The 72089-nt window shown below is 43.7% G+C and overlaps 4 protein-coding genes across 4 annotated transcripts in view; 2 read left to right on the forward strand and 2 right to left on the reverse strand.

The window, feature by feature from the left end:
* Positions 1-4448: 4448 nt before the first annotated feature.
* On the forward strand, positions 4449-6648 carry LOC120064684 (leucine-rich repeat neuronal protein 1-like). The gene has a single exon (XM_039015304.1). The coding sequence runs from the start codon at positions 4513-4515 to the stop codon at positions 6646-6648; it is 2136 nt and encodes a 711-aa protein (XP_038871232.1). The 5' UTR covers positions 4449-4512.
* Positions 6649-11325: 4677 nt separating this feature from the next.
* LOC120064590 lies at positions 11326-13771 on the reverse strand. Its single transcript, XM_039015182.1, has 2 exons — positions 13568-13771; positions 11326-13193 (listed from the first exon to the last, which is right to left on the reverse strand). The coding sequence occupies exon 2, from the start codon at positions 13182-13184 to the stop codon at positions 12204-12206; it is 981 nt and encodes a 326-aa protein (XP_038871110.1). The 5' UTR covers positions 13185-13193; positions 13568-13771; the 3' UTR covers positions 11326-12203.
* A 17936-nt stretch (positions 13772-31707) lies between these two features.
* LOC120064591 lies at positions 31708-35632 on the reverse strand. The gene is made up of 3 exons (XM_039015183.1): positions 35453-35632; positions 33245-33336; positions 31708-33098 (listed from the first exon to the last, which is right to left on the reverse strand). The coding sequence occupies exon 3, from the start codon at positions 33092-33094 to the stop codon at positions 32108-32110; it is 987 nt and encodes a 328-aa protein (XP_038871111.1). The 5' UTR covers positions 33095-33098; positions 33245-33336; positions 35453-35632; the 3' UTR covers positions 31708-32107.
* A 20753-nt stretch (positions 35633-56385) lies between these two features.
* The window catches only part of LOC120065278 (inositol 1,4,5-trisphosphate receptor type 1-like), a 169000-nt gene continuing 153296 nt past the window's right edge, over positions 56386-72089 (forward strand). The window contains exons 1-3 of the mRNA XM_039016143.1: positions 56386-56537; positions 58318-58434; positions 65548-65618. Of these exons, the coding sequence (XP_038872071.1) occupies positions 58343-58434; positions 65548-65618 (163 nt within the window). The 5' untranslated portion in view covers positions 56386-56537; positions 58318-58342. The remainder of the gene's footprint in view (positions 56538-58317; positions 58435-65547; positions 65619-72089) is intronic.

A 72089-nucleotide genomic window follows, 5' to 3' on the forward strand; every position in this document is an offset into this window, starting at 1 on the left:
CGCCTGTCTCCTCCAATTTTAGAGAAGAGAAGGAAAGGGAGAGAGGCATAATATATAACCTGATAGATGGCTGGATATAAAGATACAGTGTATAGCCAGACAGACCAACAGATTGATAGATAGACAGGTTGATGGATAGAGGGGGAGAGATGACAGATCTCTTATTGTCCATTCCCAGGCCCTGAGCCCTGAGAAGAGGAATAGGAGGAAATATAAAGCCTTGATGTTACAGTTCAGTCACAGTGTACAAATCACTGAGATGGTGCTCTGATTGGCCGAGGCATTGCAGAGAGGATGCCATTAGTCTTGGATACTATATATATCATCGTGGCTATTAGAACAGTATCTTAGAGGTAGGGGATTTTCTTACAGTAACAGCCATACCAACCGGATACTCACCGGATACTCACATTATATTGTATCCAGTACCTAGTTTCTCCCACACTGACTAAGTTAACTAATTTAGAAGTTGTAATGGCAGATAGGCTTTTGATCATGCATTGGTTCATGATTAAAATATGCAGACATGAAACACAGTGACTGACATGCTGTTTTATTTTCTGCATAACTAAGTATTTTTAGAGACACTATAAATACCACACCTGCAATATGAATCAAAGCCGAGTTTGTGTCAGTCACACATCCCTGTGCTCGGTGTTTCTGCCAGGCTTGCACTGAATGTCGATGAGAAATCACACATGAAGAAAAGGAGAAAAATCTAACTAAACCTGTTCTATGTTACTATTGTCTCTAAAGTAGAAATCCAGAGACATGGTTGTCAGGTTTTGATGTGAAACAAAACACATCCCCACGCACACGTCTCTGTCTTCAGGCTGCACTGAGTGTGTTTATGGGGATAAATGTGGTGTGTTATTAGTATCTGACTGGAGGCGCAGGAACGGTGGTGTTTATTGTCAGTGCGAGAGCGGCAGGGCCTGCCGTACACACTCACTGGGACAGTTATGGGAGGCTGATTCCTCCAGGTTGAAGAGATAAATTGCCGTCCTCAGCTGTATTGTGTATATATACACACACCCACCCACTGGAATCCTGCCTGAACAGATACAAAGTGTTTCACCTCGCCTAAAAGGCTGGGATTTAATCATCCTTTTCTCTAGTATTGAAAACTAATTGGCATGGATGGAGATGGATTAGTTTTTTTTGTGAGAACATTTTTGATTTGCTGAAACGGATTGGAGTCACTGGGCCCTGTGCTCATCACTGTCCTATCTGTTTATGATAATGCAATGTTATTTTCTCCTGTCACTGATTTGAATATCCCCAGGAAGGGCAGGCAGGGCAGAGGAAAGGCGTAGTCATTGATTATGTGCAGATCATACATGGTAGTTCATCACCATCATACATACATTAACGTGTCACCTGTTTAGAGAACACTACACTCCTGGCACAGAGGATATCACCGCTACAGTGGAAATACCCTTATCACTGACAGCACCAAACTGATATAGGAAAAACATATTTTCCCCTGACAGACCTTATAGATCCAGTATTGGCAGTTTAAACGGAGAGGAAGAATAAACTGCTGTGTTGGATTTCCATAATTGGGCCTCATAAATGTGTTGGGGAGGATGCTGCGGTGCCAGGGACCCATCAGAAATTGATGTGAGGAGCTATCCCAGCTGCGGGTGAGGCTCCTGAATGTTACCTGTCCTCTGGAGCTAGACCCACCAGCCCTGCCCATTCCCCCACATCCATCCCCACCCTGGCCCCAGCCCTTCCCATTCCCCACATCCATCCCCACCCTGGCCCCAGCCCTTCCCATTCCCCCACATCCACCTCCCACCTTGGCCCCAGCCCTGCCTATTCCCCCACATCCATCCCCACCCTGGCCCCAGCCATGCCCTTCCCATTCCCCACATCCATCCCCACCCTGGCCCTGGCCCCAGCCTTGCCCTTCCCATTCCCCACATCCACCTCCCACCTTGGCCCCAGCCCTTCCTATTCCCCCACATCCACCCACTACCCTGGCCCCAGCCCTACCCTGCCCATTCCCCCATATCCACCCTGGCCCCTGCCCTGCTCTGCCCATTCCCCCACCTCCACCCCCACCCTGGCCCCTGCGCTGCCCCCCACATCCACCCACCCCACCCTGGCCCCAGCCCTGCCAATTCCCCCACATCCACCCCACCACCCTGGCCCCAGCCCTGCCCATTCCCCCACATCCAACCCACCACCCTGGGCCCGGCCCGGAGCTGACACCGTCCCAGCACAGAGGCTCCAGGCCTCTAATTGATTTCTTCAGGCTCATTAAAAGACTCATTTCTACCCGCCTGTGTTGCCACCACTTTCCAGAGACGTGTCTCATAATCAAGAGCTACCATTAACGATAATGCGCAGAGTCGAGCTGAGCGCTTTTCTTTCTCTGCCCGCCCTGGTAGATTAGGTGTGTTGTGTAATGTGCTCATAGTCAGAGCAGAGAACTCTGGCTGGCTGCTACCACACCAAAAGTATCTCTCTGTCACTGTGCCAGTAGCATACGCAGATAATCCCCTGGGAGAGAGAAACGTGGGTAATCTCTGAAGAGACAGACACAGAATACATCAGAGTAGCTGAGTTCATATCCACAATAGACCTCAGATAGGGACAAATATACGTATCAAATATGCATCAAACATTTAGCCTACCAATCTCTACTAATATACATTGTCATATACGGGCATTCCACGGTAACAGAGTGACACTGAGACTCAGATTTTTAAACAAACCATACAACTATATGCACAAGGACTACTTTTAACAATTTCCACTGAAACTTTTACAGAAACACATTTACTTGAAGATCAGTGCAGATGCAAAGTTTGGTAACAGAATGACAGTTTGTGCTGTTGGTGCCGTCATTCTGTTAACAAACTTTGCATCTGCACTGTTCTTCAAGTACATTTTCAGTGGAAATTGTTAAAAGTAGTCCTTGTGTATATATAGTTGTAAGGTTTCACTTTACAATCATTGATTTTTGTGACATACATTTTAAAGTGAAAAATCAGAGTCTGTGTCACTCCGTTATCGTGGAATTGCCCATACCTTAAAATTCTGGACCATAATCTTATATATTATCTGAACAAAGGACAGCACTTCTGCATACACAAATATAGTGAGCCATATGCAAACAATGTGTACTCAGATGTTATAGGCTTGTTGTTGGATGCAATACATTGGGAGTACATTATGGTTTACAACTTACTCGTGTGTATATCCTTCACTCACCCAGCTGTTAAAACAGCAGGACTATCTGTCTCAGTTAATGTATGTAAACATTTAGTATGATCCATATTTTATTTGAAAATGAGGAGAATTAGGACACCAATATGATTAATGACTTCACTGAAACCTCTGACTGACTTTAATTTTTCAGAGGCAACCTGCTACTAACAGGCCAGAGCAGTCAGACTGCTGGCATTGGGGTTGAGTGGTTTTGCCTGTACTACCAAGACACTGACTGATTCAATTACATTTGAATGCTCAGCGTTTGCTTTTTTCACCTGTTTTTGAATAGTCTCTGGCTGAGTAACAGCTCATTAAAGACAGAAATTAACCTCTGCACAATAGCACAGCAAAGAAAATAATTTCACAGATTTATTCTGCCCTGTTAGGCATGTCAAATGAGTCCCCAAGAAGTCTGCAGACTGGTGCTGTGTAGGCTGGGTGCTGTCTCCACTCTAACTCTCTGCTGTGAAACTATAAAGGATGTCAGATCTCTCGGTCCAACCACAGAACCAGACCTTTAGCCAGACTGGAGTGCCAGGGGGGCAGAGTTTGAGCTTTTGGGACTTTTTATTGGTTCCATTATAACAGGCAAGGTCAAACAAACAGTTAAAGTATTCTTAATGATTTCAAATTGTATTTGAAGCCAGGTCAGCAGCTAACTACTGTAAATGTATTACTCTCTGTTTCACACAAATGTTGTCTTGTCAGTATGTAGCAGATATGGACTTGTAATTAATTCATGCCCATATTTAGGATAAAAGTCTTGTCTATATCAGGTATTTTTTTATGAAATGCAGTTCACTGTCTGACAGGTTTTGTGGCTTTTATCTCTCACCAGGAACTCTCAATCCCTCTCTCTCTAGACCCTTTCTCTCTCTCCTTCTTCCTGTTTCTGTATCCCTCTCTATATCTCTTTCTTCTTTATCTAAATCACCATCTGTTTGTGGGATGATAATGGAACGATGTAATGCAGAGCTCTAATACCTGACCTGGTTTCTGTGTATTTCAGGCTTATTCTGCTGAATTCTGAAGTAAAGAGAGAGGAAAAACACGTGAGTGGAGGAAGAGGATAACCCTGACCATCCCCTGGCCCCATTCTGAAACACACACACACACATTCACCCGCACTGTGGACCGCAGCTCTACCAGCCACTACCAGCCTGTACAGGGAGGACACTGATGACCATTGGTTGTTGATGTCACATCCCACACCTACCCTCCAGGCCCTCCTCAGGAACCCGGCCTCTCCTCTAAGAGCAGTGTGACCAGACAGAGAGAGGAGACAGCATGGCTCTAAGCCCCCTCCCTTGGCCCCCACTGGCATGGCTGTGTGTAGGGCTGCTGTTTCCCCTGCTGCCCCTTGTGCGGGGCGGGGAGTGCCCGCGGCTGTGCGTGTGTGAGGTGCGCCCCTGGTTCACCCCCCAGTCCACCTACAGGGAGGCGGCCACGGTGGACTGCAACGACCTGCGGCTGACATGCATCCCCTCCAACCTGTCTTCTGACACCCAGGTGCTGCTGCTCCAGAGCAACTCCATCGCCCACACCAGCGGGGAGCTAGAGGCCCTGTTCAACCTGACGGAGCTGGACCTATCCCAGAATAACTTCAGCAGTGTGGAAGCCGTGGGCCTGGCCAACATGAACCAGCTCACCACCCTGCACCTGGAGGAGAACCAGATCAGCCAACTGCCCGACCACTGCCTGCAGGACCTGAGCAACCTGCAAGAGCTCTACATCAACCACAACCAGATCAGCACCATTGCCCCAGGGGCCTTCTCTGGCCTGCGTAGCCTGCTGCGCCTCCACCTCAACTCCAACAGGCTCCGGGTCATCGACAGCCGCTGGTTCGAGGCCACGCCCAACCTGGAGATCCTGATGATCGGCGATAACCCCGTCATTGGCATCCTGGACATGAACTTCAAGCCCCTGGGGAGTCTGAGGAGCCTGGTTCTGGCCGGCATGGATCTCACCGACGTTCCCGGGAGTGCTCTGGTGGGTCTGGATAACCTGGAAAGCCTGTCCTTCTACGACAACAAGCTGGTCCGAGTTCCCCAGCTGGCCCTGCAGAAAGTGCAGAACCTGAAGTTCCTGGACCTGAACAAGAACCCGGTGCACAAGATCCAGGAGGGGGACTTCAGGAACATGCTGCATCTGAAGGAGCTTGGCATCAACAACATGGCTGAGCTGGTGTCCATCGACCGTTACGCACTGGACAACCTGCCTGAGCTGACCAAGCTGGAGGGCACCAACAACCCCAAGCTGTCCTTTGTCCACCGGATGGCTTTCAGGGACCTGTCCTCCTTGGAGAGCCTGATGCTCAACAACAACGCCCTCAATGCCATCTACCAGCGCACCGTGGAGGCGCTGCCCAACCTGCGCGAGATCAGCCTGCACAGCAACCCGCTGCGCTGTGACTGTGTCATCCAGTGGATGAGCTCAAACAGGACCAGCGTGCGATTCATGGAGCCCCGGGCTATGCTGTGTAGCTCACCGCCCGAGCTCCGGGGCCAGCGGGTCAGGGAGGTGAGGCTACAGGACTCCCCAGAGCAGTGCCTGCCCCTCATCTCCCACAACACCTTCCCCAGCCACCTGAGCCTAGAGCTGGGCATGAGTGTCAGCTTGGACTGCCGGGCCATGGCCGAGCCCGAGCCAGAAATCTACTGGGTGTCTCCTATGGGGAGCAAGATCACGGTGGACACGGTGTCGGAGCGGTACCATCTGAGCAGTGAGGGCACCCTGCGGCTGTCCCACGTCCAGGTGGAGGACTCAGGCCGCTACACCTGCGTGGCTCAGAACACAGAGGGGGCCGACACACGCGTCACCACCATCCGGGTCAACGGCACCCTGCTGGACAGCGTCGAGGTGATGAAGATCTACGTCAAGCAGACCGAGTCCCACTCCATTCTGGTCTCCTGGAAGATCAACTCCAACGTCATGACCTCCAACCTTAAGTGGGCCTCGGCCACCATGAAGATTGACAATCCCCACATCACCTACACTGCACGCGTGCCCGTCGATGTGCACGAGTACAACCTGACTCACCTGCAGCCGGGCACTGAGTATGAGGTGTGCCTCACCGTCTCCAACATCCACCTGCAGACCCATAAATCGTGCGTCAACGTGACCACGCGCAGCAACACCTTCGCCCTGGACGTGTCGGGCCAGAGGCCTAGCGCCGCCCTGCTAGTCGTCATGGCCACCATGCTTGCCTTCCTCAGCCTGGCCACCGTGGGGGTGTACGTGGCCCGGCGCTGGAAGAGGAAGAACTATCACCACTCCCTGAAGAAGTACATGCAGAAGACCTCCTCCATCCCCCTCAATGAGCTCTACCCGCCCCTCATCAACCTGTGGGAGGTGGACAAGGAGGGCGGGGCAGAGAGCAAGCCCTCCCCCGTGGACACCACACGCAGCTACTACATGTGGTGAGGGGGCGCCCCTCCCCCAGCACACAGACACACTTTTGCAATTTTGGGAGCAAAAATCAGATAGTTGCAAATGTTTTATTTTTAGCTTTGCTAATAAGTAGCAGAGTGATAAGGACAGGATTTGTATTAGTATAGCGTATCGCCTTTGTTTGACTCTATTTCTCTTTTATAGTTTGGACTATTCCAAGATGGCAGCTATGTCTAGCTTCCAGGTTGTCTCCGTTGATCTGCTTTATGGTGCATTTTTGATAGCACAGCCTTTTGGCTTGTTGCCATGGACCCACTTTCTTAGTGTCGATAACGCAGCAACAGGGACGACTAGTCTAGTTAAAGGTTCCTCTGGCAGTGTTGGTTGAGATCACATAGTTTTTTCTCTCTCTTTTTGTAAAACAGGTCATCTGTTGTGCACTGAAATGTAAAGGAGTTTGTATGGACTTCATTTAAAAGCTGACTAAGGGGATTAGACTTGTTATACTGTCTACTGAATAACGTTAGCGATTGTACAGTAATGTTGTATCAACTATCATTTGAAACTCTTTTTCAATTTTAATTGGGAATAAAATAGAAATTAGTTTGCTGATAAATGTTCTGTAAAGCACTAGAAATGTGAATGTTTGATAACATGCAGTTACTAGGTACAGTAGTAGCTTTATTTACTCTGAATTATTTCTTTCTTATCTGCTAGAATCTGTCGCTGACCACTTACTTTTGTTGTGATTTCATCACACAAAATGTTGTATATGAGGAAGTTGAAATAAATAACATTTTGATCTTTTTATATAAATAATGTCTCTCAATCAGTTGTTGTACATTTATTTCACCAGTTTGCTTAATTATAGTCCTTAAATCGCTATAAATCATATTGTAATGAGGCACCATGACCTTTTACCTCTGTTTGACCTCTGATCTCTTGGCTCTGGTTATTTTTCCATGCGGACCTGGTTCCACTTCACCTCCAATGTGCTGCAGCAGCCCATAAGCAGTATCTCAGCATGGAGCTTCACGGCTCAGACTCACACTGTGCGGCAGAGCCCACTCCCCTGAGTCTAATCAGCCATACAGAGAGCACAGATCCTGTCGGCTTAACCCCCCCCCGCTGTCTGCTCTGTTCTACATGTGTTTGTGTGTGAGTGTGTGAGTGTGTGCACGCTATATCAGAGTGGGAGAGAATAATAACTTTATTCCACCATATTACCAGCTCATCAATCAATGCTTAAGGAATCAGTGAAGGAACTGGGGTAATATCGTACAACATGCCACCTTCAGACCACATGACACGGGGAAATATGGTTAACATGAGACAACAGATGGTGTATATACTGTTCCCTCCTGATCCGACCAAATCATTCCTCTAACAACGCTCACATTACAAACATGCTGAGAGAAACTGCTATGAATCTGCCAGGGGAGAGCGGTGCAGAGGAACAGGATCTCTCAGAGAGAATAGTAATATACCTGTGGAGAGGGCGTGAGGGGTCTGAAGATGGATATGACCAGATGGAGGGTAGTAGGAGGTTGTGGATGTGGTGGGTTGATGTTGTGTGCATGTGTCTTAAGCATTAGCGGAGTGCCATCAATCCCTTCTGTCTGTTTAGAAAGGTGTCTTATTGCTCTGTGAACTGCATACAGGCAGTAGATTAGAGAACTGTGTTAACCAAGGGGTTATGACTTTACTGTGTGAGAATAATAGTCAATACTGAGCTGTAAAAGATCGAAATGAAAAAGACCAGTGCAGCTCATTTTGGTAATATTTTTCATCCATGTATCAAATGGATTTGTGAGTCTGTGCTGCCCTCTAGTGGGTAGTACAATAAAGCCCTTGTGAGCACTAAGCACTGAATATGAGAAGTAATGTGCTTCTTTGTATGAAAAATACTGTACCTAAATATGAGGAAATATATGTAATATGTAAAAAAAAAAAAAAAAAAAAAATGTAGAAATAGCTGTTCATGGAAACAATGGATACTGAGTGTACAAAACATTAAGAACACCTTCCTAATATTGAGTTGCCCCCTTTTGCCCTCAGAACAGCCTCAATTCATTGGAGGATGGACTCTACAATGTGTCAAGCATTTCACAGGGATACTGGGCCATGTTCACTCCAATGCTTCCCACAGTTGTGTCAAGTTGGCTGGATGCCCTTTGTTCGGGTGGTGGACCATTCTTTATTTTTATAATATGTTTATTATTTTCCAATAAAAAAAATTTAAAAAGACAGCAATACAAACAATGACATTCATTGTACTGTTGAATGGGATGGCCAATTTAGAGGACAAAACAAAACTTAACTCACACATACACAAAATAAAACTAAATCCTATTAGGTGGTACATGTATAAGAAGACAGCATATAGTCATTACAAGCAGTGTAGTTAAGCCAAAAATAAATATTGAGTGGAGTACAGCACAGAGTAGCAGCAGATCGTCAACCCAGTTATGAGGCGAGACTAGACCATTTATCCAGTATCGGCTGCCATATTTTGTAAAACACTGGACTTCTATTGGAGGTATTTTATCGAATCTTTTCCATACGTATTACATTCCCTAAATCCCGTAACCACATTTCAAAGGTAGGTACAGTCTCCAATTTCCAAAATTGCAATATGAGCCTTTTGGCTAATAGAGTACAAAGAGAGACAGCTTTCCCTTCCTGGTTATTCCCATCAACTGTACCAAACAGAGCGATCAATGGGTCTGGGGCTAGAACTCTATCAAAGGCTTTAGATAAGTCATCAAAAATGAGAGCCGAGTAAGCATGTAACTTAGGGCATGTCCAGAATAAGTGGGGGTGGACCATTCTTGATACACGGAAAACTGTTGAGTGAAAAACCCAGCAGCGTTGCAGTTCTTGACACAAACCGGTGCCCATGGCACCTAATACCATACCCCGTTTGAAGACACTTAAATATTTTGCCTAGCCCATTCACTCTCTGAATGGCACACATACACAATCCTTGTCTCTTGAGTTGGTTGAGATCAGCACCTCAGGAGTAAATGTCAGTTGGCTTTTCATAGCCGATCATTCAGAGTTAGAGACAGCAGGTGTGGTAGAGAGTGTCCAAAACAGCAGATCTGGGACAGGTAGCACGTCCGGTGAACAGGTCAGGGTTCCATAGCCGCAGGCAGAACAGTTGAAACTGGAGCAGCAGCACGACCAGGTGGACTGGGGACAGCAAGGAGTCATCAGGCTAGGTAGTCCTGAGGCATGGTCCTAGGGCTCAGGTCCTCCAAGAGAAAGAAAGAAAGAGAGAAAAAGAGAGAGAATTAAAGAGAGCATACTTAAATTCACACAAGACACCGGATAAGACAAGAGAAAATACTCCAGATATAACAGACTGACCCTAGTCCCCCGACACATAAACTACTGCCGCATAAATACTGGAGGCTGAGACAGGAGGGGTTGGGAGACACTGTGGCCAGGTCCGACGATACCCCCGGACAGGGCCAAACAGGCAGGATATAACCCCACCCACTTTGCCAAAGCACAGCCCCCACACCACTAGAGGGATATCTTCAACCACCAACTTACAATCCTGAGACAAGGCCGAGTACAGCCCACAAAGATCTCCCCCACGGCACAACCCAAGGAGGGGCGCCAACCCGGACAGGAAGATCACGTCAGTGACTCAACCCACTCAAGTGACGCACCGCTCCTAGGGACGGCATGGAAGAGCACAAGTAAGCCAGTGACTCAGCCCCTGTAATAGGGTTAGAGGCAGAGAATCCCAGTGGAGAGGGGAACCGGCCAGGCAGAGACAGCAAGGGCGATTCGTTGCTCCAGAGCTTTTCCGTTCACCTTCACAGTCCTGGGCCAGACTACACTCAATCATAGGACCTACTGAAGAGATGAGTCTTCAATAAAGACTTAAAGGTTGAGACCGAGTCTGCATCTCTCACATGGATAGGAGAAAGCTCTGCCTCCAGCTGTTTTAGAAATTCTAGGGACAGTAAGGAGGCCTGCGTCTTGTGACCGTAGCGTACGTGTAGGTATGTACGACAGGACCAAATCGGAAAAGTAGGTAGGAGCAAGCCCATGTAATGCTTTGTAGGTTAGCAGTAAAACCTTGAAATCAGCCCTTGTCTTAACAGGAAGCCAGTGTTGAGAGGCTAGCACTGGAGTAATATGATAAAAAAAAATTGGTTCTAGTCAAGATTCTAGCAGCTGTGTTTAGCACTGTTTATTTAGTGCTTTATATGTGGTTGTTTCATGAAATTATGTACTGTAAGTATGTGTAATTAATTCAAATTGTTGTCTCATGAAATGTAATTGTTTCTTTAACATAACCTACAATAACTTACTTTGTTTGGAGACTTGCTGCTTGATTGTAGAGTTTCAGATTGGCAGCCTTCAGTTGATGTCTCCCCACTGTATGGCAGCTCCTTGATGAAATGTCCCAATCATATGTTTGTATCTATACATACTGACTCTGATCCTTAAGGCTGTGTTTAGACTGGCAGCCCATTTCTGATCTTTTTTCCACTAGTTGGTCTTCTGACCAATAACATCAGACCTTTTCACATCAGATCTTTTTCAGAGCTGATCTGATTGGTCAAAAGACCAATAAGTGAAAAACTATATCAGAATTAGGCTGTCTGTGTACACGAAGCCTTTGTGTAACTGAAGCCTTTAGCCACACCCTATGTAGGAAATCTAGTTTCATTTCTTGAGAACTGAATGACTATCAGGTTAATAAGTAGCCTGAACAGCCGCTAGTGGTTGCTGTTTGCCTGTGTTTTGAAGGTCCTAACTTGTTTACCATGGTGAGCTGTCTCTTTGTAGATAGCACTTTACAATATGTAATTCTCAGGTTCTTACTGAGACATTTCATAGTAAAATGGTAAATGGATGTTGTTTCCATTGGATCTATTGAAATAAGCAGCAGATGTTTACCAATTGGGTATGAATTCTTTGAAGTAAGTACCAGAAAGTATCCACAGGTAAAAACAGTGGAAACAGTACTGTAAAATAAGGTGCTACATTTATGTTTTTATTAAGGTGGCAAGATGCTCATGTGGACCTGTACAAGAAGTTCAGTGAAACCAGATAATGTGGATGTAATAAGATGCTCCCTGGCGATGGATCAATAACAGAGGGGCACTCTTTTAGCCGATTTGAATGACTCCTTTTCAAATGTAACCTATCTTAGTAAAAGCAAGAATACAAAATACTGTATGTGTTAACCAATACACATTTATGTGGGGTATAAATAATGAGAGTGGGGAAAAAGAGCTCCACCCAATCGACAGGCATTGTTTACTTTGACATATAGGCATAAATATTTTAATTTAATTGAAAAATATCATATATTAAATGGGTTCTAACCTCATGTCTATACATAACTACATCAAATATGAAAAAAATACAAAAGATCATTGAAAAACACAGTCTCGTGGTAATACATACTTAATAGCATCAATTATAAACACCTCACGTGACAGGATTTAATCCTCATCATATGATGATGTTCTGAATGAATGTGTTATAGTTAGTTTGGTTATTCCGGTTTCATAATTGAGTTATACATATGCATAAATATTTCTTATAGCTTCCAAAAGCTATGAGGTACTGTTGGTGCTGTCTGATTGCTTGTCTCTTCTTTTCTGCTCCACAATGTATTCAGCTTCTGAGCGGTATAGACGACAACAATTACATGCACAGTTGTAGCTGTTGGAGACACACCTTATCCCAAGAAATGGATCAACAGCCTCACAAGCAGTGAGGTTTTCGATCAGTTTTTCTCTATCAACTCGTAGGGTCTGACCTTCTGGCAGGTGGAACGCCAGGGTCACATGGTCCCACACATACCACTTGTCATATTCATACAAACAATCAAAAGGTTCCACTTCAACCACCTGTGGCCTATGAATTACCGGCTGAAACTCATGGGTTTCAGACACTGCTTGTGCATGCCAGACCATGGTCCCCTCTTGGTATATAAAAACATCTTCTCCACCATTATTAAGAGCTGGGTACTTCTCCAATTCCTGTACACCTGGACTGTGAACAAGCGCTGTGTACATAATCTCTTGTTTGTAGACAGTAGTTCCATACACTCTCAGGACAGGCTGTTTTCCACCACAGATCTGCTGACTGTACATCATCAGGAGATCAGACAGACTGAAAGTGAACCTGAAGTTCCCATAACGTGATGCCTTCCTGAAGGCAGGTGAGGTGGTCAACTTTCTGAGGAAGGGTTGCTGCATCTGTCTTTGTTCAGGTGTTCTGTCTGGGAAGATCTTCTCCAGGTAACAGTCTTCTGCTGCTCTGATATCATCATGGTCTATCGCTAGACCCCACCACAGGAGACTCTTCTCCCCGCCCTTAAATCCACCTGAATCCAAGATTCCATCAAGACCAGACTTTGTGGTGACATGGGTCACACTGGATAAGTGAAACTCAATATCAGTGAGCTGTGGGATGTCTTTCTGAACATTCTTGTAACAAGGGAGGCCTTCCATGTCTCTCAGTGTGTTTAGAGTCTTTTGTGTTCCCCAAAAATAGGTCTCCTCTATCCCTCTGGCATTTAGACGCTTCATTCTCCTACCCTGAGAGGATGAATTGTACTGAATATTAGGGGTTTCAATTCAATTGACTTCAATTCAACTATCTATATGATGTAATTAATCTCAAGATATGCTAAATGCACTTAGTAGTAGTAAATTAATTAATTGGAAATACAAGCACGTTCTTGGTCGGTGTTGTTATCGAATAATGATGTTTCACAATTTGATATAAGTTTCTATAGTCCACCATGTTGCAACAGGACACCCTACACTTGTTTAAATTACCTAAAGTGAAAGGACTCTGCTCTCACTCCAGGAATTTAGTTTAAACAAACACATGTATTTATGATTACGAGTAGACATTCTATTGATTAAGCTGTTGTACTTGTAGCTTTCCACAGAATGAGAATACTCACGTTATAGAGAACTAATTTGAAGATCAAATGGGCGCACGGACAACCTTGGGATTGAAAACGGCTCCTCTTATTTTACATCGGAGAAACTGGTACTGTATTAGCCAGTGTTACATGTCATTTGCGTTCCTAGAGAACCCGCCGACGATGGGTTCACATTCGTCTCTCTAGTCTAGATATACGGGTTGCCTCCCACAATGTTACCGATCTGGGATTCACGAGACTAGAGTTTACATAAGTGTAAACAAATCAACAACAGTCCATCCACTATTTCCGTACCAGTCACTGACTGTCGTCATAGGAATGGAAGAGAAAAGGCTAGATCATCTTTGGTGAAACTCAACGTTAATGCTTATGTTCGTCAGTTCTGCAGAGTTCTGCGCATACATATCAAAGGAATTAAACATAAGTTATTAACCCCATTTCATTGTGAAATAAAATTAAACAATTAAAGTGGTGGTGGTTATTTTCCATTGATCAGGCAGCTGATAGTGGCCTCTAGATCTGCACTATCTTCTAGGATTGATGTGCATTCCCGGTAACACACTCGTATCCCCCGTGGACCGGCTCATACATAAGGCATCCTCTATTCATGCTGCAAAGGCATCATTTTACTAGATTTGTTATGAAGTTAAATCATTGCCATAATGATTTGAGCGTGTATAATAGATTTGTAGTTGTAAACACAATTTGCAAGTGCATAACCGTGAACATGAAAAAATCATCTGTAGTTGTAAACATTCTCAAACATGTAATTGATGAGTTGTAATGAGTTGTGATCATGAAAAAAAAACAGATTTGTAGTAGGAGCTCTGGTAGGTGGGACCTGTTTATTCTAACCAATCAGATCATGTTTTCATAGACCTACACTGGTTGGTTGGTGACAACTCAAATGGGCCCAGATGGGCCGTGTTGTCTGGCGCAACCTCCTGCCAATCATGACGTGCCTTACCTGGTTACCACTGACTGATTGCGGCAATGTCCACCAAAGAAGCCCAGGCACAGACATAAGGGGAAAATATATTTGGCCCAGCTAACAGCTTACCTTTGGTGGACATTGTGCAATCAGTCTCAGTGGTATCCCAACAAACGGACAGCATAACACATAACACACAGCTGTCTGTGTGGGTCGCTACACAGCCCCCCCCCCCCCCCCCCCCCCCCCCCCCCCGCCACCAGAAAGTACCTTGTCCCCGAGGAAACAAACAAAGTCTCTGAAGTGACCCGGAGGTCTCCTTTGCCTGCGTGGTCGTGATGGTTGTAGAGTGTCCAGATGTGAAACAGTGGGCTCAGTCCGTGGCAGGGTGCTTCCCCTCTGGGGCCCAGAGGATGAGGGCGGGGACATGGGGGACAAGGATGATAGGGTCCGTGGCTCTGGAGAACCACGCGGTGACACGGGGAGGGAGACTGGGTGAGTGAGCTGTCTGGATCCTTGTCTGCTGCGCTTGGGGAATGTCATTGCCAGAGAGAGGAATTGTGGGAGTCCCTGGGGTTTGGGGAGAATAGGCCCTTCTGTATGGGACTAACCTGGCCCGGTGCAGTGCCACCTTTCTCCCCTGGGAGGAAGCTGCACCCAGGACACAACCTCCCCTACCCTCTCCAGGACACTGCAGGGCCCCACCCAGTGGCTGTCCAACTTGGGGCATCTGCTTTTCTTTCTCAGGGGGCTGTAGACGCAGACCAGCTCCCCAGCCACAAAGTGCCTTCCCCGGGTGTGCACGTCATAGTTCCTCTTCTGCCTCACACCTGCATTCACCAGCTGCTCTCTGGCGAAGGTGTGGGCTGTCTCCAGGCGGTCCTGGAGTCTCCGGGCATACTCCAGCCCTGGGAGAACAGGAGGGCTATCCAGGGGCCGACCAAACGCCATCTCTGCAGGGGATCGGATCTCTCTCACCAGCATGAGAAGGGCAGGCGTGCAGGAGGTGGAGTCTTGGACAGCGGAGCAGCATGCCATGAAGACCATGGGCAGGTGCTTGTCCCAGTCATGCTGGTGTTTAGCAGAGACGATGGCCAGCTGCTGTCCAAGCGTTTTGTTGAAGCGCTCCACAAGGCCATCACTTTGAGGATGGAGAGGAGTAGTGCGGATGGAGAGGAGTAGGTCTTGTGCATACCCAGCCTCTCACATGGTGGAAAACACATGGGACTCAACGTTTCTGCCCTGGTCGCTGTGGATGGACTCTGCAGTTCCAAACCTACTGAACATCCCCGCTGTCAGGGTGTCGACAATGGTCTCTGCCTCCTGGTCAGGCAGAGCATAGGCCTCGGGCCATTTTGTGAAAGAGCCCCCAGTAAAAGCCCTGACGGAGGCGGCGCAGTGTTTTTGTGACCCCAAAGTGTCCAGTCCCCACCCCTCTCCTCTCCTGTAGCTGGCTCGTTCCATGCCCGCTGTAGCACACCATCAGCCAGCGCAGTCTCTCAATCTTTGACCACAACCCTTTGGTCGCGAGTGAGAGCGCTGCCACCTCTTCCCATGGTGGCCTCAGCTGCGCCTCTACCCACTGTAGCACTGGCTGTAGGTCTGTGTCCCGTCCCTGCTGCTGCCCCCATTCAGCCATGTTGACAGTCTGCAGCTCACAGCAGACAGGCCGGCTCGCCCGACACACTGTGGCCAGACCCCCTTCTCTGCACACAGCTCTCTGTCACGGCCCTCTGTCCGCTCACAGCGGCAGCAACGCCATGTCCCGAGCAGATTACAGGCGGCTGAATGAGGTAACCAGGAAGGACTCATACCCATACCACGCATCGATGAGTCGCTGGACCTGGTTAGGGGGTGGTCCTGGTTCTCCTCACTAGACCTCTGCAGTGGCAACAGGCAGGTGCCCCTCTTCCCGGAGGCCAGAGCCAAAACTGTGTTCTACACTAACGGAGCACACTGACAGTTCAAGGTCAAGCAAACGCTCCAGCTACTTTTGAGCTTTTGATGGACAGGGTGCTGGATGGCATCCCCCGACAGGAGTGTCTGGTATCCTCTCCTCTCCCATCTGGGGTGGCTGGGGGGCGTGGCCCGGGCTCATGGAGGGATGGGTCGTGGAGGTAGCTGGTGGAATGTAACACAGCTGTAGGTGACCGAGGGGCTGGGGAAAAGTCACACACAGACGTGGGGGGGGGGGGGGGCAGCCATGAATCTCTGCTGCTTTAACTGTTGGAGTAGGGGGTTGTTGGGTTGAGTGAATGTGAGATTAGGGGGGGCCATGGTGACTGCCGGCCCTACCTGGAAGCTCAGTGTGCCCCCATTTAGGTCTAACTGGCAGCCTGTGCTCCTAAGAAAGTCCAACCCCAGGATACAAGGGTCCTGCACAGCCGCCCCCCACACAGGATGACTCACAGTTCTGCCCCCTACTGTCAGTCATTATTCCCTTCCCTTTCATGGGTGCCAGCTCACCTGTGACTGTGCTGAGCTGCACAGTTGTGGGCTCAAACTGAGTCCAACCTGGCACAATATCCGGCCTCACCAGGGCTACTGTGGACCCAGTGTCCACCAGGGAAGAGCAGGGCATCCCCTCCACAGAGACAGGGACATGACAAAAGTCCCCAATACAGGTCCAGCCCACCACAACAGGCTCCATCCGCTTGCACTCGTCTGCTTCTGGGGGACGTGGAGCCTGTCTCATGGTCTGCTGGCCACACCCCCAGCAGACCATGGGACCAGGGTGTGTGTTGCAAGCAACCTATAGCAACACAGCAATCATTTCAGCCACCCATACAGGCTTTTCCGGCTCTGGGCTGCTCTGGCCCCCAGCCCGCACAGTGGGTGTGTCTTCCTGCACCCCAACCAAAGCTAAAGCCCACACGAGCTCCCTCTCCAAAGCCATCTCCAAGGCTATCTGCAATGACTCAGGGTGAGCCAGCTGAGTCTGTATGCACAGCTCCGTAGGAGAGAGCACCTGTATGAACTGGTCTTGTGCTAGCTCGCTCTGCACGGAGGGGTGCATGTGAGCATATGCCCGCCGAGAGAGGCTCTCAATGTCATTAGCTAGCACCCGTAGAGGCTCTATAGGCTGGGGGTGTACAGCTGGGGGTGTACACATTGTCTAAAGCGTCTCCTCAGTGCTCGTGCTAAAGCTCCATAATCACATCTGTCCTAGCGGGTAATCAATATCAAACAGGACAGAGCATCACCCGGGAGGCACAAAGTCAATTGCAGTGCCCTATCTTCATTTGACCAACCCCCAAAATGAGCTAACAATTCAAACTGAGCATGAAAAGCTTCCAAATCCGCCTTACCGGAGCACTTGGGGTCTTAACAGATACGGACGCAATCGGGGACTGGGCACCGCCATGTTTGTTTACATCCTGAGCCCCAGCCTTCTCGTCATGCAGCGTCGACGTCACCCCTTCGGTCCGCCCACCGGAATCCGCGCGAAGCACAGTCGACGAAGCACTCATGCCCATTTCAGCCGCCATCAGTCTTGCGGTCACCCTCAAGCGGCCTCTGTGCTCCAATGCCCTGGCGATCTCCTCGGGCAGATCCTCCGACATCCATGCACACGCACCTTGGCCATAATCGTCCCCTACCTCCACCTTCGGATTCCCTTGAAGCATTTTCAACCTCCGTTCTCCACGTAACGTTAGCTAGCCACGGTAGTCAGCTAGCTAGCTGGCTAACTCTTATCCACGTTTTTACTTCTGACACCAATGTAATGACCTGGCTAGATCATAAATGAACAATTGTCCAGACAAAGGGTTGAGTTTACAAAATGCCGGTTTATTAACCACACTCAACACAGGCTACTGTTCGAACGTAGCCCACGCCAAATAGATCAAGGATACCCATATAAAACAACCGTGACTATCTCTTGTTAAGACCAGATGTAAGAGAGAGAACAATGGCTAAGAATGGTCTTAAACTTGCGATGCTTCAAACACCAAGATTGGCAAATTCGCCACTGGCGCCCTGTGCTCTTCACAGATGAAAGCAGGTTCACACTGAGCACATGTGACAGAGTCTGGAGACGCCGTGGAGAACGTTCTGCTGCCTGCAACATCCTCCAGCATGACCGGTTTGGCGGTGGGTCAGTCATGGTGTGGGGTGGCATTTCTTTCGGGGGCCGCACAGCCCTCCATGTGCTCGCCAGAGGTAGCCTGACTGCCATTAGGTACCGAGATGAGATCCTCAGACTCCTTGTGAGACCATATGCTGGTGCGGTTGGCCCTGGGTTCTTCCTAATGCAAGACAATGCTAGACCTCAAGTGGCTGGAGTGTGTCAGCAGTTCCTGCAAGAGGAAGGCATTGATGCTATGGACTGGCCCGCCCGTTCCCCAGACCTGAATCCAATTGAGCACATCTGGGACATCATGTCTCGCTCCATCCACCAACGCCACGTTGCACCACAGACTGTCCAGGAGTTGGCGGATCCTTTAGTCCAGGTCTGGGAGGAGATCCCTCAGGAGACCATCCGCCACCTCATCAGGAGCATGCCCAGGCGTTGTAGGGAGGTCATACAGGCACGTGGAGGCCACACACACTACTGAGCCTCATTTTGACTTGTTTTAAGGACATTACATCAAAGTTGGATCAGCCTGTAGTGTGGTTTTCCACTTTAATTTTGAGTGTGACTCCAAATCCAGACCTCCATGGGTTGATAAATTTGATTTCCATTGATAATTTTTGTGTGATTTTGTTGACAGCACATTCAACTATGTAAAGAAAAAAGTATTTAATAAGAATATTTCATTCATTCAGATCTGGGATGTGTTATTTTAGTGTTCCCTTTATTTTTTTGAGCAGTGTATATACATATATATATACACACACTTTTTTTTAGAATATACCTTCCTTTATTATTCTCTGCAAACCCTACCACCCCTCCCCCAATTGGAGTAAACTAATAAACAATAACACTTAGGCTTCTACTTCCAGCTTATGCATACTATACACATTTTACAGACACAATCTATTTTACAATAGTCATATTTTGTTTCTTTTTAGTCCTGGCCTTCCTCTATATCTATTTGCCATATATTTGTAGCTGCTATTTCACAACAGTTCTGAACCTATATACATTTAACAGACCCTGTATGTTTTACATTTACAGTGGCTTGCGAAAGTATTCACCCCCTTGGCATTTTTCCTATTTTGTTGCCTTACAACCTGGAATTAAAATATATTTTTGGGGGGGGGTTGTATTATTTGATTTACACAACATGCCTACCACTTTGAAGATGCAAAATATTTTTTATTGTGAAAGAAACAAGAAATAAGGCAAAAAAACAGAAAACTTGAGCGTGCATAACTTTTCACCCCCCCAAGTCAATACTTTGTAGAGCCAACTTTTGCAGCAATTACAGCTGCAAGTCTCTTGGGGTATGTCTCTATAAGCTTGGCACATCTAGCCACGGGGATTTCTTCCCATTCTTCAAGGCAAAACTGCTCCAACCCCTTCAAGTTGGATGGGTTCCGCTGGTGTACAGCAATCTTTAAGTCATACCACAGATTCTCAATTGGATTGAGGTCTGGGCTTTGACTAGGCCATTCCAAGACATTTAAATGTTCCCCTTAAACCACTCAAGTGTTGCTTTAGCAGTATGCTTAGGACCATTGTCCTGCTGGAAGGTGAACCTCTGTCTCAGTCTCAAATCTCTGGAAGACAAACAGGTTTCCCTGAAGAATTTCCCTGTATTTAGCACCATCCATCATTCCTTCAATTCTGACCAGTTTCCCAGTCCCTGCAGATGAAAAACATCCCCACAGCATGATGCTGCCACCACCATGCTTCACTGTGGGGATGCTGTTCTTGGGGTGATTAGAGGTGTTGGGTTTGCATCAGACATAGCGTTTTCCTTGATGGCCAAAAAGCTACATTTTTGTCTTATCTGACCAGAGTACCTTCTTCCATATGTTTGGGGAGTCTCCCACATGGATTTTTTTTGGCCACTCTTCTGTAAAGCCCAGCTCTGTGGAGTGTACAGCTTAAAGTGGTCCTATGGACAGGTACTCCAATCTCCGCTGTGGAGCTTTGCAGCTCCTTCAGGGTTATCTTTGGTCTCTTTGTTGCCTCTCTGATTAATGCCCTCATTGCCTGGTCCATGAGTTTTGGTGGGCGGCCCTCTCTTGGCAGGTTTGTTGTGGTGCCATATTCTTTCAATTTTTTAATAATGGATTTAATGGTGCTCCGTGGGATGTTCAAAGTTTCTGATTTTTTTATAAACCAACCCTGGTCTGTACTTCTCCACAACTTTGTCCCTGACCTGTTTGGAGAGCTTCTTGGTCTTCATGATGCCGCTTGCTTGGTGGTGTTGCAGACTCTGGGGCCATTCAGAACAGGTGTATATATATAATGAGATCATGTGACAGGTCAAGTGACACTTAAATAAAGTCCATCTGTGTGTAATCTAACTAATTATGTGACTTCTGGAGGTAATTGGTTGCACCAGATCTTATTTAGGGGCTTCATAGCAAAAGGGGTGTATACATATGCACACACCACTTTTCCGTTTAGATTTTTTTTTACTTCTCTGCCGCCAGTACGCACCCCTTACATTGGCAGGGATGCAGAGTTGTTTTTTCATAGGTAGACCTAAAGGTTTTTAGGCAAAATAACCCTATCAACACGGAAAGCTCCTTGAAAGAGGTCATATTGGGACAAAATCAATGATGGCCTATTGCATCGACAATAGAATGAAAATTAACTAAACTTTTTAGATATCAGATTTTTTTATATAAATACATTGCTACAATGACACACTTAGCTAGCCACTTCGTTTCTTTCTGTTAGCATGTGCACATAGTACACCATTATGCTTTCGGGATATGTATTTTCAGATTCCACAATGATTCATTAGTTCAAATCAAACTTTATTTGTCAAATGCGCCGAATACAACAAGTGTAGACCTTACCGTGAAATGCTTACAAGCCCTTAACCAACAGTGCAGTTCAGAAATAGTTAAAGTATTTACCAAATAAACTAAAGTAACACAATAAAATAACAATAACGAGGCTATATACAGGGGGTACGTACCAAGTCAATGTGCGGGGGTACAGGTTAGTTGAGGTAATTTGTACATGTAGGTAGAAGTGAAGTGACTATGCATAAATAATAAATAGCGCGTAGAAGCAGTGCAAAACAAATGGGGGGGGTCAATGTAAATATTAATTGTTCAGCAGTCTTATGGCTTTGGGGTAGAAGCTGTTAAGTATCCTATTGGTCCTAGATTTGGGGCACCGCTTGCCGTGCGGTAGCAGAGAGAACAGTCTATGACTTGGGTGACTGTAGTCTTTGACAATTTTTGGGGCTTTCCTCTGACACAGATCCTGGATGGCAATAAGCTTGGCCCCAGTGATGTACTGGGCCGTACGCACTACACTCTGTAGCGCCTTACGGTCAGATGCCGAGCAGTTGCCATACCAGGCGGTGATGCAACCGGTCAGGATGCTCTCGATGGTGCAGGTATAGAACTTTATGAGGATCTGAGGACCCATACCAAATCTTTTCAGTCTCCTGAGGGGAAAAAGGTGTTGTCGTGCCCTCTTCACGACTGTCTTGGTGTGTTTGGACCATGTTAGTTTGCTGGTGATGTGAACACGAAGGAACTTGAAGCTCTCGGCCCGCTCCACTACAGCCCCGAATTCTGCTACGAATTTGCAAACGTATGTTACGATTTCTAGCTAGGTGGCTCCCGGGAGACACAGCGGAACCCTAGGTTAGAGGCAGAGCTGTCAGGGGTGTTCTGACTACGTGCTGCACACCTGTACCTGTAACAGTAGGACTGGAGTGGTAGAGAGAGAAAAAGACAAGCAGACATTTGCATGTAAATTACAGCGATTGAATCTAAGGCCCTGTTTTGAATGTTTTTCTAAATGCACCATTAGTTCCATGCTCCCTGGAAGTACTACTCACTGATCCAACAACTGGATAGATCAGATATGCCTCGTACCTACGACTGCAGCACAGCCCTGAAAAAAATAAATAAACGTAAACCACGCCCTCTCGTATTATTGCTTTATTACTCAAGTATAAGTATTAAAAGTAAGTAAGAATTCAAACAAGGCCAACGTGTGTTTTAGATTCATAAAGGCTATTTAAATGAAGTCCTTTCCTCCTTCACAAGACTCCTTCAGATGAAACAATTCCAGCTCTGTGCTCAGGACTCGTTTTGCATGCTGTCCATCGCATCACCAAGGCAACCAGAGCTCGTGGGCAGACTGGTTGTGTCACCAGTTGCTTCTCCGAGGAGGCGGGGCTAACAGCTCAGTATACTGTGGAAGATAGCCTAGCAACTTCTTTATTTAACCTTTATTTATCTAGGCAAGTCAATTAAGAACACATTCTTATTTACAATGATGGCATAATAAGAGGCAAAAGGCCTCCTGTGGGGACAAGGGCTGGGATAAAAATACATTTAAAAAACAAGTAGGACAAAACACACATCACGACAAGAGAGACACCACAACACTCCATAAAGAGAGACATAAGACAACACAACACAAACATGGTAGCAACACAACATGGCAGCAGCACAACATAGTACAAACATTGTTAGGCACAGACAACAGCATGAAGGGCAAAAAGTTAGAGAACAATACATCACATGAAGCAGCCACAAGTTTCAGTAAGAGTCCATGATTGAGTCTTTGAATGTACAGATGGAGATAAAACTGTCCAGTTTGAGTGTTTTTTGCAGCTCCCTTGCATTACCAATTACAACAATACATTGTGTTAGTCAAGATGAAAGACTCTCCCTCTAGCTTTGGTAGCTGAGTCAGGCTAGTCTACATGGGCATAGAAGTCAAATACACACCAGAGCCTAGCCGGTCTCTGAACCACCCACACAGAGACAACAGGCCCCTCCATACAGAAAGGCCCACTGTACTGGACTACACTGCACTAAGCTAAAGCGCTGCCTTTCCTTGGTGTTTACTGCTATTCTGATACTACACATCTGCATCAGTATTGGCCGTGGTATAGTTATAACCCTTTAGTTAATGGTTATCTTGGTTACCTTGTGGCACATGTAGGAGCCTCCTTTCTTCACTCGGTCTCTGCCTGATGGTGGTCCTGTCTGTAAAAGAGAGGAGAGAAAATATCAGAACATGAAGAAGAGGAAATCCTCACAGATATGAGTGCCACATAAAATAAACGTGTTTGTGTATTATCGTCCTTAGTGTGGTGAACAGTCCACCAGTCAGATGTCCACTCCCATGCATTCCCCACCATGTTGTACAGGCCATAGCCATTAGCAGGAAATTACATCACCTGCAGGAGACAGAGCTACTAAATGGATACTTTTATATTCTAAACCAAAAAGGAGTCCCTTTGCAGACGCACATTATTGAAATGGCATTGCAACCTTTGCATGGGTATGGGAAGCATATTAAATATATCTATAGATAATTAAACACCACATACACTGAGTGTACAAAACATTAGAAGCACCTTCGTCCTGCCGTGTAGTTCTGGGCTGATCCCTCACCTTCCTCATGATCATTGATGCCTCACGAGGTGAGATCTTGCATGGAGCCCCAGACCGAGGGTGATTGACCGTCATCTTGAACTTCTTCCATTTTCTTTTTTTTTCAATTTAAAGTTTTATTAAGTTTTCAATCAACCAAACAAACACATTCCACATTCACAGATGTGACAGACTTAAAAAAAAAAAATATATATATATATATATATATATATATATAATAAAAAATATTAATAATTGTTTTATATATATATATATATACATACATATATATATATATATATATATACATACACACACACATACACACAAATAATAATTATAACAAAATTTAAAATATAGAACTTGCAGCAGCACTATCAAGGTTCTTATTAGCTATTTCCAGCCTTAGCTGAGATGACGAGCCGATGATTCGTTTTTAGATTTTACAGCACCTTACACAACACGCATCTGCTCACCTCCCCGATCCCCCCATTCACTCTGTCCAATTTGAGATATAGTTGAGTAGTGGAGACCAGAGTCTATCAAACTTGGGCTGTCTCTTGTGGAGGTCATAAGTGAGCTTTTCAAGAGGGAGAAAGTCAACAATCTGGTCAATCCACATTTTAAATGTAGGAGAGGTACTAGAGGCCCACAATAGAAGAATACATTTCTTAGCAAAGTATGTAATGGTCATGAGCAAATTTTCTCTGTCCAGGATCAAGAACAAAGTCCTGCTGGGCATTAAGAAGATAGAGACACGGGGTCATATCAAACTGTACATCTAGTATTTTCTGTGCAGCAGTATGTATAGATTGCCAAAATCTGGCAATCTCTCTACAGCTCCAAAATACATGCATATAGGTTCCACTTTCAGAGGTACATCTTTTACAGTTAGGAGAAATGTCTGTTTTCATTTTATGGAGTCTCAAGGGAGTGTAATAAAATTTGTACAAAAATGTGTAATTAGATTCTTTCATTTTTACATTAGTAGAGGAGCAGTATACCCTGTCGCACACCTCCGCCCATAACTCATCACTGATAGTCAGACCAAGGTCCTTTTCCCAGATTATTTTCAAAAGAGTAAAGGAGGAGCCTCCTTTCTCAGAAAGGAGTCTATAGATATAGGATATTTTGCCTTTAATGGATTGTGCTGTGACAAGAAGGGTTTCAACTTCATTCAACTGAGTTCTAAACCTCCTCTTGGAAGTAAGTGAGGAGATGACATGTCTAATTTGAAGATATTTTTAAAAAATGGGATCTTGGCACATTGAATTCACTGCAGAGCTCTTGAAAGGATTTCAGTGTAGTGGTCTTCTGATGAAATAGGTCTGAAAAGGTCCTGATTCCTAGAGTATGCCAAAGATTAAAGTTGGCATCCCTCAGGGCTTTTGGCAAGTCTGGGTTGCCTACTATAGGCGAGTGAGAACATATTTGGGAGGAGATGCCCAGGTATTTCTTACAGTCCCTCCACGCTAGTAGGGTGCTGTAAATCACAAATGTTTTGGCTATGTTGCCCACTTCACTAAAGTTATTAATGAATATAGTTGAGCTTAGTGGCAATGAACCACAGGATTGGGCTTCTATCTGGATCCACGTTGACTCTTGTCTGTTTGTGATCCATGTTAGCATGTTGCGGATTTGGGCAGACCAGTAGTACAATTGAAGGGAGGGAAGGGCAAGACCACCCTTAGATTCAGGTTTCGATAGAGTGGAGAGCTTGATCCTAGGTTTTTTATTGCCCCATATAAATTTGGTGATGCTTTGGTTAATTGTTTTGAAAAAGGAAGCTGGGAGATAGCATGGGAGCATCTGAAATAAATAGTTCAGTCTAGGGAGGATGTTCATACGGATTACATTAATTCTTCCTACTAAGCTAATTGGGAGGGAGATCCAGGTTTGGAGGTTGTTCTTGATTCGATCCAGGAGTGGAAGATAATTCTCCTTGAAAAGCCTATTCAGATCTGGTGTTATGAATATCCCAAGGTATTGAAACCCCTGTGTCTTCCATTGGAATGGGCATAGTGTCTTCATAGAACTGGTGAGTGTAATATTGAGAGGGCAGACAGTGGATTTGTTAAAATTAATCTTATAACCTGAAAACGTGCCATACTGAGCAATTGTGTCTAAAATGGGAGGAAGGGATTTCTCAGGGTTGGATATGTAGAGCAAGACATCATCCGTGTAAAGCGAAATCTTGTGCTGCAGGCCGCCTGCAGGAACACCTATAATACTTGGATTGCTCCTTATCAACTCTGCCAGAGGCTCCGCCCCCAACAAGTAGAGCAGGGGGGACAGCGAGCACCCTTGTCTTGTGCCCCGTCCCAAAGGGAATCTGTCAGAGTTCAGTCCGTTAGTAGTCACCATGGCATTTGGATGAGAGTATAGTGATTTGATCCATTTAATAAAGTTTGGGCCCATATTGAACTTTTCTAAGACTGAGAACAGAAAGCTCCACTCCATCCTGTCGAACGCCTTCTCAGCATCCAGTGAAGCCAGCAGGACAGGGGTCTTCTGTGCGTTTACTTGATCAATAATATCAAAAAGACGGCGAATGTTATCAGAAGAGTATCTGTCTCTAATAAATCCAGTTTGGTCCGCTTTTATTATTTTGAGAAGAAGAGTGTTTAGTCTTTTGGCGAGCAATTTGGTAATTATTTTGTAGTCGAAATCCAACAAGCTTATGGGACGGAAGGAGGAGCAGGATAGGGGGTCCTTGTCTTTTTTGAGCAACACTGTAATGCGAGCTGTGTGCATTGAGTCTGGGAGAACTCCGTTTTTGCAAAAATCCTCCAGCATTGGCATGAAAATAGGGCTAAGCTGGGGCCAAAAAGCTTTGTAGAACTCTCTGGGGAATCCATCTGGGCCTGGGGACTTGTTAGGTGGCATGGAGGTAATCGCCTCCAGGATCTCCTCAGGAGTGAAGGGGGAGTTGAGATCTTCTTGGTCGGTCTCTGATAGTTTAGGTAGCGAGATTCCCTCTAGGAAGGAGTGGAGTTCTGCCTCCGTGTGTTTTCTCTCAGAGGTATATAGTTTGCAGTAAAAATCATGAAAAGTTAAATTTATCTTTTTTGGGTCATATGTGACCTCGTCCTCTGCTGTTCGGATAGCCATAATTGTACGCTCTGACTGCTCTTTTTTTAATTGATAAGCAAGCAATCTACTAGGCCTATTGCTATACTCATGGTATTTCTGTTTAGTAAAGAAACCCTTTTTTTTTATCTCCCGAGTATAGTCCAAATTCAGTTTGGCTTTGGCTGCTTTGAGTTGACTCCAGGAGGTGCTGTCTGGGGATTGTTTATGTACTTTTTCACAGCGTTCCAGCTCCCTCTCCAGATCTAGCCTGTGTGCTTCCATTGCTTTTTTCTTAGAGGAAGCATATGCAATTAGATGACCTCTTAGTGTGGCTTTAGCAGCGTCCCACATTGTGGCTGGAGAAACAGGAGAATCTTTGTTGTCTTGTGTGTAGTTGTCTATCCATGTAGTTACCAATGTATGGAATGCTTCGTTTGATAGCATGGAGGTGTTGAATTTGCAGCTCTTTGACCTCGGGATGTTTTTTGCAGAGGTCAAAGCGGAGGTGGACAAAGGCGTGATCCGAAAGCGCTATGGGTCCGATTGTACACGTGGCCGAATTTATGAAACTCTTTGGGATAAAAATGTAATCTATACGGGAGTAGGTGTTATGGACATTAGAGTAGTATGTATAGTCCATAGATGAGCTATTAGTCTCTCTCCAGATATCTATCAGTCCCATCTCTTTAGTAAGAGAGTTCAACATCTTTGCAGTTCTAGGATTTGTGGTGGGGACTTGAGATGATTTGTCTAGGGTTGGGTTCAGGGTACAATTAAAATCTCCGGCCAACACTCCAAAGGAAACGCAATGCTCATTGAACAGGGTTATCATTTTCGACATAAAAGCAGGAGTATCTGTGTTAGGGGCGTATATGTTTAAAATAGTAATTGGTTGCCCATACAGTGACCCAGTTATCAAAATAAATCTCCCCTCCGGATCAGATATGTTTTTGTCAATTATGAATGGAACATTCTTATGGATAAGTATGGCTGTACCTCTACTGTTGGATTTGAAAGATGAGAAATACACCTGTCCCACCCAAGCTCTGCGGAGTTTGGCATGTTCAGCATCACAGAGGTGTGTCTCTTGCAATAGCGCGATGTCTGCTTTTTCCTTTTTTAGAGCACATAGTATCTTTTTCCGTTTTATTGCATGACCTAGACCATGGCAGTTCCATGTCAATAGATTTAAGGTACTAGTCATCGTCATCGAACAGTAATCGAACTTTAGTGCAAGTCATCTCTGGGTAAAGGTGGATAGTAGTTACAGCTGCGTTCACATAAAAGGAAAATAAATGGTTTACATAAAATAACAATCTCTGAACACCCCAGCCGAGTTCCCAAACAACTCGACATATCCCGTTGGATCTATTACCTCCCCGCTCAGTCACAATTCTGTGTTCCAACAACAACAACAAAAAACCGGGAACAGTTAGCAACGCACAACGTCTCCCCCTCCCCACCAAAGAAATGCCTCATCCTCTCCGCCCCGCATTGAGTAAGTGACAACGTAGCCCCCGTCCAGACCCCATTACAAATGGGAGAAAATAAAATCAATAGCCCAGCCTATATATAGTAGGCCTAGGTTATAATATGGGGCCTATCCCTCTCAGCTAAAGGAACATAAATATAGATTAGACGGCTATAATGACATTTAGCGGGGCGCGTGGGTCTTTAGATATCGGCTATATGTTGTCTTACCTCCTTTAGTAATAATAGTAATCGCATTTAGTCATTGGTCCATTTCTCATTGACCTGGGTTGTCTTTCAAAAAACGTTTTGCCTCTTCGGGAGTTTTGAAGTGTCGCAGGGCTCCTTGGTGAAGAATCCTGAGCTCGTTTGGGTATTTGAATCCCCTAAAGATGCCTCGGTCAATGGAGCATTTCTTCACCTCGTCAAACTCTCGGCGTATTCCAGCTGACAGGTCCTGGAGTAAGGTGAGTTTGGCGTTTCCCACTGTAATGGTGTTGGTTTTCGCCGCCTGTAGGACTCGTTCCTTGTCGGTGAATCTCAGGAAACGTATGGTGATTGGGCGCGGTGGTTGTCTGGCTGCTGGTGGGGGCCTCAGTGCTCGGTGAGCTCTCTCGAGTTCTATGGGCCTGTCAGTGGACAGGTGGAGCCACTCGGGAAGTTTGTCTTGCAGGTAGCGGATCAGTGGCATGTTTCCCTCTTCTTTTTCGCCCAGATTTAATAGAACACAATTATTCCTTCGCCCCCTGTTTTCCAGGTCCTCTGTTTTCTCTTCCAGCTGCTCTATTTTTTTTTAGCATATGCTATTGTTTCCATGGCGTCTGTCAATAAGTTTTCCGTGGATAGGATTCGCCCCTCTGCCTCATCCAGGCGCCCCGCGTTTATGGTTATCTTGTTGTTTATGTCAGGCAAAGCATTTTCCAGGATTGTCACCTTGCCCCCTATCGCACTGAGCTGAGCGTTAATGGCATCTAGTTTAGTGTTGAGTTCTGTACGTTGGGATCTCAGCTCAGAAAAGATGTCTTCGACAGAGTGCGAGGTTGGCATTCGTTGGGCCTCGGGGGGGAACGGGTCCTCTTGCTCCTGGCTAATGGCGCTAGCTTTTTCTGAAGCTAGCTGCTTCTTGGAGGCTTTTTCCGTCGCTAGTGCTCGAGTCCGGGTAAAAATGTCACCTGTAGTGTCGCCTTTTGTAGCCGCCATGACTTTTTGACTAAAGCTAAATGAGTTTAAACTTGAAGTGGAGGTAAGATTAGGAATTGGAAACTACTTGTGCAGAGCTCCTAGTTCATGCGGCCATCTCGTTCAGGGGTCACGTGATCTCCCTTCTTCCATTTTCTAATAATTGCACCAACAGTTGTTGCCTTCTCACCAAGCTGCTTGCCTATTGTCCTGTAGCCCATCCCAGCCTTGTGCAGGTCTACAATTTTATCCCTGATGTCCTTACACAGCTCTCTGGTCTTGGCCATTGTGGAGAGGTTGGAGTCTGTTTGATTGAGTGTGTGGACAGGTGTCTTTTATACAGGTAACAAGTTCAAACAGGTGCAATTAATACAGGTAATGAGTGGAGAACAGGAGGGCTTCTTAAAGAAAAACTAACAGGTCTGTGAGAGCCGGTTGGAAGGTGATCAAATACTTATGTCATGCAATAAAATGCAAACTAATTACTTAAAAATCATACAATGTGATTTTCTGGATTTTTGTTTTAGATTCCGTCTCTCACAGTTGAAGTGTACCTATGATAAAAATTACAGACCTCTACATGCTTTGTAAGCAGGAAAACCTGCAAAATCGGCAGTGTATCAAATACTTGTTCTCCCCACTGTATATGACACTTTTCAATCTGTTAGCATACCTTCTACAGATTCCATTAAGGCAAAATGGGAGGAAGAACTAGGGGCTGACATTTCTGTGGCAGACTGGGAAGATAGCTTGGAGTATATCCACACCTGCTCCATTAACTCCAGACATCGTCTCTTACAATTCAAGGTATTACACAGATTACACTATTCCAAAACTAAACTGCATAGGATATTTCCTGATACATCCCCTATGTGTGATACATGTCAGGCTGCACAGGGTACACTACTCCACTGCTTTGCCCTATGCTCTAACTTGTATGGTTATTGGTGTGGAATTTTTAGGATCCTCTCTGAAATTCTGGAGACTTCAATAGACCCAGACCCGCTTCTGATAATCCTGGGAGTGTCTGATTCCCTAAACGGATTAACCAACCCCCAAAAACAACTCATCTCTTACAGTCTCATTTCGGCCAAAAAAATGATCTTGTTGTTTTGGAAAAATAGGGAAGCTCCCTCTACCAAATTATGGCTCAGCGAATTGGCAAACACTATACACTTAGAAAGAATTAGATATAATCTGAACAATAAATGATCAACATTTGATCAAATCTGGCAGCCTTTCCTCTCTTACTTGGACCATTCGGCGCTGTGAATCTGTACATTTTAACGCACTCTCAATTGTAATATTTTAATCTACCTTTGGGCAGCATGTGCTGGCACCGCCACCCGAGCAGTCGGGAGGGGAATAAGGGGAAGGGATAAAGGGGGGGAAGAAGTGGGGGAGGGATAAAGGGGGGGAATAAGTGGGGGGTGACACCTACCCTCTTTCTTTCTACCTGTCCTTGTTCTGTATGTCTTGTTTTGTAATATTTGTTTTGTACCCAGAACTCTGGGTCTTTTTGTTTCTGTCTGCTCTTTTATGTTTAGATTATAATTGTATACTTGTCTTTTATACCTATACACCATTCTTGTGTGTGTTCAATAAAAAATATTTGAATGAGAAAAAATGAAAGCTGTCAGCATGGGTCCAGTGGGAGTGGTACCTGTCCAGTGATTGTTACAGTCATCTGTTTATGTGGGTTCAAGGGATTGCTGTTTGAGGACTCCCATTCCTTCGTGTACTGTATATGATCAATTATAATATTCTGATCAGAGGTGAGCTCATACATTTTAGTGTAACATTTTCTGAAAGCAAAGCTGAAATAAGCAACAAGAAAATAAAACATTTGTTGGTTGTTAAAAAATAGTTGTCATTGCTGACATATTAAACCACACTATCTTCAAATACTAAACCCTTTAGAGAAATGTTTGTAGGCATTATCATGATCTTTGTCGGGATGATGGAAATTGAAGCAGGCCGTTTAAATGAAATCTCTTGTAGCAGGTCACAATAAAACCAGGCAACGATTGTGTCGTCATTCTTGGAATTTATTGCCAAAGCAGACAAAGTATTTTTTTTTAGATGCATCATCACTTTATCCAGGGATAGGTTGGAAAGGAAATTACAACAATGTTTAGAAAAAAAGATGATTTAAAAAAAAAAAAGGTACTAGAGCCTACATTAACATAATCACTGGGGACACTCGAGTGCTATGGAAAAAGGCTACAGAACTATGACACAACACCATTTCATGATGATGCACAATTTGTTGAAACTGTTGGTTAACTACATTATTGGTATAAATCTTATATGACAAAAGATGACTGAAAAAAATGTGACAGCATCAAGTTAAAACACCACACCTGTTGATTGAATTCAGTTCCCTAATCATAGACTTTTTGAATAAGCTACTGGAGGGAAAAAGACAAACTTCAACAGTTGGTTTTGGAATCACATGATATGCCCTCAACTATTTCATCAGCTGTGGCGAGGGGTACGAGACACTTTCCACATGGACATGTACCCACACACTCGTGCCCTTTTCTGCGACATTTCACTCCAATAAACATTTCATCGGCATCACAAGTAGTAAGGTTTTTGATCACAATCTCCATGTCAAAATGTAGGGCCTGACCTTCAGGCAGGTGGAACGCCAGGGTCACATGGTCCCACATGTACCATGCATTCCCCCCGCCTTCTGTTCCTACATTTTGGTTAACTTCATCTATGGCTAACCCAAAGACATGGGTTTTAGACATGGCTTGTGCACGCCAGACAATGTTGCCCCTCATGTAAGCACAGACATCATCATCACTACCATCACCAAGAACTGGGTACTTCTCAAATTCCTTATCATCTGGACTGTGAACAAGCACTGTGTACATGATCTCTTGTTTGTAGACTACAGTCTCATACACTCTCAGGACAGGCTGTTTTCCATCACAGATCTGCTGACTGTACATCATCAGGAGATCAGACAGACTGAAAGTGAACCTGAAGTTCCCAAAGCGTGATGCCTTCCTGAAGGCAGGTGAGGTGGTGAACTTGCTGAGGAAGGGTTGCTGCATCTGCCTCTGCTCAGGTGTTCTGTCAGGGAAGATCTTCTCCAGGTAACGGCGTTCTGCTGCAATGACATCGTCATCATCCACAGGAAGATTGCACCACAGGAAACTCTTCTCACCCCCCTTAAATCCACCTGATTTCAAGATTCCATCAAGGCCTCCTTTTGTAGTGACATGGGCAACTTTGGACAGATGGAACTCTGGTGCTTCTGGGTATGGTGCAATGTCTTTTGATAGGTATCTATCTATTCCTCGGTCTTCTAAAAGGGTCCTCTCTTGTTTCAATGTGGCGATATTCTTATGTTTTCGACTGGAAAAGTTCTCCTTTACACCTCTGTCATTATAACGCACCCTCATTTCCCTAAGATAAAAATAAAACATTTAAAATGTTGGTTAAACAGACATGCAATTCTGCTCTCCGCACCTATTTAGTAGGCTACAAATAATGTATATTTCTTTGCACACACACACACACTAGATTTGAATTGTTACCGTGATACAATCTACCTTTTTGTTCCAAGTTTGGACAGCTGCTTGATGGAAGATCTGCGGTCTGGTAGATGTAGATAGCTCTTGTCAATCCACAATGAGTGAATAACCTGTACAGTAGTTCAATCAGACATTCATTAAAAGTATCTGAACAACAGTTTGTATCCAAGAGCACTGTTAAAGTGGCTCTCCCAATTAACTGGAACCAATTAGCCTTCTTTTTTTAAAAGTTGTCAGGAGGGTTTTACTAACATCCATCCCTGACTTGGAAAAATAAATAACATGTTAAGTCCCCCTTACTTACAGATTAATATCATCATCTGAACTACACTTTTAGGTTGGATGAACTATAACATGGATATTGGTGCAACTATAAAGGTAATTTTGACTGTTTAAATAGTGTACAGTACATACAGTGCCTTGCAAAAAGTATTCATCCCCCTTGGCGTTTTTCCTATTTTGTTGCATAACAACCTGTAATTTAAATGTATTTTTATTTGGATTTCATGTAATGGACATACACAAAATAGTCAAAATTGGTGAAGTGAAATGAAAAAAAATGACTTGTTTAAAAAAAATTACGGAAAAGTGGTGCGTGCATATGTATTCACCTTTTTGCTATGAAGCCCCTAAATAAGATCTGATGCAACCAATTACCTTCAGAAGTCACATAATTAGTTAAATAAAGTCCACCTGCGTGCAATCTAAGTATCACATGATCTGTCACATGATCTCATTATATACACCTGTTCTGAAAGGCTCCAGAGTCTGCAACACCACTAAGCAACGGGCACCACCAAGCAAACGGCACCATGAAGACCAAGGAGCTCTCCAAACAGGTCAGGGTTGTGGAAAAGTACAGATCCACGGAGCACCATTAAATCCATTATTAAAAAATGTAAAGATTATGGCACCACAACAAACCTGCCAAGAGAGGGCCACCCACCAAAACTCACAGACCAGGCAATGAGGGCATTAATCAGAGAGGCAACAAAGATACCAAAGATAACCCTGAAGGAGCTGCAAAGCTCCACAGCGGAGATTGGAGTATCTGTCCATAGGACCACTTTAAGCCGTACACTCCACAGAGCTGGGCTTTACGGAAGAGTGGCCAGAAAAAAAGCCATTGCTTAAAGAAAAAATAAGAAAACACGTTTGGTGTTCGCCAAAAGACATGTGGGAGACTCCACAAACATATGGAAGAAGGTACTCTGGTCAGATGAGACAAAAATCAAGGAAAACTATGTCTGGCGCAAACCCAACACCTCTCATCACCCGAGAACAGCATCCCCACAGTGAAGCATGGTGGTGGCAGCATCATGCTGTGGGGATGTTTTTCATCTGCAGGGACTGAGAAACTGGTCAGAATTGAAGGAATGATGGATGACGCTAAATAAAGGGAAATACTTTAGGGAAACCTGTTTCAGTCTTCCAGAGATTTGAGACTGGGATGGAGGTTCACCTTCCAGCAGGACAATGACCCTAAGCATACTGCTAAAGCAACACTCGAGTGGTTTAAGGGGAAACATTTAAATGTCTTGGAATGGCCTAGTCAAAGCCCAGACCTCAATCCAATTGAGAATCTGTGGTATGACTTAAAGATTGCTGTACACCAGCAGAACCCATCCAACTTGAAGGAGCTGGAGCAGATTTGCCTTGAAGAATGGGCAAAAATCCCCGTGGCTAGATGTACCAAGCTTATAGAGACATACCCCAAGAGATTTGCAACTGTAATTGCTGCAAAAGGTGGCTCTACAAAGTATTGACTTTGGGGGGTGAATAGTTATGCACTCTCAAGTTTTCCGTTTTTTTGTCTTATTTCTTGTTTGTTTCACAATAAAAATATTCTTCATCTTCAAAGTGGTAGGCACTTTATTCCAGGTTGTAAGGCAACAAAATAGGAAAAATGCCCCCTTACTTTCAGATTGATATCATCATCTGAACTACATTTTTTAGGTTGGATGAACTATAATATGGATTTTGGTTAAACTATAAAGGTAATTTTGACTGTTTCAAAAGTGTACAGTACATATGTTATTATTGTACTAAAGTTACAGACTCATACCATATTCCATGACATAAGCTAATTATAATTTACATATGTACAAATAGCCACCAAATATGTGATTACCTAATGAAATTATGTACTGTAAGTATGTGTAATTAAATCACATTTTTGTCTAATGAAATGTAATTATTTCTTTAACATAACCTACAATAACTTACTTTGTTTGTAGGTTATGTTAAAGCCTTCAGTTGATGTCTCCCCACTGTATGGCAGCTCCTTGATGAAATGTCCCAATCATGTGTTTGTATCTATACATACTGACTCTGATCCTTAAGGCTGTGTTTAGACTGGCAGCCCATTTCTGATCTTTTTTCCACTAGTTGGTCTTCTGACCAATAACGTCAGACCTTTTCACATCAGATCTTTTTCAGAGCTGATCTGATTGGTCAAAAGACCAATAAGTGAAAAACTATATCAGAATTAGGCTGTCTGTGTAAACGAAGCCTTTGTGTAACTGAAGCCTTTAGCCACACCCTATGTAGGAAATCTAGTTTCATTTCTTGAGAACTGAATGACTATCAGGTTAATAAGTAGCCTGAACAGCCGCTAGTGGTTGCTGTTTGCCTGTGTTTTGAAGGTCCTAACTTGTTTACCATGGTGAGCTGTCTCTTTGTAGATAGCACTTTACAATATGTAATTCTCAGGTTCTTACTGAGACATTTCATAGTAAAATGGTAAATGGATGTTGTTTCCATTGCATCTATTGAAATAAGCAGCAGATGTTTACCAATTGGGTATGAATTCTTTGAAGTAAGTACCAGAAAGTATCCACAGGTAAAAACAGTGGAAACAGTACTGTAAAATAAGGTGCTACATTTATGTTTTTATTAAGGTGGCAAGATGCTCATGTGGACCTGCACAAGAATAATGTCAGACCTTTTCACATCAGATGTTTTTCAGAGCTGATCTGAAAGTGAAAACATTTATTAGAATTGGGCTGTGTGTAAACAAAGCTTTTAGCCACACCCTACATAGGAAATCTAGTTTCATTTCTTGAACTGAATGAAGATCAGGATAATAAGTAGCCTGAACAGCCGCGAGTGATTGCTGTTTATCTGTCTTTTGAAGGTCCTAAATCATGGTGAGCTGTCTCTTTGCATCTGTCTCACTCATTGTGACTAGGGTATTTTGTGCTCCCCAAAAATAGGTCTCATCTAACCCTCTGGCATTAATACGTTTCATTGTCCTACCCTGAGAGGCTGAATTGTACTGAATATTAGCGGTCAATAGGCCTAATGAAGATCATCAGGGGATGACATTTGACTTCAATTCAAATATCTGTATGGTGTAATTCATCTCAAGATATGCAAAATGCACATAGTAGCTGTTTGTAAAAATGTCTCAGTTAATTGAGAAACACAAGCATGTCCTTGGTTGTTGTTGTTTGTTACCCAATAATGATCTTTCACAATTTGAGAACGGTTTCTATAGTCCACCATGTTGAAACAGGACACCCTACGCCTGCTTTAAGTTACCCAAAGTGAAACGGCTGATCCCTGCCCTCACTCTGCCCTCACTCCAGGAATGTAGTTACACAAACACATGTATTTATTATTCAGAGTAGACATTGTTGATTACGCTGTTGTACTTGTAGCCTTCCACAGAATGAGAATACTCCCATTATATAGGCCTAACCTAAAGATCAAATGGGCGCACGGACACACTTGGGATTGACAACTGCTCCTCCTATTTTCAGTCCGAGAAAATAGACTATAGAGTTCACATACGTGTAAACAAATCAACAACAGTCCATCCACTATTTCTGTAAAGGCACTGAATGTCGTCATATAAAAACTATTTCTGTGGCTCTACGGGTTCCATGCCCTAATATGAAACCAAACTAAACTTAGTGCAAGGCAATAAGATAACGGTGGCTAAATGCCAGAGGGGATGAGTCATTAAGAGGAGTTACTATGAGGGTGACGTAAGGAGGAATAATGTATAAAAATTGTTTGCCAAGACTGGAAAGGCAGTTGTATTCATGAACCAGCTCGGCTTTTGTTATGTTGTAATAAAAAGTCTATTTGAACTCACAGGCTCCGGTATTTGTGAAATATGATTGACCGAATATTTCCACGACACCAATCATGACTTGCGTTACCAGGTTACCACTGACTGATTGCACAATGTCCACCAAAGAAGCCCAGCCACTGGGGAAAATATCTTTGGCCCAGCTAACAGCTGGGCTTTGGTGTTTTTCTAGCTCCAACAGTGCAGTAATATCTAACAATTCACAACAATACACACATCTAAAAGTAAAATAATGTCATTAAGAAATATATAAATATTAGGACTAGCAATGTCAAAGTGACAAAAACTAAAATACAGTAGAATAGAATACAGTATATACATATGAGATGAGTAAAGCAAAAATATGTAAACATTAATAAAGTGACTAGTGTTCAATTATTAAAGTGGCCAGTGATTCCAAGTCTACAGTATGTATATAGGGCAGCAACCTCTATGGTGCAGGGTTGTGTAATGTAAGGGGAAAATTCCTGTATAAGCTCTATAAGCTCATATAGCCTGTAATGAAGAAGAATTACTTACTTCATTAGTTCTTAATGCTAAACTTTGTTATGCACATGCGCTGTATGAGCCTTAAACCTGTACATTTCCACTGTCTGTTTGAAGGTCTTGTAAGAAAAACCTGGTATTTTCCCACTCTGCCTCTCTTCAACTTGGTCACACGGCATAAGACAAAGAGCCTCAGAGTGACCACAGTGTCTCAGTCCATCCTGTTCTTCTCATATCTTTGAAGGGCACAGCTGTGTGGAGATATGAGGTGAACAGAGACTGGCTTGAACAGAGAGGAGTAACAGAACTAAGGTTATCACTTGTTTGTGCGCTATGACCCGATACACATAGCCACAAGAAGAAAACAAGGTAGCTTATGATTCCCTGATCTGCCGGGAGGGGTGGAACCAGCCATTAATAAGCATGTTTAGGTCCACTATATAAGATCTCAGCATTTCCTGTATTGTTGGGCTTTCAACGAATCACCTACGGGTGGTTTGTTGACCAGCTCCATTATTGCAAAAAATGTATTGATATCAAATAAAAGGTTGATTGTTTGAAGAAATGACAAAGTCTCTCTCACTTGATTAGAATTTCCACGACAGTAACCCTGGTGGACGCCGCCTAGTGATTTTACACTCTGACGGCCTTGATAGAAGCTGTTTTTCAGTCTCTCGGTCCCAGCTTTGATGCACCTGTACTGACCTCGCCTTCTGGATGATTGCGGAGTGAACAGGCCGTGGCTCAGGTGATTGTTGTCCTTGATGATCTTTTTGGCCTTCCTGTGACATCGGGTGCTGTAGGTGTCCTGGAGGGCAGGTAGTTTGCCACCGGTGATGCGTTGGGCAGACCGCACCACCCTCTGGAGAGCCCTGCGTTTGCGAGCCATGCAGTTGCCGTACAAGGCGATGATACAGCCCGACAGGATGCTTTCAATTGTGCATCTGTAAAGTTTTGCGAGGGTTTTAGGTGCCAAGCCAAGTTTATTCAGCCTCCTGAGGTTGAAGAGGTGTTGTTTCGCCTTCTTCACCACACTGTCTTTGTGGGTGGACCATTTCAGATCGTCAGTGATGTGTACACCAACGACTTGAAGCTTTCTACCTTCTCAACTGCGGTCCCATCGATGTGGATAGGAGCATGCTCCCTCTGCTGTTTACTGAAGTCCACGATCATCTCCTTTGTTTTGTTGATGTTGAGTGAGAGGTTATTTTCCTGGCACCACTCTACCAGGGCCCTCACCTCCTCCCTGTTGGCTGTCTCGTCATTGTTGGTAATCAGGCCTACTACGGTTGTGTTGTCAGCAAACTTGATGATTGAGTTCGAGGCGTGCGTGGCCACCCAGTCATGGGTGAACAGGGAGTACAGGAGGGGTTTGAGCACACACCCTTGTGGGGCCCCTGTGTTCAGGATCAGCAAAGTGGAGGTGTTGTTTCCTACCTTCACCAGCTGCGGGCGGCCCGTCAGAAAGTCTAGGACCCAGTTGCACAGGGCGGGGTTCAGACCCTGGGCCCCGAGCTTAATGGTGAGCTTGGAGGGTACTATGGTGTTGAATGCTGAGCTATAGTCAATGAACAGCATTCTTACACTACCGTTCAAAAGTTTGGGGTCATTTAGAAATGTTCTTGTTTTTGAAAGAATAGCGTGTTTTGTAAACATTAAAATAACATAAAATTGATCAGAAATACAGCGTAGACATTGTTAATGTTGTAAAGGAATATTGTAAAGGGCCATTATCAGCGCTAGCTAATCCAAGTTTATCATTTTAAAAGGCTAATTGATCATTAGAAAACCCTTTTGCAATTATGTCAGCACAGCTGAAAACTGTTGTTCGGATTAATGAAGCAATAAAACTGGCCTTCTTTAGACTAGTTGAGTAACTGGAGCATCAGCATTTGTGGGTTCGATTACAGGCTCAAAATGGCCAGAAACAAAGACTTTCTTCTGAAACTTGTCAATCTATTCTTGTTCTGAGAAATGAAGGGTATTCCATGCGAGAAATTGCCAAGAAACTGAAGATCTCGTACAACGCTGTGTACTACTCCCTTCACAGAACAGCGCAAACTGTCTCTAACCAGAATAGAAAGAGGAGTGGGAGGCCCCGGTGCACAACTGAGCAAGAGGACAAGTACATTAGAATGTCTAGTTTGAGAAACAGACACCTCACAAGTCCTCAACTGGCAGCTTCATTAAATAGTACCCGCAAAACACCAGTCTCAACGTCAACAGTGAAGAGGCGACTCCGGGATGCTGGCCTTCTAGGCAGAGTTGCAAAGAAGAAGCCATATCTCAGACTGGTGTGGTGGCATTTTCCTGTATTACCAAATGAGGAGAGTTAGAAATCACACACCAGTCAGAGTTATACTTAAACTTCATCTTTAATAATATGAGCTTTACAATAGCCCTTTGACTTTCAACAATTCACTATCTATAATGAATTTTTTAGAGTGACTACAGAAGAATACAAAGATCTTTTATAGCCAAGATACACCCCTCTCAACTTACATGACAAACCACAGATCTTAGGAACTCTTCACAAAGGGACATTTAATTGAGAAAGGAGTATCCCTTAGCCAGATAGCATTCGCTATAAATTATCGCTCAGTTTGGTCTCTATAACGAGGTTCTAATCTCGTTCCTGGTACCTCATAGTACAAAAACATTACCTCATCCAAGGCATAACTCAATTGTCAACTCTAGATACCCCCATCTCAAGTAAACCCCCTCTTGACCCCACTCCTGGACAAGCTCACTGAGGGGAGTGAGCCTTTAGGTCATACACTATCCCAGGATAAGTGTAAGAAGAGAGAGGACCTACAATGTTTCCATACACTGCCATACACCTCCCCCTAATGGGAAAAGGAGGGAGTGACTGGTGCACAGACATTGTGGAGACAAGTAATTGGTTCCCCATTAATCACGCCATCCCTTCACATGGTTTAAGAATAGGTAAAGACACATTCACATATGAAGACAATGTTCCATTCTGACCTCTTCCCTTTCTGATATTCTGCATAGCACCAGGGACATGTGAAAGACAAGCCTGACCTCTCCCCTCTCTGGGCCCCAAGTGACTGAGCCCCAGCTTAGGGAAAAGTGCAACTGCCAACACTATAGTCCAAAAGGATACATTCTAATGACAAGTATCTCACATAAGCATATTATATAAATAAAACATCTTATTTATCTATATTACCCAACTAATTCTGATTCATCCGCCACACTGGCCAATAAAAAGAAAAGATTAAGGTGAGCAAAAGAACACAGACACTGGACAGAGGAACTCCGCCTAGAAGGCCTTTATCCCGGAGTCGCCACTTCACTGTTGACGTTGAGACTGGTGTTTTGCGGGTACTATTTAATGAAGCTGCCAGTTTAGGATTTGTGAGGCGTCTGTTTCTCAAACAGGAACAATGGTGGACATCTTGAAGCAGACTGGGATAGGGAGAGATTGAATAGGTCGAGTAAACACTCCAGCCAGCTGGTCTGCGCATGCTATGAGGACACGGCTAAGGATGCCATCTAGGCCGGCAGCCTTGCGAGTGTCCTCAAAGCGGGTGAAGAAGGTGTTTAGCTTGTCTAGAAGCAAGACGTCGGTGTCCACGACGTGGCTGGTTTTCCCTTTGTAGTCTGTGATTGTCTGTAGACCTTGCCACATACGTCTCGTCTGAGCTGTTGAAATGCGACTCCACTTTGTCTCTGTACTGACGTTTTACCTGTTTGATTGCCTTACGGAGGGAATAACTACACTGTCTGTATTCGGCCATATTCCCAGTCACCTTGCCATGGTTAAATGCAGTGGTTCACTCTTTCAGTTTTGCGCGAATGCTGCCATCTATCCACGGTTTCTGGTTTGGGTAGGTTTTAATAGTCACAGTTGGTACAACATCTCCTATACACTTCCTGAGTCACCGTATCCGTGTATTCATCAATGTTATTTTCAGAGGCTACCCAGAACATATCCCAGTCCGCGTGATCAAAACAATCTTGAAGCATGGATTACGATTGGTCAGACCAGTGTTCAATAGACCTTAGCACGGGTACTTCCTGTTTGAGTTTCTGCCTCTAGGAAGGGAGGAGCAAAACGGAGTCGTGATCAGATTTGCCGAAGGGAAGGTGGGGGAGGGCCTTGTAGGCATTTCGAAAAGTTGAGTAGCAGTGGTCCAATGTTTTCTCAGAGTGAGTACTAACAGTCAATGTGTTGGTAGAACTTCGGTAGCGTTTTCCTCAAATTTGCTTTGTTAAAATCCCCAGCTACAATAAATGCCCCCTCTGTATATGTGGTTTACAGTTTGCATAAAGTCCAGTGTAGTTCTTTGAGGGCCGTCGTGGTATCGGCTTGAGGGGGAATATACATGGCTGTGACTATAACCGAAAAGAATTCTCTCGGGAGGTAATACGGTCAGCATTTGATTGTGAGGGATTCTAGGTTGTGTGAACAAAAGGACTTGTGTTTCTGTATGTTATCACAATCACACCATGAGTAGTTAATCAGAGTTCTTTATTCCTGTCTGCGCGATGTACTGAGAACCCAGGTGGCTGTATGGACGGAGACAGTATGCCGAGAGAGCCATGTTTCCGTGAAACAGAGTATGTTACTAATCCCTTATGTCTCTCTGGAAGGAGATCCTCGCCCTGAGCTCGTCTACTTTATTATGCAGAGACTGAACATTAGCGAGTAATATACTCAGAAGCGGTGGATGGTGTGCGCGCGCCTTCTGAGTCGGAAGTCCACACTGAATACCTCTTCTCTGCCAGCGGTGTTTTGGATCTGCCTCTGGAATCAGTTCAATTGCCCTGGGGGGTACGAACAAAGGATCCAATTCTGGAAAGTCGTATTCCTATTCATAATGCTGGTGAGTTACCGCCGCTCTCAAAAAAACGAAATACTGTAAAGTTGCTTAGGAGCTAGAAGCAGAGCTGCCACATCTGTCGGCACCATCTTACTTACTCTTGGACAATGTGACTTTTATCAATATATTCTCTATTTACTCTCAGATTTGAAAATGCTAATTAGCATCAACGTAGACATCACGCAAGACTACAAATCCATGCAAGCTCCTGCACGATATCTCTGACACCTTTGCTAACAGGTATTGTGTCAATTTAAAACTTGCGCAAGACACTTCAGAGAATTGTACATTTAAATAAATGTTGCAAATGTATTCATTACTACATTTAACTAACATTAGATAGTTAATCCAGAGACTCTTACCTTTGCCTCGATTCGGCAGTCTCGTCCAGATCATCATGGCATTTGTGCGTCTTTATGACTAGCATTTAATTTTGGGGGGTAAATACAGGCGAATATATTGATAAGTCACCTTGTCCTAGAGAGATTTACACGGTTATCAAAATGTCCCGCCAGGGTATTATGACTCATATTGTGGTATTCTATTGACCTCCATACAAAAACTCTTAAAACAAAACATCGCCACCTGCTGGAGAAGACTGATTTTTGGCAGTTGGGCCTCTCGCTTCGCCTCTTCCTCTCTAACATAAATCCTAGATGATAGTGCAGATCTAGATTCAGATCTAGAAGCCCCTATCGGCTGCCTACAGACCAGAGCATGTGAGTGGAGTGGAGTTGAGCAGTCAGAAATCCCGCTGGGGCTCCACATCCTTTCCAATTGCTCCTCCAAAAACTGCTTCTTGATCACAGGGGAAAAGAAACTGCCTCCAAATTCGCTCCATTCATTCAAATCCCCATATCTTTATGCCAAAACACCCATCTAATTTTGTGACTACCTGAAATTACCATTTGGTTTTGAAGTAGCCTACTGAAACCAAACCATATGATTTGAATTAAAAGTATTTTAATAAACATGAAAAAGGTGGTGTCGTGGAAATTCTACACCATGTCGTGGAAATTACCACAAGATTAACTATCTTGGATTAGTTATAAATATCTTTGGGCTGCCTAGGCTTACCAAAAGGCACAGACACATAGACTACATCAACAATTGAGAACTAAATAGTGGAAACCTTCTACTGTCTCTAATAATGTGACTAGGCAATGGAATGATAAACAACAATGTATTTTCACAATAGGTGATGGTAATTTCTAGGTAATATTTGGAATATTGGGAATTTTTAGGAATAACGTTATGGGCATATAGATTTGTTTAGTATTCTTTATAATTGTACCAATTTCTCACTAGTCTACGGCAGACATTCTGTTCACTTATATATAAGAGCATAAGGAGTTTTTATTTGTCTTTCCTTCATAGCAATAACAAGGGACTAAAGTTAGATACGTTCTGCCAAATCAATGAGTGCCATTTCTTTATGCCAAAACAATGTCACCATACACATGTTCTCTTTGAAGATGCATTTATTCACTTGGAAAAATAACAATGCTCAACAGTTTCCTGTGTGTATCAAGAATGGTCCACCACCCAAAGGACACAACTGTGGGAAGCATTGGAGTCAACATGTAGAGTCGACACCTTGTAGAGTCCATGCCTCAACGAATTGAGGATGTTCTGATTGCAAAGGGGGTTGCAACTCAATACTAGGAAGGTGATCCTAATGCTTTGTACTAGAGGTCGACCGATTATGATTTTTCAATGCCGATACCGATACCGATTATTGGAGGACAAAAAAAGCCGATACCGATTAATCGGCCGATTTATTTAAAAAAAATTTTTTTTAATATATCATACACACACACATTTTTGTAATAATGACAATTGCAACAATACTGAATGAACAATGAACACTTTTATTTTAACTTAATATAATACATAAATACACACACACGCACACAGCTCTGAAGTGACAATGATACTGAAGAGTCTGCTTAGGAGACAAATACTCTCAACTGTTTGAATAAAAATAGAGTTTAAGTTACCTGTGATGAATGTTGAAAACAAAAACTGTCATTTCTATATGCAGGAAATCCTATTTTAATAATGGGCATGGTAAGAATTGACAACCAAAGTGCGAGTCATAATTCCCATGACACCTTCTAGCAAAATCTGAAAAGTGGTTCCTTCATTTATTCCATAGGATATTTTTAGATTCACTTAAAATAAGGTCTGTGTTTCGTGTAGGCTTACATCACCGTGCCAATTTTATAACTGTGTAGATATCCATAGGACAAGGTAACTCTGATCAATATTGGCTAAATATAAGCGAAGATAAACTTTTTTGTAGAGTGGATTTATGAAAATATGTTGACAAACGTTACCTTATCCTAGTGAGATTTACACGGGTATCAAAACGTCGAGGCGGTTGAAGCCTGCACGAAACACAGATCTTATTTGAAGTAGATCAAGACATTCTCTATGGAAGACATGAACGGTAAAATAATGAAGGAACCCCTTTCAAATTCAGCCGCAAGTTATTACAGGAATTATAACGCGTTGACTATTTCTCTCTAAACCATATACCTTTGACTAATCCGGAAACTATCACCTCGAAAACAAAACGTTTATTCCGTTCCGTATTTTATCTAATGGGTGGCATCCATGAGTCTAAATATTCCTGTTACATTGCACAACCTTCAATGCTGTCATAATTACGTAAAATTCTGGCAAATTAGTTCGCAAAGAGCCAGGCGGCCCAAACTGTTGCATATACCCTGACTCTGCGTGCAATGAACGCAAGAGAAATTACACAATTTCACCTGGTTAATATTGCCTGCTAACCTGGATTTCTTTTAGCTAAATATGCAGGTTTAAAAATATATACTTGTGTATTGATTTTAAGAAAGGCATTGATGATTATGGTTAAGTACACATTGGAGCAATGACAGTCATTGATTGATTGTTTTTTATAAGATAAGTTTAATGCTAGCTAGCAACTTACCTTAGCTTACTGCATTCGCTAACAGGCAGGCTCCTCGTGGAGTGCAATGTAATTAGGTGTTAGAGCATTGGACTAGTTAACTGTAAAGTTGCAAGATTGGATCCCCCAAGCTGACAAGGTAAAAAATCTGTCGTTCTGCCCCTGAAGGCAGAACGTTCCTAGGCCGTCATTGAAAATAAGAATGTGTTCTTAACTGACTTGCCTAGTTAAATAAAGATTAAATAAAGGTGTAAAAAAAAAAAAAAAAAAAAAAAATAGGCAAATCGGCGCCCAAAAATACCGATTGTTATGAAAACTTGAAATCGGCCCGATTAATCAGTCGACCTCTACTTTGTACACATATATGGGGCGGCAGGTAGCCTAGTGGTTAGAGCGTTGGGCCAGTAACCCAATCCCATAGCTGACAAGGTAAACATCTGTCCTTCTGCCCCTGAACAAGGCAGTTAACCCACTGTTCCCCGGTAGGCCGTCATTGTAAATAAGAATGTGTTCTTGTGTTATTTTGCGCTCTCTCTCTCTCTCTCTCTCTCTCTCTCTCTCTCTCTCTCTCTCTCTCTCTCTCTCTCTCTCTCTCTCTCTCTCTCTCTCTCTCTCTCTCTCTCTCTCTCTCTCTCTCTCTCTCTCTCTCTCTCTCTCTCTCTCTCTCTCTCTCTCTCTCTCTCTCTCTCTCTCTCTCTCTCTCTCTCTCTCTCTCTCTCTCTCTCTCTCTCTCTGTGCATTCAACAGGGGATTTTCGGGGATTTGGCAAACACAAGTTAAGTAATTTAATTGATGCACCGAATACATCTGTTTATCCTACAGCTATTGTAAGCAGTAATCATGAGCCTATAAACCAGTTACACTGTTAGCACTTATGCAGCTCACCCTGCACTATCAGCTAAAAATAGCCCATATTAACATATGTAGCCTAAGAAACAAGGTCCATGAAGTCAATAACTTGCATGTAACAGACGACATTCATATTCTGACTATCTCATGAAACTCACTTAGATAATACCTTTGATGATACAGTGGTAGCGATACATGGTTATAACATCTACCGAAAAGACAGAAATGCCAACGGAGGCGGTGTTGCAGTCTATATTCAGAACCACATTCCTGTAAAGCTTAGAGACAATCGAATGTTAAATACTGTTGAAGTAATATGGCTACAGGTTAATCTGCCTCAACTAAAGCCCATTCTTGTGGGAAGCTGCTATAGACCACCAAGTGCTAACAGTCAGTATCTGGATAATATGTGTGAAATGCTTGATAATGTATGTGATATCAACAGAGAAGTATATTTTCTGGGTGATTTAAATATTGACTGGCTATCATCAAGCTGCCCACTCAGGAAAAAACTTCAAACTTTAACCATTGCTTGCAACCTGGTTCAGGTTGTCAGTCAACCTAACAGGGAAGTTACAAACAGCACAGGAATTAAATCATCAACATGTATTGATCACATCTTTACTAATGCTGCAGATATTTTCTTTAAAGCCGTGTCCAAATCCATAGGATGTAGTGATCACAATATAATAGCCATATCTAGGAAAACTAAAGTTCCAAAGGCTGGGCCTAATATAGTGTATAAGAGGTCATACAAGAAGTTTTGTAGTGATTCATATGTTGATGATGTAAAGAATATTTGCTGGTCTGTGGTGTGTAATGAGAAGCAACCAGACGCTGCACTTGACGCATTTATGAAACTACTTATTCCAGTTACTAATAAGCACGCACCCATTAAGAAAATGACCGTAAAAACTTAAATCCCTTTGGATTGATGAGGAATTGAAAAATTGTATGGTTGAGAGGGATGAGGCAAAAGGTATGGCAATTAAGTCTGGCAGCCCAACTAATCGGCAAACGTACTGCAAATTAAGAAATCATCTGACTAAACTAAAGAAACTACACTATGAAACAAAGATAATTATATAAAGAATGATAGTAAAAAGCTTTGGGGCAACTTAAATGAAATTTTGGGGAAAAAAGCCAACTCGGCTCTTTAATTTATTGAATCAGATGGCTCATTCATCAATTACTTTTTCATTGGCAAGATAAGCAAACGTTGGGATGACATGCCAGCAACAAACGCTGACACTACACATCCAAGTATATCGGACCAAATTATGAAAGACAAGAATTGTACTTTTGAATTCTGTAAAGTCAGTGGGGAAGAGGCGAAAAAATTATTGTTGCCTATCAACAATGACAAGCCACCAGGGTCTGACAATCTGGATGGAAAATTACTGAGGATAATAGCAGACGATATTGCTACTTCTACTTGCCACAGCTTCAATTTAAGCCTACTAGAGAGCGTGTGCCCTCACTCAGGCCTGGAGGGAAGCTAAAGTCATTCCGCTACCCAAGAATAGTAAAGCCCCCTTTACTGGCTCAAATAGCCGACCAATCAGCCTGTTACCAACCCTTAGTAAACTTCTGGGAAAAATTGTGTTTGACCAGATACAATGCTATTTTACAGTAAACAAATTTACAACAGAATTTCAGCATGCTTATAGGGAAGGACACTCAACAAGCATAGCACTTACACAAATGACTGATGATTGGCTGAGAGAAATTAATAATAAAAGGATTGTGGGGACTGTCTTGTTAGACTTCAGTGCAGCTTCTGACATTATCGATCATAGTCTGCTGCTGGAAAAACGTATGTGTTGTGGCTTTCCACCCCCTGCTATAATGTGGATAAAAGGTTACTTTTCTAACAGAAAACAGAGGGTGTTCTTTAATGGAAGCCTCTCAAATACAATATAGTTAGAATCAGGAGTTCCCCAGGGTAGCTGTTTAGGCCCCTTGCTTTTTTCAATTTTTACTGACGACATGCCACTGACTGAGTAAAGCCAGAGTGTCTATGTATGCGGATGACTCAACAATATACACGTCAGCTACTACAGCGACTGAAATGACTGCAACACTCAACAAAGAGCTGCAGTTAGTTTCAGAGTGGGTGGCAAGGAATAAGTTAGCCTTAAATATATCTAAAACTAAAAGCATTGTATTTGGAACAAAACACTCACTAAACCCTAAACCTCAACTAAATCTTGTAATATATAATGTGGAAATTAAGTAAGTTGAGACGACTAAACTGCTTGGAGTAACCCTAGATTGTAAACTGTCATGGTCAAAACATATTGATGCAGTCATAGCTAAGATGGGGAGAAGTCTGTCTATAATAAAGCGATGCTCTGCCTTCTTAACAACACTATCAACAAGGCAGGTCCTACAGGCCCTAGTTTTGTCGCACCTTGACTACTGTTCAGTCGTGTGGTCAGGTGCCACAAAAAAGGACTTGGCTCAGAACAGGGCAGCACAGCTGGCCCTTAGATGTACACAGAGAGCTAATATTAATAATATGCATGTCAATCTCTCCTGGCTCAAAGTGGAGGAGAGATTGACTTCATCACTACTTTTATTTATGAGAGGTGTTGAATGCACCGAGCTGTCTGTCTAAACTACTGGCACACAGCTCGGACACCCATGCATATCCCACAAGACATGTCACAAGAGGTCTCTTCACAGTCCCCAAGTCCAGAACAGACTATGGGAGGCACACGGTACTACATAGAGCCATGACTACATGGAACTCTATTCCACATCAAGTAACTGAATCATAAATTAGATTTAAAAAACAGATTAAAAAAAACACCTTATGGAACAGCAGGTACTGTGAAGCAACACAAACATTGGCACAGACACATGCATACACACACACGATAACATATGCACTATACATACACATGGATTTAGTACTGTAGATATGTGGTATTGGTGGAGTAGGAGCCTGAGGGGACACAGTGTGTTGTGAAATCTGTGAATGTTTTTAAAATTATATAAACTGCCTTAATTCTGCTGGACTCCAGGAAGAGTTGGAGATCCATAATAAATACAAATATAAACAACTTTTGCAACTTTCAACTACTCACTACGTTTTAGCTACTTTGCAACTACTTAGCATGTTAGCTAACCCTTCCCCTAACCTTGACACCATTGTACAATGAGATCTTTGTAACATAGTGTACGTTTTGCAACGGCTGGGCGATGACAAATCATATCGAGTGGTTCCCATGACGAATTTGACGTTATGCTACCCATCGCTTGAGACTTTCTTCAGCAAAGATGGCTGATAAAAATAGTAGGATGAAAGCAAATGTAAGTAATTACAATGTCATAACAAGTCATGCAAAAATGTACAGTTGAGGGGAATATGTTAATGTGAGTCATGCAAAAATTTACAGTTGAGAGGAATATGTTATTTAATGTAGAGACAAATGATTATGCATTTTTTTTGGTCATTAAGTTCATTTACAAAATTGGCTATTTAGCCAGCTAGCTAACTAGCTTTATGGGTGTTGTGACATGAGTATGAAATTGTCATTTGTGTTTAATGTTTTAGGGACTCATGAGAAAACCTGCAAACCAGGCTGCCGTCTTGTGAAACAGTGGATGTAAAGAATCTAGCTAGCTAAAGCATTTACTGCAAATCTAATGTACAATTTTGTAAGCTTGCCTTGCTGATATTTGCCATGCAATGCAGATAGATTAAATAACGTAGCTAAGTTCTTGCTTATTGTGCAGAGGATAAAAATACCTGTATGCCTATGGATGTGTAGCTAGCTATGTAGCCGATTCGTGTATGGACCCAAACGTTTGGTATACATATTATTTCAGGACCTAGCTATGAACCTCAGCTATCATAGCCAGTTGTATCAACTTCAAAACAGTCTAAATGGCATTAATGAAGCCTATGGATTGAGTAGAATATAATATAACTTTGTGCCAAGGATGTAAGTCATAAACTCAGCAAAAAAAGAAACGTCCTCTCACTGTCAACTGCGTTTATTTTCAGCAAACTTAACATGTGTAAATATTTGTATAAACATAAGATTCAAGAACTAAGACATAAACTGAACAAGTTCCAGACATGTGACTAACAGAAATTGAATAATGTGTCCTTGAATAAAGGGGGGGGGGGTCAAAGTTAAAAGTAACAGTATCTGGTGGGGCCACCAGCTGCATTAAGTACTGCAGTGCATCTCCTCCTCATGGACTGCACCAGATTTGACAGTTCTTGCTGTGAGATCTTACCCCACTCTTCCACCAAGGCACCTGCAAGTTCCAGGACATTTCTGGGGATATTGGCCCTAGCCCTCACCTTCCGATCCAACAGGTCCCAGACGTGCTCAATGGTATTGAGATCCGGGCTCTTCGCTGGCCATGGCAGAACACTGACATTCCTGTCTTGCAGGAAATCACGCACAGAACGAGCAGTATGGCTGGTGGCATTGTCATGCTGGAGGGTCATGTCAGGATGAGCCTGCAGGAAGGGTACCACATGAGGGAGGAGGAGGATGTCTTCCCTGTAACGCACAGCGTTGAGATTGCCAGCAATGACAACAAGCTCAGTCCGATGATGCTGTGACACACCGCCTGTCACGTTCTGACCAATGTTCTTGTGTGTTTTGCTTGTTTTAGTGTTGGTCAGGACGTGAGCTGGGTGGGCATTCTATGTTGTGTGTCTAGTTTGTCTGTTTCTGTGTTCGGCCTAATATGGTTCTCAATCAGAGGCAGCTGTCAATCGTTGTCCCTGATTGGGAATCATATATAGGTGGCTTGTTTTGTGTTGGGGATTTGTGGGTGGTTGTTTCCTGTCTCTGTGTTTTCTCTGCACCAGATAGGGCTGTATCGGTAAGCCACATTTGTTATTTGTTTAGTGTTCAGTATTTTCGTAATTAAAATCATGTTGAACACGAGCTACGCTGCGTTTTGGTCCGATCCCTGCTACACCTCCTCTTCCCATGAAGAGAGGGAAGGCTGCCGTTACACCGCCCCAGACCATGATGGACCCTCCACCTCCAAATCGATCCCACTCCAGCGTACAGGCCTCGGTGTAACGCTTATTCCTTCGATGATAAGTCCTACCATCACCCTTGGTGAGACAAAACCACGACTCGTCAGTGAAAAGCACTTTTTGCCAGTCCTGTCTGGTCCAGCGACGGTGGGTTTGTGCCCATAGACGACGTTGTTGCCGGTGGTCTGGTGAGGACCTGCCTTACAATAGGCCTACAAGCCCTCATTCCTGCCTCAGACTATTGCGGACAGTCTGAGCACCGATGGAGGGATTGTGCTTCTTTGGTGTAACTCGGGCAGTTGTTGCCATCCTGTACCTGTCCCGCAGGTGATGTTCGGATGTACCGATCCTGTGCAGGTGTTGTTACACGTGGTCTGCCACTACGAGGACGATCAGTTGTCCGTCCTGTCTCCCTGTAGCGCTGTCTTAGGCGTCTCACAGTACGGACATTGCAATTTATTGCCCTGGCCACATCTGCAGTCCTCATGCCTCCTTGCAGCATGCCTAAGGCACGTTCACGCAGACGAGCAGGGACCCTGGGCATCTTTCTTTTGGTGTTTTTCCAGAGTCAGTAAAGGCCTCTTTAGTGTCCTAAGTTTTCATAACTGTGACCTTAATTGCCTACCGTCTGTAAGCTGTTAGTGTCTTAACAACCGTTCCACAGGTGCAAGTTAATTAATTGTTTATGGTTCATTGAACAAGCATGTGAAACAGTGTTTAAACCCTTTACAATGAAGAGCTGTGAAGTAATTTTTTGTTTGTTTGTTGCTGAGTTTAATATACATGTAGTTATTACCATGCATGAGATCCCCACATTGCAGCCTGTACATTTAATGTAGTCACTGATCATGTACTCTATCTTGGCAAATAAAAAGGTGCAGTTCAGGTATGAATGTCTGAGATAATTTTTCAGTCATATTCAATTCCAGCAGTATCAAATTCCAGTCTTTGAATGATGCTGTGTCAGCATGTATGTATTACAATTATACACATCAACAGTGTTTACCAATCTTGGTCTTGGGACATCCATGGTTACACATTGTAACTATGCAATAGACTAGAAATATGATTTAACTGGTTAAAGGCTGATTTGTAATTCATATATACAGAAATAGAATTTTAAAAAACAGTACACTACATCATGTAAATACTCAAACCAGTTCATCTCAATATCTAATTTCCTTAATCTGCATTGATCTGAAACACATGATAGGTGTAGTATTTCATTAAATGAGACTTAATTTCAACCAGTAGAGAATGTGAAACGCTTTATTGAAAGAAGTTAATTATCCAAGTGTTATAAATACATGCATTATAAATACATGTTCAATCTGTACTGCCATGCACATCTGCTGTGCATTATAAAAACATAGTAAGAGAGAGGTGTAAAAGACAGAAAGGGAAAGTAGTAAGAACATAGGAGCAGGGAATTCCGCATATGATTAAAGAATCAGTGCTACCCTAATATTCTCTCAGTTCATCACAATTAGATAATAGTGTCTAGTGGTGTCTCCTAACAGCCTTGGGCTCCCAGCCGGCCCGAAGGTTATCTTAAGAGCGGGTGAGGTGGCGATGACGGGACTGGGGGTTGGCATCCTCTCTCACATCAAAACATACCGGCAGATGAGAGTATGTTTAAGCCTCTTTTTTTATTCTAACACTGTCAGTCATCATAATCATCAGGTGGTGAAATGCAAGACTGACCTTGGATCATTAACTCTGGGACTACTACATCTCTATCTGTATTTCAATGTAAAGCATCCCTTTAATAATACTTCCTGTTGACCTGACCAAGTGACCTCTCACCTCTGATCATGCTGAGGTGTTCACCGACACAGCTGATATAACCTAGAGGATTTAGGGAGTAGGGGAGAGGGATGAAGTGAAGGAGAGACTTATTGAGAAAATAAGGTGGTTAAAGAGACAGTGTTCAATAGGAATCTGTGTGTGTGGCCTCACCTGTTGTCCACACTAAGTGGCTGCCGAGTACTTTATACTGATAAACATGAACGGACACACGAGGACAAACAATATAGCGTAGTTATAGAAAGTGTCTTACTACTCGCCACAGTTATACACCTGAGCCTGCTTAGTGCACAACACAATCCATCAATCAGATTGATACATGAGTGTGTGTGTGGGTTATAGGGTGTCTAATTATTCTAAATTAGTTTTTGTACAGACATCACACCCTTACCTAAACAGTACTCTTGCCTGAGAAGTAGAAATCAAAGGGAGAGAAACAGAATTGAATAACAGCAGTTGACATAGCTAAGTAAATGGAAGAATACTCTTATTGCAATGTGGATGGCTCTTAAGAGCCTCTGGTTGTGCATAGTGTAGTCTTTGGTGTTGCCAGGGAACAGCATTCTCTTCAAAGAAGTAGGAGGTGAAGATGTCCCGCAAACGGATTGCCTCTCTTGCGGCATTGTTGGACCCCATCCTTGAAATATCCTGCAGAGCACCAGACTTCTTCGCTGGCACACAGTGACGACCTGCAGATCCCCTCCTGGTCCTTATGTCCATCCTCATGAAGTTTTGCAGGACAGCCTTCACACGCCTGAATTCCTCCAGGAGGCAGCCCCAGATGGCCCTGGTCACCCAACCTTGCAGTGCCCTACACAGTAACTGTAGGCAATCGTTTTGAAAGAATCTCCAGTTACAAGGTATCTGTAGGAATATGTACGATAATGTCATTATTAGACTTTTACATCACCAGGTGTAAAAAGGCCCATGGAGTTGGTGGAAACGTCCTTTAATTCATGGTCACTTGCTCAGCTGGGCCAGGGGTGTTTTAATTAGGTTAGGTGGAAATGTCCGACAGATCAACTCATTAAAAGGAGGAAATCGCCACCGCCCGACCTCGCTGCTTTCTCAACCCTGTCTAATCCAGACATTCTGTGCGTCCATGAATCAACGTAAGTCCACCGAATCTGTTACCTTTCATCTGAACCATCTGTTGCGATCGGGAGACCGGGCCATCAGTTATTACCGCAGAGAGCGGCTTGGAGCGCACGCTTCAAACCTATTGCGTTATGTAAATGGGCAATGATCACAGCCCTACAGATCATCTCAGGCCAATTATGCCATTAATATATGGTTAATATGTAATGAAATTACATGTACATATGAAGACAAACCTGAAAGGATGAAATATGAAACGTAACTGTTTGCTGAACTGATAAATTCTGATATCAAACAGATGGAGATTATAGATTGAATAACTGATAACTGATCAATTTATATGTATTATCCTTCTCATGACTATGATGAATGGTTATGATCCTAAATGACTCCATTCTGCTTCATATTCAATTCCTACGGAACCTTATTGCGGAATTACCTCATTCTGTTAATAATGAGAATGATTTGACTTACTGATTTGAATTTGATTATGTTATTCTGTTTCCGTTGTTATGCAACACAGATAAACTACCCAGTAAATATACCACTTTGTAGTTAAAGAAATTCCTGCCTCAGTCTCATCCATTCCTCGGTCACCTGACCTGTGACCACCTGTTCGCCTTCACTATTGTCAGTCATCCTACCTGTCCAGCTACCCATACAGACTCCAATAATCTTTCACCAGTTAACTGTATTACTGAAGTATAATATCCCTTATAACAAAATCAACATAACATTCGATTGATAGATGCATGTGCACACACACACACAATAAGATCATATCAAGGATAGCATCACAAATGAATACATAAACACCACTTGAAGCTTGAGGAGTTGATTAATTGAATCAGCTGTACAGTGCTAAGGCGAAAACAAAAATGTGCACCTATTTGAATCACCAGGACTGAGAACCACTGCTCTTCATTGGGACAGGCTTTCATAGCCCTCTTTATCTGAGGACAGAACCCCACAAGAAACAGACTTCATTGTAATCAAATTACACAGCACTGAATATTATGTTACTATTATCTCTGTCCTCACTCCTGGAACTACACAAAAGTGCCTGCCCTATCCAGAATAGCCTACTCACTTTGACAGTTGGGGCTACTATTCTTTCACCCTCCTCCATGGCTGTTAACTAGTTATCTACAAATGCATTTGGAGTTTGTTTTTTACAGTGATCAATATATCAAGATAGCTAGCTAGCTAATATGAAGTTTAGTAGCTGGTGATATTAATTTAACTTAGCTAGCTATCTATCTATACAGTATGTAAAGTTAGCTAGATAACTAGCAAGCTCATTTAGCAACTCATTTGAGTTAGCCTGCTAGCTAGTTAGCTAATAATACAGTTTATTTTACCATTTTCAAAATGTATATACTCAATTGAATAGCTTCTTCCAGCCATGTGGACAATTGTAAACAGGGCAGCAAAGTTTGTTCGTCACCAGAGCGTTTTAAAGCATATTACTATTGAACTATTTACCCACTTAATAACCAGACCTTACAAACTTGCTATGCTGAATTCTTGACGCACACTCGAACCTGCTGCTATATGCTGCCAAGAACGCCCACAAGTCACAATGGGCTACGGCACGCGGCAATTTTCCGCTTGGTACATGCCCGGTAGAGTGAACGAGCCGTACAAGGCAGCAAATACTCATAACACATTTAGTTCATAGCTACTTGTATATAATGTATCATTGGTCTTAGTTGTGTTGCCATCAACAAAGGTCAAACCTGATCAATGTGTGGCATAAAAGCATGTGTGAGTGCATTTCTTGATCGAAAATTCAATGTCACTTCCTTCAGCAATTTGTCTAAAGTTTGGATGGAGAAGTTTCCGTGCAAGGCTCCACCACACTGTGGGAGTTGTAGTCATAAATGTACCTTAGGCCTGGTTATTTATCTGAAAGAACCATTCAATAAACCTCATTTCCCAGAGACCAGTGTTTTCTGAGAGGCAACAGAGCTTCAAGCGGGGAAGAACGCTCATGTAGCAAACGAACGGATGGCAGGGTGATTAGCCGTAAAAAAAAATAAAAAAAATCGGACTCTACTCGCTAACGGGATATGGTGCTATAGATGAGCTGAAAGCGGTATATCGTTGTAATGCTGTCCCGTTGACCCAGCCGTGCGCGTCGTTCCCAAACACTTACCACAGCGAAGGTAAAGTTTAGCACAACTCTGTACAGTTTTGGGTAGCATCTCCGCCTGTTAAATATGTATTACTTGTGGCGAGGGAAGAAGCGCAGAAATGTAACTGTCATCATGAACGGGCAGTCATGATTTTTTCCACTGACGCTGGTGAAACATTTTTTCCCGAGATGAGAGACAGACTCCCACACTCGGATTCGAAAGGCTATGAGACTAGTAAACTGGTATCAGAGCCTGATTTATTAGGTAACTCGTCTCGGGATGTGTTGAAGTTCAGTGAAGTTGGAAGGGATTTTGTTGGCTACCCTGTAAGGTAGCCTGAAATGGGCTAAACATGGTCATGGATTTGATGCTGACAATTTACCCATTGACTTGGGCATCATGTTGATGGACGGGCATCATGTTGATGGACATAAGTTACAGGAGCCTATGTCATGAGTTACTGTTGCCTACTAATTGTTTGGCTATGTGGTTTTGAGGTGGTATGATGGGGTGAATTGTTCTCCATGTTTTTTTCCGCTTGAGTAGGTTTAGAAGATGAGTGGTCTGAAAATATGTTAAGATCAACCTCGGTGTACTCTCATGGATAATGTCGCAGTGTAGGCAAATAATGCATATGTGTAGATAGGCTACTAAACTTGCACAGAAGGAGCTCTGTCATTGAGTTCTGAAAGACACAAATGTCACCAATGTGAGTCAAGACTCAGGAGGTACAATATGTTCCAGGAGTTTTTCTTTACCAGCCACATTAACAGGAAAAGCTCTAAGCCCAAATGACAGCCTACAATTAGGGTCTGGAGTTTTTCCTGGACAGGTCAAGTGGTCTGTAGCCTCGGTTTCCAGGCGTCCTTGCTGTTCATGGTGAACGAGAAATGGGGAGTATGGTAACACGAGACTAAGTGGTCAGGAAATCGACTGGGCTCTAGGCTCTAAACAACACAGCACAGGACACTGCTTTACTCACTATAACACCTGTAGTACAGTAACCATGCACTAGACCACGTTTCACCCCAATAGTCATGACCTCATTCATTGTATCCTAATCAGGGTTGGGGTCAGTCCTTTTATAATTCAGTTCAAGTCCATTACAAAGTAAGGGCCATTTTCATTCCCTGAATTGAAAGGGGGTTGAATCCAACCTGGATTGTAACCCAGCCTGGATCAGTGTTACAATAAAACACAGTGAACTGACTGGTCTATCACTCCTTCCACCCTATAGCCCAGAGCAGGTATACTACATACAGCTGCATGTTCTTCCTGTTTCTCTCTGCCTCTCCTAATCATTAACTGTTTACCCCTCACCCAGCTACACCAGGCTGGAGCATCAGATAGTGCCTGGCCCCATGCAAATCCTCCTGCTCCCTTTCTCTCCGGGTTTCCTCTGTTCCAAATCACCTCATTAGAACTGGGAAACCAACGGTCTGCTCCATTAGAATAATGTAATGTAAGGAAATCCAAGGTGGATGTTGGAATCTGAAATCTACTGATGGCAAGGCCTTGTGTTTCCAAGATACATGTTACAATTTTATCCCAGTTTGATTTGATTCCCTGTTCATTTGTAATGCAAATAAACAGTCATTTATATATGCAGGACTGTAATGTCTTTACAGTTTACACGGTTAGGAGGATGACCTGACAAAGTGAAGATGCACAAAATGTCACTCTTATGGTTATTCCTGAATGTGTGACCTGCCCAGGTCTGGGAAAACTCAGGCCCTATAGTCATTCGTTAAAGTGTGTGTTGTGATTCTCTTTATATGATTGTAAAATTCCTGCCTCTCCTCTCCTCCAGGTGTGGCCCAGTGTGTGTGTGAGACATGTCAGATAAGATGTCCAGTTTTCTGCACATCGGGGACATCTGCTCCCTGTATGCAGAGGGCTCCACCAATGGTTTCATCAGCACTCTGGGGTGAGTTAAGTTCACCTATCCCTTCCCTCCTTTAGCAATTATCACTTACCATCTCAAATGAATGGCAATGGTGGTCACATAGGTCTTCTAATGCAGGGCTGGGCAATTCTGGTCCTGGAGTGCAGAAACACTTCCGTTTTTTGTTTCTACCTGGTGTTAATTAATCAGTCCCTGATTAGAAGGAAAGGATAAAAACCAAGTGTTTTGGCCCTCCCCAGACTGACCCCAGACATTGAACTGCCCTGGTCTAATGTAATCATTTTAGATGGTGCCTATATAGTTCCCAATCATTTGGAATGGAGGAATATAGCTGCATCTACTCAGCAGATGCCATGGGACATGAACTCACCTGGACATTAGGGCACTTTTGAGGTCTGCACATGCATGACAAACTTTAATTGTGGAGGGAGCTATCCCTTTAAGGGTAAATTTATAGCTTCATGTACACTTGAGAAGGTCATTAAGGTACTGCCTTCAAAGCTCTGCAGTGCATATATAAAGGATTTTAGTCTGTAGTGGTGGTGCGAGTCCCCAATCGTAAGATGAGTGTGGGTTTGAGAGGGGAATGCTGTGGAGATGAATCACAGGAGAGGTGGTGTGGCCTGTGAGTCTGAAAGTTAGTGTTATCATGGCAGGGAGGTACTGGCACACAGGGCTGTGTGTGTGCTGCTCAGGGGCCCCTCTGCCATCTGTGGGCCACTGATACAGAGTGGTTTGGAAGGGTAAATGACATTTCCACTTTTCTCAAAGAACAGAGCTGGTCAAGCTAAGCCCTTTGAAGTGGTAGTCTGGTCCTGGGTATCTCCATGACCATGATGGTATGTAGACTGGGAAGAATGGGAAATAGAGGGGAACTAATTAACACACAATGGTAAGGTGTGATTGTGTGCGAGAGATGTGTCTGGGAGGGAGGGAGAAAGGTAGGGAGGACGCCTGTGTATGGTATGTGTAGACTGTTGGTGATCCATAGACAATATTGGACACACAATGATAAGATATGTTTGTGTATGAGCAAGAGAAAACATTTATATAGGGTCATAAATCCAGTGAGAATGTGTAAACACACTCCACAGGAATTCTTCTACAACAGGGTTCCCCAACTAGCAGCCTGCTTTTCTGAGCAAATAAAAATACATACAAATTGGACATTAAACTATAAAAACACCAGCAAATTTTCCCACACTTACTACAGATATGTGATCGTATACAAATGGAAGTAATGTTTCAAATGATTGTTTTAGTCAAATGTTATCGGTTTGGGCTTCTTGCTGTCAATTTAGAGTCTACTAATTATGTTCTGGCTCCCTGACCATCCGCTCAAGAAAAAAATTATCTGTGTTGATGATCCCTGTCTTAGAACTCCTCATCAACACACACACACACACACACACACACACACACACACACACACACACACACACACACACACACACACACTCAACTTTCTTCTCCATAATTTAACTTCTCATTCAGTACAGTCGTGGCCAAAAGTTTGGAGAATGACACAAATATACATTTTCACAAAGTCTGCTGCCTCAGTTTGTATGATGGCAATTTGCATATACTCCAGAATGTTATGAAGAGTGATCAGATGAATTGCAATTAATTGCAAAGTCCCTCTTTGCCATGCAAATTAACTGAATCCCAAAAAACATTTCCACTGCATTTCAGCTCTGCCACAAAAGGACCAACTGACATCATGTCAGTGATTCTCTCATTAACAGGTGTGAGTGTTGACGAGAACAAGGCTGGAGATCACTCTGTCATGTTGATTGAGTTCGAATAACAGACTGGAATCTTCAAAAGGAAGGGTGGTGCTTGGAATCATTGTTCTTCCTCTGTCAACAATGGTTACCTGCAAGGAAACACGTGCCCTCATCATTGCTTTGCACAAAAAGGGCTTCACAGGCAAGGATATTGCTGCCAGTAAGATTGCACCTAAATCAACCATTTATCTGATCATCAAGATCTCAAGGAGAGCGGTTCAATTGTTGTGAAGAAGGCTTCAGGGCACCTAAGAAAGTCCAGCAAGCGCCAGGACCGTCTCATAAAGTTGATTCAGCTGCGGGATCAGGGCACCACCAGTACAGAGCTTGCTCAGGAATGGCAGCAGGCAGGTGTGAGTGCATCTGCACGCACAGTGAGGTGAAGACTTTTGGAGGATGGCCTGGTGTCAAGAAGGGCAGCAAAGAAGCCATTTCTCTCCAGGAAAAACATCAGAGACAGACTGATATTCTGCAAAAGGTACAGGGATTGGACTGCTGAGGACTGGGGTAAAGTCATTTTCTCTGATGAATCCCCTTTCTGATTGTTTGGGGCATCTGGAAAAAGCTTGTCCGGAGAAGACAAGGTGAGCGCTACCATCAGTCCTGTGTCATGCCAACAGTAAAGCATCCTGAGACCATTCATGTGTGGGGTTGCTTCTCAGCCAAGGGAGTGGGCTCACTCACAATTTTGCCTAAGAACACAGCCATGAATAAAGAATGGTACCAACACATCCTCCGAGAGCATTCTTCTCCCAACCATCCAGGAACCGTTTGGTGATGAACAATGCCTTTTCCAGCATGATGGAGCACCTTGCCACAAGGCAAAAGTGATAACTAAGAGGCTCGGGGAACAAAACATCGATATTTTGGGTTCATGGCCAGGAAACTCCCCAGACCTTAATCCCATTGAGAATTTGTGGTCAACCCTCAAGAGGTGTGTGGACAATCAAAACCCCACAAATTCTAACAAACTCCAAGCATTGATTATGCAAGAATGGGCTGCCATCAGGCAGGATGTGGCCCAGAAGTTATTTGACAGCATGCCAGGGTGGATTACAGAGGTCTTGAAAAAGAAGGGTCAACACTGAAAATATTGACTCTGCATCAACTTCATGTAATTGTCAATAAAAGCCTTTGACACTTATGAAATGCTTGTAATTATACTTCAGTATTCCATCGTAACATCTGACAAAAATATCTAAAGACACTGAAGCAGCAAACTTTGTGGAAATTTATATTTGTGTCATTCTCAACTTTTGGCCACGACTGTAAAGTCCATTGTATTCTCCATCAATCTCACCTGACTTCAGTCATAATGGATTCAATGCAGGTTTGGTTATTGTTCTGGGTCAAGATAACATGTAGGGGAATGTCATACTGTATGACTCTTGCATTAGTAATGTTATGTATTTTGGTCCATTTTATCCAGATCTGTGCTACTTCTCACTGTGTGCACTGTACTCCACACAGTAACTGATAAGACATGCCATAACATTATTAACACTTTTGGGCTCCCGAGTGGTGCAGCGGTCTAAGGTACTGCATCTCAGTGCTAGAGGTGTCACTACAGACCCTGGTTCGATCCTTGCCTGTATCACAACTGGCTGTAATCGAGAGTTCCATAGGGCGGCGCACAATTGGCCCAGCATCGTCCGGGTTAGGGGATGGGTTAGGCCGGGGTAGGCTGTCATTGTAAAATAAGAATTTATTCTTAAACCTCTACGGACCCCCCCTCCCGGATCCGGGATCATCCTCATCAAAAAAGCTGACTAGCATAGCCTAGCCTAGGGCCACAGGGATATCATATAATATAATTTCATGAAATCACAAGTCCAATACAGCAAATGAAAGATAAACATCTTGTGAATCCAGCCAACATTTCCGATTTTTAAAATGTTTTACAGCGAAAACACAATATATATTTGTTAGCTCACCACAATAGCCAAACACACAACGCCATTTTTTCACCGCAAACATAGCTTTCACAAAACCCACAAATAGAGATAAAATTAATCACTAACCTTTGAACAACTTCATCAGATGACAGTCTTATAACATCATGTTATACAATACATTTATGTTTTGTTCGAAAATGTGCATATTTATAGGTATAAATCGTAGTTTTACATTGCAGCCATCGTCACAAATAGCACCAAAATAGCCAGAATAATTAGAGAGCAACGTGAAATACATAAATACTCATCACAAAACTTTTATGAAAAATACATGTTGTACAGCAAATGAAAGATAAACATCTTGTGAATCCAGCCAATATTTCCGATTAAAAAAAAAAAAAGTGTTTTACAGCGAAAACACAATATATATTTATGTTAGCTCACCACAATAGCCAAACACACAACGCCATTTTTTTCACCGCAAACATAGCTTTCACAAAACCCACAAATAGAGATAAAATTAATCACTAACCTTTGAACAACTTCATCAGATGACAGTCTTATAACATCATGTTATACAATACATTTATGTTTTGTTCGAAAATGTGCATATTTATAGCTACAAATCCTGGTTTTACAACGCAGCCATCGTCACAAATAACACCAAAATGTCCGGAGAAATTTTAGACAACGACGTAATCTAACCAAAAAACACATCATAAACTTTGCTGAAAAATACATGTTGTACAGCAAATGAAAGATACACTTGTTCTTAATGCAACCGCTGTGTTAGATTTAAAAAAATTACTTTAGTACAAAGCACAGCATGCAATAATCTGAGACAGCGCCCAGCCATTCTCCGCCATGTTGGAGCCAACATATTCCACAAAAATACGAAATAACATCATAAATATTCTCTTACCTTTGATGATCTTCCATCAGAATGCAGTGCAAGGAGTCCTAGTTCCACAATACATCGTTGTTTTGTTTTAGAATGTCCATTTCTTCTGTCGAATTAGCAACTTTGGCTAGCATAATGGAGCGCACATGTCCATGAACGCTTGGCGCATGGAACGAAAAATTCCAAATGTCATAATAAAAGTCGAATAAACTGGTCAAACTCAGTTGAAAATCCATCTTTATGATGTTTTTCTCATATGTATCCAATAACGTCCAAGACGGAGCATTTCGTCGTGTCTACCTAACGCATTGCAGAAAATAATATGGTGCTCCCTGGTGCGCAGCAAAATACTGCCAATATGGCGGACCTGTCACTCCAAAAGCTCTCATTCGGTCTCACATCAAGCTAGACACCCCATTCAACATTCTACTGCCTGTTGACATCTAGTGGAAGGCGTATGAAGTGCATACAGATCCATAAATACAAGCCAATTGAATAGGCAAGGCCTTACACAGAGACCCATTTTCAGAATTTTCACTTCCTTTTTGGAAGTTTGCTGCCAAATGAGTTCTGTTTTACTCACAGATATAATTCAAACAGTTTTAGGAACTTCAGAGTGTTTTCTATCCAATAGTAATAATAATATGCATATCGTATGATCTAGAACAGAGTACGAGGCCGTTTAATTTGTGCACGATTTTTTCCCAAAGTGAAAACAGCGCCCCCTATTAATTAACTGACTTGCCTAGTTAAATAAAAAAAGATTTGTCTTTAAATGAATGTGCTTCTGCCACACTTCTTGTTACTCACTTATTTGCTGTGGCTATACATTGATTATATTACATGCTCTCTTCTGCGCAGACAATGTATTTGAAGAGTATTTATTCCAGTTTGCGAAGACAAGCCATCAACTGCTGGTTTGATACTGTTTACATGTGATTTACAAGGGGGATGGTTAGTAGTGCTGGCTAGAGGCTCAGGATCCCTGGACCCCCCCCCCCCCCCCCCCCCACTTGCTGCTCATGAAAATTGGATCAGACTGAGACAGCAGAAAGAGTCCACTGAGTTGCAGAGGCCAGACCCCGGTCAGAGGCCAGACCCCGGTCAGAGGCCAGACCCCGGTCAGAGGCCAGACCCCGGTCAGAGGCCAGACCCCGGTCAGAGGCCAGACCCCGGTCAGAGGCCAGACCCCGGTCAGAGGCCAGACCCCGGTCAGAGGCCAGACCCCGGTCAGAGGCCAGACCCCGGTCAGAGGCCAGACCCCGGTCAGAGGCCAGACGACCAGACCCCGGTCGGACAGAGGACCAGAGATACAGAGACCAGACGGACAGAGGACCAGAGATACAGAGACCGGACGCAGACCAGAGACAGACAGACAGACAGAGACCGGACGCAGACCAGAGACAGACAGAGACCGGACGCAGACAGACAGAGACCGGACGCAGACAGACAGAGACCGGACGCAGACAGACAGAGACCGGACGCAGACAGACAGAGACCGGACGCAGACAGACAGAGACCGGACGCAGACCAGACATAGACGCAGACCAGACAGAGACCAGACATAGACTGAGAGAGACCAGACAGAGACAGACAGACAGACAGAGACCATCCATTACTAGCCATCCACCAGACAGAGACCAGACAGAGTTATTTGAATGACAATCACCGGCTGACAAAATTTCATGACCGCCACAGCCCTAGTCATAGGTTCTCTTTTCTGACAACTTTTACTATAATATGAATCAGATGCTCAGTATAGCAATGTGGTATAATGCTCTGCGGAGGTAGACACTGTAGACTGGATCCTCAGAGTGTTATGTCATTTTCAGAGCGGTGTATCTCTGGTGCAGACAGGTCCATGTGTAGTACGACTGACGGTGTGTGTGTGTAAACTCCACAGGAACATGACTGGGATGGATGTGGTATCTGGCCAGGGTCCAGGCAGCCGTTATGAGCCAGTAAAAAGCTACATTTGTCACCGGCAGGAATGCTAGCCAGTTCGCCCACTAGCGGTGGATAGCTAATCCTCTCATTTCTTCCTCATAATTGGGTGGACTGTAGAGGAGCCACGGCGATACAAGAAACCTCATGGTGTAATCACAAGTATGTGATTGGTCTAAATATAGTGACTAAGGGAGTAAAATAAACAGAGCTCTGTGGTTAAGTGTTATGAAAAAACGGTGTACTTTTTATGGGTGTATGTGGTGCTTTATTACAAGATCTCAGGCTGACAATGGACTTGGATGTAATGGAGGGTTTTATTGTGAAACAATAAGTTGAAATAAAAGCCTTCGATGTGAAAAGATGCTGGTTTATTCCAGATATACCCTAACCCAGAATGAATAGCCCTTGTGGAAAGGGGTACACATTTGTTTGGAGCCTGGGGCTTATATATGAAAATAAAGAAAGCTATGTGCTTGCAGCTTTGTATGTGTGGTGCACATTTATAATGTTGAAACTGTTCAAGTTTATTTGCATGTGAAGGGTGTGTGGTCGACTCTGTGTGTGTTTCTGACTTGACATGCGTCATTGTCTCTTCCTTCCACAGGCTGGTAGATGACCGCTGTGTGGTACAGCCCGACACAGGGGACCTGAACAACCCCCCCAAAAAGTTCAGAGGTAAGAAAATGGTATACTCCCATCTCATCCTACTATAGCAGCTGGCGCAGCATCACATCACCTCAGTAAATCCTGCCTGTTTACACAGTGTGTTCCACTGGAGATGTTTCTTCTTGTGTTACACTGCGTTTCTATGGTGCTATCGCCAGTATTACTCCCTGTCCACATGGACTTCAAAAAGCACTGCTCTCTTTGATGCTGGTGTGTGTGTGTGTGTGTGTGTGTGTGTGTGTGTGTGTGTGTGAGATGCTTGTATCTCTGTGTGTATCTGTTTTTTTTATCAGTGTGTGTTTGTGTATCATCTTGTCTATGTTGTGAGGCTGTGAACATATTGAGGCCCATGAAGGAAGATGTTCTCCCTGAGGCCCACGAAGGAAGATGTTTTCTCTGGGTTTTGCAGTTGGGCTATATATAGCTCTGTGACAGGAAGTACAACTGAACTTGCGACTAAGGCTGTGGCGGTCATGAAATGTTGTCAGCCAGTTGTTGTCATGCAAAAGACTCACGTTCTCACAGTAATTGACCGTTAATTAACATACTCGTTTAGCATCTCCAGGCCTCCACACGAACAAGCCGACGATGAGGGCATTTGGAGCATCTACATTTAAAAAAGTATAATAAGTCAATTTAACATACACAATCACAATAAATCCATTATTTATTTTAGGCAGGTCTAAAGAAACATGATATGAAGAACATGTATTTCAGAAGAACAGAATATGAGTTGGCCTACTGTATGTTATCTGGCTATGCTCTATGCCATAGGCTGTAGGCTAGTTCATTTAGCTGACAAGATATGCCTAAGTCCCGTGACATTATTTTATTTGATATGATTTAATAATAAGAATAATATAATTGAATTTAGCTGAATAAAATAGAAAGGATATTTTTCCCATTACAGAGTGACTGCACATATGAAATGGCAATGTTGAGCGTAATAAAGTGATCATTTAAAACAGGTCCTATATGCTACATTAAGAGTTATTTGGCAACTTTAGTTGTGAAGGATACAAACCTTAGAATGTCTTAGAAATCAAAACATAGGGGCTACATCGTATGACTACACGTTACTGATGATTTGAAAAAGTGGCAAAAAATAAGCTTGCACTCTGTTTCTTGCCTCAGGGTGGACAGCTGTTCTCTCATCAATTGATCATGCAACACCCACTGTTTGAGGAGCATGCTCTCACTGCCCCAACAGGCGATATTCCTGTTTGAGGAGCATGCTCTCACTGCCCCAACAGGCGATATTCTTGTTTGAGGAGCATGCTCTCACTGCCCCAACGGGTGATATTCTTGTTTGAGGAGCATGCTCTCACTGCCCCAACAGGCGATATTCTTGTTTGAGGAGTATGCTCTCACTGCCCCAACAGGCGATATTCTTGTTTGAGGAGCATGCTCTCACTGCCCCAACAGGTGATATTCTTGTTTGAGGAGCATGCTCTCACTGCCCCAACGGGTGATATTCCTGTTTGAGGAGCAAGCTCTCACTGCCCCAACAGGTAATATTCCTGTTTGAGGAGCATGCTCTCACTGCCCCAACGGGTGATATTCCTGTTTGAGGAGCATGCTCTCACTGCCCCAACAGGTGATATTCTTGTTTGAGGAGCATGCTCTCACTGCCCCAACAGGCGATATTCCTGTTTGAGGAGCATGCTCTCACTGCCCCAACAGGCGATATTCCTGTTTGAGGAGCATGCTTTCACTGCCCCAACAGGTGATATTCCTGTTTGAGGAGCATGCTCTCACTGCCCCAACGGGTGATATTCCTGTTTGAGGAGCATGCTCTCACTGCCCCAACAGGTGATATTCTTGTTTGAGGAGCATGCTCTCACTGCCCCAACGGGTGATATTCCTGTTTTGAGGAGCAAGCTCTCACTGCCCCAACAGGTGATATTCCTGTTTGAGGAGCATGCTCTCACTGCCCCAACAGGTGATATTCCTGTTTGAGGAGCATGCTCTCACTGCCTTCCACAGTAAGAACCTCATACCAACGGTCAAACATGGTGGTGGTAGTGTGACGGTTTGGGGATGCTTTGCTGCCTCAGGACATGGATGGCTTGTCTTAATAGAAGGAACCATGAATTATGCAGTATATCAGAGAATTCTACAGGAGAATGTCAGGCCATCCTTCTGTGAGCTAAAGCTGAAGCTCAGCTGGGTCGTGCATCAAGACAATGATCCCAAACACACAATCAAGTCTACATGAAAATGGTTAAAAAGCAACACATTTGAAGTTTTGGAATGGCCTAGTCAAAGTCCAGACCTAATCCCAATTGAGATGTTGTGGAAGGACTTGAAACGAGCAGTTCATACTTGAAAACCCACAAATGTTGCTTAGTTAAGTTCTGCATGTAAGAGTGGTCCAAAATTCCTCCACAGCAATGTGAGAGACTGATCAACAACTACAAGAAGTATTTGGTTTCAGTCATTGCAGCTAAAGGTGGTACAACCAGTTATGGAGTGTAAGGGGGCAATGACTTTTTCGCACAGGGGAATTGGGTGTTACATTACTTTGTTAATAAAATAAGTATACATTGTTTTTGTTATTTGTTAACTCAGGTTCCCTTTATTTAATATTAGGTTTTGGTTAAAGATCAGAAAACATTCAGTATCAGTACTTTTTCCCGGCACTGCAGTATGTTCACCATTTCAATATGCGTGGACGTTTCATGCACAATTGATGTGGGGTTTTAGCAATTGTCTGTGTTAGTGTGTGTAATAATCGCTGAAGAGGTGAGAAAAGCATGGTGTTTTGTGATGGTGTACTTTGCAGTAATGGAAGGAGTGTAATATGGATCCATGGTAGGTCTAAGTGTCGTCCTAAGAGGAACAAATTAGGATGTTTCAGCATGGCTGGAAGGAGTTGAGACTAACAAGCATTCCACTCATACTAGGAGTTATGTTAGTCTCTACATTACACGATGTGGCTGAAGGTGAGTGGGGCTCTGTCTAGCATACATTGTGCCCATTAGCTGCAGTCTGATAGAGCGAAGCAGGGAGATTGTACTGTATTTATAAGCCATAAAGCTTTATTTTCCTTCGATAGAGCGTTGATGTCCGATGGAAGTTCTCTGAGTTTGTCCTCCTCGAAGACTGTTACCAACACTAGGAGGCTACTCTCTCTCTGTCCGTCCATCTTTCTGTGCAGTAACGGTGTGTGTGTGTCTGTATGTTCAGTCAAGTTATCTCTGTCTGTGTGTGTATGTTCAGTCAAGTTATGTGCAGACCTCACTACCCTCTGGAGAGCCTTACGGTTGTGGGAGGAGCAGTTGCCGCACCAGGCGGTGATACAGCCCGACAGGATGTTCAGTGTCCTGTAAGGCTTTAACCAGGGCTGTGACCTGAAGTCGCCTGTATTCTAACAGTAAGAACATTGTTGTTGGTAGTAATAGATGATAGTATAGGGTAAGATGTAGCCTGCTTGGCTAACACTACTGTGACCTCAACTGATCTAATTCTTTTTTTATACCAAAACGTGACTCATTTGGATTCTCTCTGTAGCTTGTCATGGCCTTTTTATTTACGGGATGTTTTTTCCAGACGTTAAACCAAATAATAAACAGTCTCTTCCTATTCTTTTTAACATTAGCCAAACACTAAAAACCACTGTGTATACTCAGTGGGAGTTACTGTACTTCCATTTATATCACAAACTTTAGATTGGTAAGTACTTTTTTGAGACTTCCGGAGGAGGGGGTGTGTGTACGCTGGATGGTGTAGGGTGAGGTTACCTCTAGAGTGAAACACTGATCTTAGGTCAGTTTCACCCCAAGCTCAAATCAAATTTTGTTTGTCACATACACATGGTTAGCAGATGTTAATGCGAGTGTAGTGAAATGCTTGTGCTTCTAGTTACGACAATGCAGTAATAACCAACGAGTAATGTAACCTAACAAATTCACCACAAGTACTTTATACACACACGTGTAAAGGAATGAAGAATATGTACATAAAAATATATGAATGAGTGATGGTACAGAACGGCATAGGCAAGATGCAGTAGATGGTATCGAGTACAGTATATACATATGAGATGAGTAATGTAGGGTATGTAAACATATATAAAAGTGGCATTGTTTAAAGTGGCTAGTGATACATGTATTACATAGAGATGGCAAGATGCAATAGATGATATAGAGTACAGTATATACATGTGAGATGAGTAATGTAGGGTATGTAAACAGTATATGAAGTGGCATTGCTGGAGTTGAGTCAGTATGTTGGCAGCAGCCACTCAATGTTAGTGGTGGCTGTTTAACAGTCTGTTGGCCTTGAGAAAGAAGCTGTTTTTCAGTCTCTCGGTCCCTGCTTTGATTCACTTGTACTGACCTCGCCTTCTGGATGATAGCGGGGTGAACAGGCAGTGGCTCGGGTGGTTGTTGTCCTTGATGAACTTTTTGGCCTTCCTGTGACATCGGGTGGTGTAGGTGTCCTGGAGGGCAGGTAGTTTGCACCCGGTGATGCGTTGTGCAGACCTCACTACCCTCTGGAGAGCCTTACGGTTGTGTGCGGAGCAGTTGCCGTACCAGGCGGTGATACAGCCCGACAGGATGCTCTCGATTGTGCATCTGTAGAAGTTTGTGAGTGCTTTTGGTGACAAGCGGAATTTCTTCAGCCTTCTGAGGTTGAAAAGGTGCTGCTGCGCCTTCTTCACCACGCTGTCTGTGTTGGTGGACCAATTCAGTTTGTCCGTGATGTGTACGCCGAGGAACTTAAAACTTTCTACCCTCTCCACTACTGTCCCATCGATGAGAATAGGGGGGTGCTCCCTCTGCTGTTTCCTGAAGTCCACGATCATCTCCTTTGTTTTATTGACGTTGAGTGTGAGGTTATTTTCCTGACACCACACTCCGAGGGCCCTCACCTCCTCCCTGTAGGCCGTCTCGTTGTTGTTGGTAATCAAGCCTACCACTGTAGTGTCGTCTGCAAACTTGAAGATTGAGTTGGAAGCGTGCATGGCCACGCAGTCGTGGGTGAACAGGGAGTACAGGAGAGGGCTGAGAACGCACCCTTGTGGGGCCCCAGTGTTGAGGATCAGCGGGGTGGAGATGTTGTTACCTACCCTCACCACCCGGGGTCTCGAGCTTGATGACGAGTTTGGAGGGTACTATGGTGTTAAATGCTGAGCTGTAATCGATGAACAGCATTCTCACATCGGTATTCCTCTTGTCCAGATGGGGTAGGGCAGTGTGGTTGCGATTGCGTCGTCTGTGGACCTATTGGGGCGGTAAGCAAATTGGAGTGGGTCTAGGGTGTCAGGTAGGGTGGAGGTGATATGGTCCTTGACTAGTCTCAAAGCACTTCATGATGACGGAAGTGAGTGCTACGGTGCGGTAGTCGTTTAGCTCAGTTACCTTAGCTTTCTTGGGAACAGGAACAATGGTGGCCCTCTTGAAGCATGTGGGGACAGCAGACTGGGAAAAGGATTGATTGATTATGTCCGTAAACACACCAGCCAGCTGGTCTGCGCATGCTCTGAGGACGCGGCTGGGGATGCCGTCTGGGCCTGCAGCCTTGTGAGGGTTAACACGTTTAAATGTTTTACTCAAGTCGGCTGCAGTGAAGGAGAGTCCGCAGGTTTTGGTAGCGGGCCGTGTCAGTGGCACTGTATTGTCCTCAAAGCGTGCAAATAAGTTATTTAGTCTGTCTGGGAGCAAGACATCCTGGTTCGCGATGGGGCTGGTTTTCTTTTTGTAATCCGTGATTGACTGTAGACCCTGCCACATACTACCTCTTGTGTCTGAGCCGTTGAATTGCGACTCCACTTTGTCTCTGTACTGACGCTTAGCTTGTTTGATTGCCTTGCGGAGGGAATAGCTACACCGGTCACCTTGCCCTGATTTAAAAGCAGTGGTTCGCACTTTCAGTTTTGCGCGAATGCTGCCATCAATCCACGGTTTCTGGTTGGGGAACGTTTTAATAGTTGTTGTGGGTACGACATCGCCGATGCACTTGCTAATAAACTCGCTCACTGAATCAGCGTATTCGTCAATGTTGTTGTTTGACGCAATGCGGAACATATCCCAGTCCACGTGATCGAAGCAATCTTGAAGCGGGGAATCCGATTGGTCGGAGCAGCGTTGAACAGACCTGAGCGTGGGAGCTTCCCGTTTTAGTTTCTGTCTATTGGCTGGAAGCAACAGACAGAATTGTTAGAATAACAATGATCCAGGGTTTTAACAGCCCTGGTTGCACAATCGATATGCTGATAGAATTTAGGGAGTCTTGTTTTCAGATTAGCCTTGTTAAAATCCCCAGCTGCAATGAATGCAGCCTCAGGATATGTGGTTTCCAGTTTACATGGAGTCAAATGAAGTTCGTTCAGGGCCATCGATGTGTCTGCTTGGGGGGGAATATACACGACTGTGATTTATAATCGAAGAGAATTCTCTTGGTAGATAATGCGGTCGGCATTTGATTGTGAGGAATTCTAAGTCAGGTGAACAAAAGGACTTGAGTTCCTGTATG

This window comes from Salvelinus namaycush, chromosome 20 (genome assembly GCF_016432855.1).
Source record: "Salvelinus namaycush isolate Seneca chromosome 20, SaNama_1.0, whole genome shotgun sequence".
NCBI classification, from domain to species: domain Eukaryota; kingdom Metazoa; phylum Chordata; class Actinopteri; order Salmoniformes; family Salmonidae; genus Salvelinus; species Salvelinus namaycush.

Bases quoted from the DNA above. Each gene is read 5' to 3' on its own strand.
- LOC120064684 (XM_039015304.1), top strand. From the start codon at position 4,513: ATGGCTCTAAGCCCCCTCCCTTGGCCCCCACTGGCATGGCTGTGTGTA.
- LOC120064590 (XM_039015182.1), bottom strand. From the start codon at position 13,184: ATGAAGCGTCTAAATGCCAGAGGGATAGAGGAGACCTATTTTTGGGGA.
- LOC120064591 (XM_039015183.1), bottom strand. From the start codon at position 33,094: ATGAGGGTGCGTTATAATGACAGAGGTGTAAAGGAGAACTTTTCCAGT.